We start from the raw sequence: 72,089 nt of genomic DNA on the forward strand, positions 1-72,089 counted from the left end.
AGATCCCAAACCGAAATAGTAAAGAATCTTTTTGAGATTTTTGAAATTAATATGTTATGTTTTATCAGCAACCAAAACATATCTCTGGAAAGATGTATTAGTTAAGTGCTAGCTAATATTGAGTTTTCCATGTAGATTTCGGGTATAAGTTGGATATTTGTTGGAATTCATAAAACCGAATTAAGGTGCTTTATTGCACATATTAAGAATGGCTGGAATTCTTAAAACCGAATTTAGATGCTTTATTGCACATATTAAGAATATCTTCGGTTATAGAAATTCCTTGGTGTCCAAACTACCTTGGTCTATAAATAGTGAAGTTTGTTTTTCGTGCACACTTATCTTAATCGAGGCAAACTTCATCTTTATTGTTTCTGGTGAAGCCGAATAATAACATTCTCGTAATATTACCTTGGAGAGAAGAGTAACCTAATTAGGATATTGTAGAGAAAGAAGATTTTTATTATTGGCTTTGTATCTTCGTGATTTTCTCTGTGCACAAACTTGGTCGACTGAGATCCGAATAGATCTAGTTTACTTTTTTATAGACTTATTATTGAACAGTCGTATTTAGATCGACACGCTATCATTTGGTGGTATTCTCCGGTACCTGAATCTGGCAGTTATGTTTGGATCGATCAGGTTAAATTATTTAATGCAGATCTTGGAAGATATAAAACCCGACAAAGAAGTTTAATTGATCATTTTAAACATTTTAGTCCTTGTCACACTCAAAATACATATTTCTGATTGATTTCCTAAGATAGGAGGGTGGTTACGAAACAGATTAGTCATTTACTGTTTGGAAGACGATCAAAAGGGTTGAGTGCTTAAAGTCTTCAGAGAGACTGAAACAACTTAAGATAGTGGACTCTACCATATGATTTACATGTGTTGTCCATATTGGTATTAGGCGCAGGGATACTAGGGAAACTAGGTAACTAAGAGTAGTTTACTTGGTCTCAACTATACGAAGTAGGTAGTGTCTTTGTATGGCGCCTTAATTCTGAGAGTATTTGAAACTGGACTAGGTCCCATAGTTTTTCTGCATTTACAATTTCCTTGTTGATAAAATCTTGTTGTCTGTTTTTATTTTACTTTCCGAATTATAATTTATTTAAGTTATAATTGAAGTAATTGCACTTGTACGTTAATCCCAAATACTTGGGTTGATCCCTATAGTTTAAGTTTCTGTTTCGAACTAGAAACAACATACCAAGTGTATACCTTGTAATTGTTATCTTATTGACAGTATCTGTCCATATAAAATCACGCAAGGTATATGACTTATAGGGTTGATATCGAAAAGATTTTGGTGTACTTGGTACCCTCGTCATTTCAATTGGTATCAGAATAGGCAAACACGAAAAGATCTAACAATATGTATTTGGTGCGATCTAACCTATAAGACTTGAATCGAAAATGGTTAAGGAAGAACCTAAAGTTTATCCAGTTAACGTATCACAAGGTTTTGATATAGTATGTCCATAGTATACTAAGAAAATACAGTTTGTTTTTCACCCCTTCAACAGTTCAATGTTGTTAGTTCATTCAATAAACAATCTAAAGGGAATGTTGTTAGTAATGCCTTTAAACTTATGGACATGTCTGCCATGCTTGGGAAGTGCGTCTTAAATGCCCTAGTATTTCTAGATGGGTTGAATTCTGCTATGCTTCTCCTTCCAAACTCTATTATGGTGCTTCTACTCTTTTTCCGCACAAGGTGTACAACAAGGAGACCCTTTAGGGCCTTTACTTTTTTCTTTGACCTTACATCCTCTTATTTTAAAAATCTCTCAACAATGTAAACTTGATTTCCAGGTGTGGTACTTAGATGATGGTACCATTATAAGAGATACCATGCAGGTTTCTAAGGCCTTTCATATTATTAAGAATGAAGGTGCAGCTGTAGGGCTATGTCTTAACATACAAAAAACGGAGTTGTTTTGGCCTTCTCTTGATTTAAGGAGTCTGCAAGAGGATAATTTTCCCGCTGATATAGGTAGATCTTCTGTAGGAGTTAAATTATTTGGTGGTCCTGTGAGTCTGAATGCTAAATTCTGCAGTCAATTGGTTCTTGACATAAGACCATTCGGTTATTGACGGCAGTACGCAGACTTGAAGATCCACAAAGTGAGTTGCTTCTTCTTCGGAACTGTACAGGTGTTTCTAAACTCTACTTTACGATGCGTACTACTGCTCCTAGTTATGTGAAAGAAGGCCAGGTAATTTTCGATATTCATTTTAATAAGTATATGAGGCATTTAGTGACTGGTGATGGACCAGGTTTTGGTCAATTACAGCAGAGATTAGTGTCTCTGCCCATCAGAGATGGTGGTTTGGGTATCTATTCTATGTTTGATACTATGCAGTATTATTTTTTGGCTTCTTCCTCTTAAACCTTACACCTACAGAAGAATATCTTATGTAATACATCAGTAGTGTCATCATCAGATAGAATTCCAGTTAAAGGTCCAGCATATCAACAGGCTTTTGACCATTTTTTCCAAGTGTGTGGTATTTATTTGTCTCAACTTAATAATTTTCTTGCTGCCCCCCATCTTATGCACTCATTGGAAGTTCAGTATTTTGCAGGTGTGACGAAAGACATGCCCCCTTTTTTCAATATGTCAAGGAATGACTCTGTGCTTTGGCAATGTAATAAAACCAAGTATGCTCAAGATTACTTGTTTGCTATTCTTGTTGACGGGCTTGGAAAAAAGCTGTGGCCACGTCAATTTTGTGCAATTCTTAGTTATAGGCTAGGCATTCCCCTCTTTGCAGAAAATAGTGTGTGCTTGTGTTGTAACAGGAATATGGATATATGTGGTGACCATGCCTTACATTATGGTAACGAAGTTGTTGTCAAGTTTCGACATGATCATGTTCGTGACACTTTTGCAGATATTTGTTATAGGGCAGGTGTACATCATAAAGTTGAAGCATCTTTGGGTTTCCTATCTCGTGATGGCGGTGATTCCAGACCAGCAGACATTCTTGTCTACAATTGGGAGGAGGACCGTGATACCTGTTTGGATGTGACGGGGGTTTCTCCTTTTACCGAGGGTGGTGTAGAATATTTTACACCGGGTCTTGCTTTGCTTAAAGTTGTGGAGCGTAAAAGGGGTAAATACCTTGATGTATGTAGAGCCAATGGTTATAGTTTTGGTACCTTGGCGTTTACTACCTTAGGTGAGCTTGGTGTCGAAACTATAGAATTTTTGTTAAGATTGAAAAATTATATAGCTAGACATGATGCTAATATTAAAGTTCGCAATTTTCTTTTCATTAGATTAGGTTTAACTATCCAAAAAGGGGTTGGAGCATAACTAGTTGCGGGATTACCAACTAGTATTTTGTAAATTTCTTTGTACATATTAATTTAGGATTATTTTCTTAAATGAATAAAAGTTTATTTTAATATTAAAAATAAAATTTTAAAAACAAAACAAACAACTACAATGCATGTTTCTGATTCAGAAGCAAAAGACGCGATTGATTTTTCATTAATCTTTATGAAAATACAATCTAAGAGATAAAGTTTATCATCCTCTAGACAAAGGTATTATCAGAGACTCATTGATAAAAACCATGTCTCTTAGGAAACCCTTGCGTCAAGAAGTGCTTGAATATCATGCACCTGATGATAGGATGACATCTACTTGTATCTCTGGCTTTCAAAATAAAGAAGAGTCTCTAAAACTCCAACTTCTTGAATCCGAATATAAGTTATCTGATACCCACTTTAGAATCAAACAAATTGAAGAAGACTTAGAAAAGACATTTAGGTCTAAGACAAGTTTGTGTGATTCTAGTGTAAAGGATATCTTGACTAATGATCAACATGTAGATTCAAACAGCCTTATCACCTGCAAGAATTAGAATTTTTTTTTTTCAAAACCTATTCTACTGAATGATGTTCAGTTGCGTGAATCAATTCTCAACAACTATATCAAAAAGGATTATTGTTTTAGAAGATACAAAAATCGGCATAAAGACAAACAAACTAATGACTTCATATCATATAGTTTTTCATTGATCATGCATCAAATCCTACCGATTTTGTGAAACAATTTACTCAGATGTTGTCTTTGAAATTCAAAAGAATGCAAGATCATCTAAAGAGTCATACTATACTTAATGATCATGGGTTTACAAGTTCCTTTTAGAATAGACTTGTCATTTAAACCCGATCCTTTAAGTCATAACTTGATAGTTTGGAAAACAACAAGAAGGAGTCGATCCATAAAAAAAGATTTACGGAAACACTAATCGAATCTTGTAAAGTCTGTTGATAACTTCAAAAGATATTGTTCCTCTTATAGTATTGAGTGACTAAAAGCACATCGCAACATCTAGCATTGTTGTGTGAAACTTCCTCATCTGGTGCTCAAATTTAAATAAATGAGAAAGATTTCAAAGAGCACGAAAATGAATATTTTAAGATTTTTTGTTGAAATCTTTTAAGGATCAGATTTTATCATGAATATTCTGAGTTAGTTCCTGAGTTCTTAATTTTGGTTTCTTGTATTACTCAAAGAAATTCCTTGATAATATCGATCCAAATATTAAGAGAATAGGAAAGTTCACGATAAATATATACAAATATCTTTAATTTTCAAACTTTTTGGGAATAAGAGTTTTGTTAATTGATTTTTATTTATGAACATAACTCAACTTTACCTGATCTAGGTATCAAGTAAATACTGACCTATTTTAGTATCTCAAAAGCTTGGAGACCAAGTTTTTCACTTGATATAAAATTACTTGAGCAACGTTTCTTTCTCCACAACAAGAGAATTGTTAAATAGGATGAAGATACTATTAATATAGAATCTCAACTACAGAGGCTTGAGACATATTTCCCAACTGAGATTAAGTTTTATTTCTCAATAGAACGTAAGAGAGACCAGTTATCTCTTGAACTTATGTTTATGTTTATGCGAGACTCAGAATCGCTCGTGAGCAACTGGAAGCATCTATAAAAAATGGGGAATGGATTGAATTGAAACTTTTGAAGATGATTGCGGATCTTAATCTTTTAAAGGCACGATTTAATCTGCCGAAAGAAAAGAGGAATCTCAAGAGCTTGAACACTGAAGAGACTTCAGTGAACAACCCAAACACTGCTAAAGAGTAAGAGAGATGTTCGCGCTTAATCTTATAATCGACTGTCAATTGTTGATCTTTTTCAATTCTTGTACAAGGTCTATTTACAAATATCAATAAAAAAAATATTGTATAAATCTTGTTTTATAATTGATAGTTTGTGTATCTTGTGATTTTTTATGTCTCTTTACTTTCGGTTTATGAGATATTGTTTCGGTTTTGATCAAACCTTATTATTTACGGTCTCATATTATGTATAATTATGGTGTTGTGACTCTTTGATATAAGAAGGTTTTGGATTTATCCATGTGGTTTACAAAAAAATATGTGTGAAGTTACGATTATACTATTATCGATTTATATCTCATAATTTGTGTATGAAGTGTACATATGAGTTTCGGTTTTAGTTTTACATTGGCAACATATTGTCGACCTTTCTCTGGTAAAGGTTTTCTTGTTTGTTATTTTTTTGCCATGTTGGGAATAACAACTCACTGGGGGAGTTCTACGTTGAACTGGTGCTTAAAAGCCATATCTTTGTAGGGAATTGTGGAAACCGGGGGAAGAATTATTTTAATAATATTTCCATATATGTAATATTTCCTGATATGAAGACTTGATCGAAGCGGATCTTAGTTTGTCATATCGAAGTGTAAGGTAACGATTTATTTATGCTTGTTAATCGTTTCCTGTTAAGTTTTCTTAACGAAAAGTATGGTATAATTGTTATGTTTCTATGACGTCCCAACCTAATCACCTGCTAATCTAATAGGATTACAACCTAAATGAAGTATCAAACCTATTTTACCGATATTAAGAAAATTAATTACATAAGCTAATTCCAAAAACAAACCCATACACTCTGATATTGTATAAGTGAAGAACTCTCTTGTAGTATGAATATATTAATGTGCTGTTTTACATAATAAATAAAAAATTTAGATATATAAAAGATTCATAACATCTATAAGATCGCAAAAAGCTTAAAGCTATGATAACGGATATCTTCACGCGCACCATTTCTTCAGATTACTGAAACTCAAGTGGGAATGAGTGAGCACATCATCCCAAAGGGGTGCCCAATGGAAACATATAACCTAGAAGTAATCACTAACATGCTTCACAGGTCTAAAAGATAATGAAATTAAAACAGAATAGTAGAAGAAAAAAGATAACACCTTTTACACACAACACGAAGCAGAAGATTGATTCAACTTTGTTCCCCAGATATTGCGTCCATCGTGACAATATCCATGAAAGATCCACCACCGGATGGATCTACGAGAATAGAGTTAAACAACCTAAACATATGTTATCCTAACCTCGTCTCACTCAATGGAGAAGAAGATGCTAGGAATAACTCCAGTCTCAAATGATAGCATGAATCCAGGTACCGTAAGATATTATTGTGGAATGCGTACACCTCATAAATCCAAATGTCACCATCTAAGTTTAGAATATAATAATATTTTGATTACTATGATCTAACCCCGCACAACAGGTTCACAAAAGGCCCCATCATTATTCGTAGGCCGGAGTCTCCAAATAATGACCATATCTAGTCATGAACCTAAAATTTCTTCCTAAGTCAAGGTCATAGTAACCCAGTCATACTACTAAGACTGCACAATCAAGTATAATATGCACATGAGTGACTTCCCAAAATAAAATAGTATATATAATAATCAACCGGGGTAAAGCCGGACTACTAGCTAATAATCAACCGGGGTGAAGCCGGATACTATCTTAAGACAATAAAATGTAATAATAATCAACCGGGGTAAAGCCGGACTACTAGGTAATATTCAAACAACGTAGCATTTCCCTACTAAACTTAGCCAAGAGCTATGGGGAAACACAGACACTCTTCGCGGGGAAACCACCCAACGCATATTACACAACATACCCATTGAATTACAAACAATATTCTTACATAAATTAAAGACTCATCATGCTCGCAGATAAAGTAAACTTAATGATTACGAGAAGGTTACAGAGTTTCCACCTGGTTTGATGACAAGCCACGCATACCTTGTATTCCTCAATCCACTGGTTCATCCTTTGAATCGATCGTTGTTAATATAGACTAATTGTTAATCACACAAGCACTCTAAGAATTTATCCAATAGGCTCATATAAGGATCATAACATAAATTCATACAAGTTTCTAGTTATAGGCCAAGTGAAATAACTAATGACTCTAATTCTATTCATGGTTCTATAACTTAGTATTAAGTGTTCTAGGCATAATTTAATATCTACTTGTCCAAATTGGGTCAAATTGGGTGTCATCGGAAAGCCCTCGAAAAACCCTACAACTTTGCAGAAGTAACCGAAAGCTAGTTCGGACCATAAGTGTTCCAAAAATTAGGCGCAGGCCCAAAAAAATAATATTCTCATTGTCAGGCCCACAATTAATTTTTAGTTCCGTGATACCCATAATTATACAAAATTATTAAAAATGTCTGCATGACGGATTATACATCTGCATGACGGGTTACGCATCGGGGGTATAATTGGCAACGCAACTTGGATATAACATATCTAAAAATCCACGCCTTGGAATTTCACAAATTTTATATCGTTGGAAATATTTTTATGAGAGCTACGCAACGAGTACAAACAACAACATCAAATTTTTGACGAAAAAATCAGAGATGATCATCATTTTAGGCAAATTTTTTGAAAACTTGATACATAACCATTATACAGCCACCAAAAAAGATACATAACACATTTTGCAGGCGCATAACGAATTATGCAACCATTTTCTCCACTGCTTAACAAATTATGCATCTATAACAAGTTATGTAGTCATTGTATTAGTGGTACATAAAAAAAAGATGCATAATGCATTATGCATCTATTTTCTCGATGCATAAAAGATTGTGTAACAATTTTCTCGATGCATGATGCATTATGTAGCCGTATTTTCGGATGCATAACAGGTTATGCATCTATTTTTGCGACTGCATAACATGTTATGCAGGTATTATTGTAGATGCATGACAAGTTATGCGGTCTTTGTTTTTGTTGGTTTTAATAGTGACAAAAAAGTTGTTGCATAACGTGTTATGCAATCGTTTTCTGGACTGCATAACAAGTTATGCAACAAATTTTGTAGATGCATAACAGGTTATGCAACCGTTTTCTGGACTGCATAACAAGTTCTACAACCGTTTTTCATAGCTGCATAACAGATTATTCAATTTTTCAACATGTTTTGGGTGCAAATCAACTGCATAACAAGTTATACAAAATCATGTTCTCCTTAATTTGAAAATTGAAAGGAAGTTGAGGCTGATGTGAATAAGAGGGATGGTGAAGCAGAATTCAGTATGCTACAACTTCTTTCTCTCCATCTCGGATGCATTTTTCTCCCAACTCCGACCACAACAAACCATGACATCAGTTCTATTCGTCTGAGCTCAGTCTCGACACTATTCCCCGTCAGCCATTACCAAGCAATCAATCCACTCGAAACCAATTCATACTGTTTGCTTCTCAAAAATAACTTTCGAACCAGTTCACAAATCAAATCCATTCCGCACTCCTTTACTCAATAACCATTAATCTCTCACAAAGTGCAGGAACAACATCAACTCTAGCAAGTAATACAGATATCGCCGGCAAAACATCAACCAAATAAGTAATGCCCTAATTGAATAAAACATAATGTTCGGATTACTTTCATGTCTATATAACCGAACTAAAAGAGGCGAAAAAGCAGCTGCCGTACTACCAGAATCGAACTTTCTATACAAAACGATAACACATCACATAATTCAGTAAGAGACGATAATTGTGCAGAAACATCGGTATTCTCATCACTCAAACTCTTCAAAACCATCTGAAATTTCTCTTGATCACTAGGATTTCTTCTGTCAGTATGTTCCTGATAAACCCTTTCTTTTTCACTCAATTCATCATTCCTACCACCACCATCAGAATAATCCTCCTCATCATCATCTTCTGATCTACAAGAAATCGATATCGCTACTGACGTCGTTGCCGGTGCAGTTGATTCCACTTCCATTTCCGCTTCATCCATCACTGTATCTTCATCCTCCCCATGTTGTTGATTACTAGTTGTTGAACCCATGAAGATTTGAATTGAATCTAATTTTGATGGTGTCTACTCACTCAGATCAAATTCATGGGAAGCGCAATATATTCCTTACGAATGTTCCCCTGAAACACCACCAGAAACCCTAACTTCTGATTCTTCATAATAACTAATAACCCCTCAATCTGAGTTGAACCCATATTCGCGGCTTCAATCCATACTCAAATATAGAGTATCTTCAGAAATCTGTTCAACCCCTTCTTCAAATCATCAGAGATAATCAATCTCAAAACAAAACCATACTATGTATTTTCGAATCCATTGGAATGGGTTTGTAAAGTATTATTCATCGAGAGCAAATCTACAATCAAAACTCGTTTGAACCAAGGTTTTGTAATTAAAATCAAAACTAAAGAGAGATACAGAACAGGAGAATGGACTGTTAAAAAATGAGAAACAAAATTCTAAAAATTTTGGGTTTCGTAGAAATTTTATCCCAAAAAAATGGGTGCGCGTGTGAAGATTTCTGGCCCTAAGCCCAAGCCGATGGGCCTGACCCGACACGGTCCACTAAACCTGCCCACTAACTCATATGGGTTGACCCACTACCCGACCCGCTAACCCTGTCCACTACCTATTACTTTTCTGAGTCATATATCTGACTCATCTTATTCGCTAACTCACCGAGTCAACTCATTCATTCTAACAAACACATGTCGGACGATTAAAACTACTTGTACGCAGTGCAAAGGTCAAAGTTTCGGGGTTCATAAAACACTCATTCAAAAGTCTCTGTACGGCTGAAGAATAAGCGTGTTCTTGGGCCATCGTAGATTTTTCATACAAATCGAACACCTAATAACTCTTCATAAAGATATGATTCTTCTCTACAACTTTGTAGTTATGACCAGAAACCAATTCCGATCCGAACATACCGAGAAAAGTCTAACATGCTCACTCACCGCTGGTTCCAGATGTCCAGTCACAACAACTAAACTTTGAAAATTCATAATTAATTATAGGATTATCCAAATCGAGCAAACTCGATTTCTGTAGAAAGATAAGGAACTTATCTAAAAGTCTCATGTTTTATTCGAAGTCTAATTCATAACCTAGAATGATCGTTTTCATTGCACAAAACATGGCAGAGACACATATGTACTCACATAAACTCATGATTTTCAAGGATATGTTTCATTGCATACAACTTATTTTCACTATCTAAGAGATACCTAAATCATATCTACCATAAAAGAATCATTGTAATAGGTTACCTTAGTTAAATAAGCATGTTCTACACAATCCATATGATAATCATCATCTTGTTCATCATTTTCACCATGGTCAAAAACTCGAACTATTTATCCCTCAAACTCTCATTAACACTTTGATTCATCCATCTCTGATAATATACATAACACTACTACTGATTTCTTCAAGTTTCACAAATATATTTCTCTCACTCTCAACCACACAAACATGGTTTTTCTCTAACTCTCTTTCACTTCACAACCAAGAAAACTCTATTCTTCTTCTTCTCATTTTATAGTTTCGAATCCCTTTATTTTTACCTCTCTGATTTTCTACCACAACTCCAGCACCACCTTACACAATGAGTCATCCTCCAAAACGTATGAACCCAACAGACAACTACTTATAACTATGAAGATAAACTTCATAATAATTATAGGAGTTTACACCACTATTACACCTAATTACTTCTACTATCTAAATGAATCAGTTAAGGGGTAACCATTTACTAATAAGAGGTCCACTCAATGAAAAGGTCCATCCAAAGTCAAAATTTCCGGTCAACCTAAGTCAACGGTCAACGACTGCAGTCAACGGCAGTTTGACTAATTTCTACTTCCTCTTCCTCTGCGATAACTTTGGTCCGACATCCGATTGACGCGCTTTTGAAGACCATTTCGCATAATTTTTCGAGATCTACCTAATAGTACTATTTATTTGACCAAATTGTTTTTAGATTATTTCCATTTTATTACTTATCTAAAATGGTATGTTAGACCTTTGTTCTTAACTCTAATAGGTTGTATGAGTCGTTATGAACTTGTAAGATCCTTTTGGTTTGCTCTTGTATTTTTTTTCATGTCTTTCTCATTTTTGTGACAAAAGAGGGAGAAATATATGGAGTATACAGGTGACTTTATCTAGCGAGAGAGTAAAGCATAGCCTAGGGAAAAGAAATATATCTTCTTGTTGTGTAGGATTTTATACTACAAAAGAGGAATAACAATTAGTTTCGGATTGGATATCTACCTAGCATTCCTTTAGGAATAATACTTGTATGTCTCAACAATTGTTATTCGAATGCATCAACAACAACATTTATCTTGAATATGTGCAGGTTATGAGCTGTTGAAACTTTGAATGAAGCGTATGAAGAATGCGTTAAGAGTATGTTATATAATGTAATATTCGTGAATTTTAATTCGTGTAGTCTCCATATATGTAATAGAGTTTTGTCATTAAAATTGAAAAGGGGGGAAATTGTTAGAGCAGTGACCCCGCCAAGCATTGGTATGTCAAGGTTGGTTGTCATATTTTGGTATCAGAACTTATAAGTTGCTTGATTATATTTCTAGAGTTAGATTCGTTAGGTTAGACTAGGGAGTCTATAAATGTTGAGACATACAAGTATTATTTTGAAGACATGAAGATTCCGAAGACGTGTCGATGATAACATCCTTCCACTTGAGGTTAGTAATCTATGATTTGACTTGTTTCCATTTTTATATCGTAAGCTTTCAAGTCGTTTATGATTGAAGACATAACATGCGAAGTTATATGTATGAAAGTCTAATATAATAGACTCGATCATCATATTGTGATCAAAGTGTAAAAGAAAAATATATATCAATATATAATGATAAGAGCTTTATATTGGTATATATACGAAGGATAATGCTTATCTTTTGAACTTCGTAATTGCGACATCAACATAATCTTTGTAACTCGTTACTAGATTGTGTATTGACATAGGTTTGATTTCATACCTAGAAAACCATGTCTAATTACACGAGTTTAAGGAAGTAGATGTACGAACTTGTTTTGTAGTCGAAAGGAAATCAAAAAGATTGATGGTCAGGTTTTCATTGAAGATGTTAAGATTGGTTCGATCCTAACTTATATAAGGAATCAAAGTCGAACCAATCCTAGATTATATAGATAACTTGGGAGTCAAGGTAGAACCGATCCCAACCTATATTGGGAGTTAAGGTAGAGCTGATCCTAACTTTCTTTAGGAGTCAACTTAAGGGTTAAGGTAGAACCGATCCCAACCTATATCAAAACTGATTTTTATAAGTCACGTAAACTTAAGGGTTTGTGTGATTTGGAAATTGGGTTTGGAAAATAGGAAAGTTCAATATGGCGGCATCGTGAGTAATTTGAACATGTGCTGAAATTGTTAGAGCACTGCTAGGTCGAACTCGCAAGCATTGTTATCTCAAGCTTGTTTGTCAAGTTTAGTTGTCAAAACTATAGGATAGAATCTGTTAGAGTACTGCTCGGTCGAACTCGCAAGCATTGCTATCTCATGCTTGTTTTTCAAGTTTAGTTGCCAAAACTATAAGTCTTGATTTCTAGCCTACTTATAGCCAAGTCTCGGATTAGGATAGTAAGTGTAGTTGAGCTTTAGACTTCACGGCGTGCATCGAATGAAGACGAAAAACTACTCAAGGGAACTCGTGGAACTTCATCAACAAAAGGTATGTGGAGACTTAAACTCATCTATCACTCAAAAGTATATCTACTATATCTTCTATTTGAGACAAAAAGTCATATTGTTACATGGACTTGAATTATACACATTTGGTATTTTAAGCCGAGTTTATCTCGCTTATCTATATCTCGAAATATATGCTGGTAAGCTTTCGCTTTAACCAAGTTCATCTTTTATTCTTGACGAAAGTCAAAATAAGATCATGTGAAAATCTCCTTGTAACATCTTACATGATTTTTGTGAGACAGTCATTTGATGTAGACTCGGAATATTTCGTATTGATCATTCGATCACTTGAAAATTGCTTTGAAGCTAATAGTTTGTGTGAGACAGCTATTGTCGTCTTCCAAGAATGTTTCAGTGATTGAAATGAGGGTTTAGAACATGTAACCATTATTGGATAAAAACATAGTGTGTATTCACATTTTGTGTAAAGTCCAAAACCGGGAACCATGGTATGCGTACCCGTACGCATACTGGTTGGTTGTTGGAAGTCCGGGAACTAAGTATGCGTACTCGTACGCATACTAGCGGAACTTCAAGTTCCGTGAATTTCTGCTGGAGTTTGGAAGAGTAAAATGGTATGCGTACCCGTACGCATACTAGCGTAACCAAACTCAGTCCGGCTACTTAGGTATGCGTACCCGTTTGCATACTTAAGTAGGTTATGTTCTAAAATCAGTTTGTTCATGAACTAATACATTTATATAATAAAGAATGCAATCTTTTGCAAACCGTGGCTATAATGTTCATGAAATGATTCGAGTGAATCAAAATCGATTTTGCGTCAATTGTGTCTTATATACTTCTATGAGAATATAAACAATTGAACAACTCTCTAACTAGTTTCATTTGAGTCATTTGAACTAGTTGTGATAAAGATGAATAAGGTTGATATGAAAATTCTCATGTGGCTAACCATTGGTTAACTATTGTTGAACCAACTAAGTGTATACGTTTAGGTACGGTTACCTTTATTTAAATGATGGTACATTTCATTTGTGTATAACAAGATAATTTCGATCTAACAATTGAAAGATATTAGTTTGAATCTAATCGGGTTTTCATCTAACGGTGAATATTGAATGCTTTGTTACCAAGGTAACATCGATTGCAAACCATGATTTAAAAACTATATAAAGGATAACTCTAGCAACTGAGAAACCTAATCCTCACACCTCCTGTGTGATAATAGTTGCGACTAGAGTCAATTCTCCTTTAACCTTAGGTTTTTCACGAAACCCTGTAGGTTAATGACTTGAGTACTTCATTGGAATTGTGAAGCCATACCAACTATTTCTATGTAGTTGCGTGTTTTGATCTTGATGTTTTCTATCATGTTGAGTACTATGTTCTTTAAGATTTGCTCGAGATTTATTCTCTGATAGGCAAGATTGAAAAGTAGTCATAAACATATTCGTCTCATCGTTTGTGATTCCACAATATCTTGTTTCGTTAATCGATTAAGATTATTGTGAGGTGATTGATAATACTAGGTTGTTCTTCGAGAATATAAGTCTGGTTTATCAATTGGTTCTTGTTCACCTTGGTTTATCAAAAGACGGAACAAAAATCATTGATATATCTGTGGGAGACAAATTTATCTATTCAATAGACTTTTCAGTGTGAGACAGATTTGTTTATCAAGTCTTTGACTTTGGGTCGTAGCAATTCTTAGTTGTGGGTGAGATCAGCTAAGGTAATCAAGTGCGCAGAATCCGACGTGGTTCAAGAGGCGTAAGGAACGCAATTATACCTTGATCAATGTGAGATTTGTTAGGGCTCAACTACATTCCAGACGGAAGTTAGCTTGGTAGTAGGATAGTGTTTGTAGCGTCTTAATACAGTATGGTGTTTAAATATGGACTAGGTCCCGAGGTTTTTCTGCATTTGCGGTTTCCTCGTTAACAAAATTTTTGGTGTTTGTGTTATTTGTTTTCCGCATTATATATGTTTATATAATTGAAATATCACAGGTTGTGTGTAAGTTCAATCAATTGTGAATCCAACCTTTGGTTGCTGATTAAATTGATTGACACTTGGATATAGGTTTTTGATACCGTCCAAGTTGTTTCTTATATTAATCAGGCTCACGGATTTCTATCTGTTTGATTTGATGATTACATTAAGAAACAGATATACAAACTCTTTGATATATTTCTTGATTGAGCTCGGTTTATTAGTTGGTGCTTTCAGAAATATATTGGAGTTAGTCCATACAGATTGCTGAGCGAAATATTGGGTATGGTTGTTAGACCCCCGCTTTTTCAAAATCTGTAGTCAAAACTAAGTTTAGTTGTCAAAACTATAAGTGTTGATTTCTAGTAAACTTATAGCTATGTCTCGGATTAGGATAGAATATGTAGTTGAGCTTTAGACTTCACGGCGTGCATCGATTGAAGACGAAGAACTACTAAGGGGAGATTGTGGATCTTCATCAATAAAAGGTAAGTGGAGACTTGAACTCATCTATCATTCAAAAGTATATTTCTATTCTATCTCCTATTGAGACAAAAGTCGTAAAGATATATAGACTTCATATTATACACATTTGATATTTCGAGATGAGTTTAAATCGCTTATATATTTCTCAAAATATGTGTTGGTAAGCTTTCGCTTTAACCAAGTTCATCTTTTATTCTTGACGAAAGTCAAAAGTTGATCATGTGAAAATTTCTTGGTAACATCTTACATGATTTTTGTGAGACAGTCATTTGATGTAGACTCGGAATGTTTCGTACTGATCATTAAATCACTTGAAAATAGCTCTGAAACTAATAGTTTGTGTGAGACGGTTATTCTCGTCTTCCAAAAATGTTTCAATGATTAAAATGAGAGTTTAATACAATTAACCTTTGATTAGATATAACACATTATGCGTACTTGTATGCTAGCTGTTGCATGTGTATTCCAAGCCCGAGAATTTAGTATGCATACCCATATGCGTACTGATTCAACAGTTGAAGTCGGGGAACTATAGTATGCATACCCGTGTGCATGTGTATTCCAGGTCTGTGTGAGATAGATTTGTTTATCAAGTCTTCGACTTTGGGTCGTATCAACTCTTAATTGTGGGTGACATCAGCTAAGGGAATCAAGTGCGTAGAGTCCTGCTGGGATTCAGAGGCGTAAGGAACGCGACTGTACCTTAATTAGTGTGAAATTGGTTAGGGATCAACTACATTCCAGTCTGAAGTTAATTGGTAGTAGGCTAGAGTCTGTAGCGGCTTAATACAGTGTGGTGTTCAAATCTGGAGTAGGTCCCGGGGTTTTTCTGCATTTGTGGTTTTCTCGTTAACAAAATTTCTAGTGTCTTTGTTATTTCTTTTCCGCATTATATTTTCTATATAATTGAAATATCACAGGTTGTGTGTAGTTCAATCAATTGGTAAATCCAACCTTTAGTTGTTGATTGAAATTGATTAATGCTTGGATTTTGGTCTTTGGTACCATCCAAGTTATTTCTCTTATTAATCCGGCTCACAGATTTCTATTTGTTCGATTGCAGATTGATTTGAGAAATTGAGATAACTCTTGAATATATTTTCCTTGATTGAGTCAGACTATCTAGTTAATTCTCTTGAAATTATATTGGAGTTATTCCATACATATTGCCTAAACGAAATATTGGGTGTGGTTGTTAGACCCTGCTTTTTCAATTGGTATCAGAGAAGGCAAACATGTTTAAGACCTTATAAGTCTGTGTTTGTAGCAATCTGACTCTATGTACAAAAGCGCTATCTCTGTAAACATACCACCAGTCTTCGATGGCTCGAATTATTCGTGGTGGAAAATTGCTATGTGTGACTTTCTACAAGCACGTGATTTTCAATCATGGGTTCGTGTTGCTTATGGATATGATCCTCAGATTGTTACAGAAGGCGATGTAACTGTTCCAAATGATATTGGTAGGTACGAGCCTGACGAGATTCTTGCTGCGAAGCAAAATTCTGACGGCTTAAATGATACCATACATGCCATTACCCCAGATCTTCAACACCATATGCATGCGCGCACTAAGTCTGAAGAAGCCTAGGATATCTTAGAAAATGTATTCGTAGGAACTTCATGCGAGAAAGAATCTAGGCTTCAAAACCTTAATTCTGATTGGGAAAACCTTCGTATGGATGATGAAGATTTATTCGATGAGTTTAATCACAAAGTGTCTGAAATTGTTAATGGATTTCTTGCATTGGGTAAGACTATTCCTGAAAAAGACATTCTGATTAAATTTCTCAAATCGTTGCCAACCAAATACGATTCTAAGAAACATGCCATCGTTGAAGGAAATAACCTTGATTCTTTTTCCAGAAAATCACTCATGATCTGAACATAGTTAGAACATCCGCGTTCAATGTTGTGGCCAGCACAAGTACTCTTCCTTACTTGTCTTGGGATGATGAATGTTGTTCAAATCATATTGATCCTGACAGGTCATTGATTTTACAAAAGATCCGGGATATTGTGAGAAGAAGCAAAAGATCTGAGGGATGTCTCTCTCTTTCTCTCTCTATCTCTCTCTCTCTCATGCTTCAGATGATTCAATACAAAGAAAATCAATTCAGTTGGTCAATCCGCATACTTTTGAAGTTTGTACAGAAATTTCAGCGTTCGCCGCAGAAACTTCTACTATCTTAAATTCTGACTCAGAATGCGAGTCTGACACTGAGATTTTTGAATTCTTGGATAAAAATGAAGAAATTCACCAAGAAAATCTTCAGCTAAAAATGAAGTTGAAGAAACTTGAATCATCACCTCAGGTGAAAAATCTTGAGATTGACTGTCTTAATGATGAATTCACTAGAACTTTATCTTTAAAAGAAAAAGAGATTAATACTCTTAAGTGTGACCAGCAAGTTTATCTGGAAGCTCTGAAAAGATTTCGACAATGTTACTCGGTCAGAAATCTTTTGGAAACACAAATGGTTTAGGGTTCAAAAGCAAGACTGTGAGCACAAATAATTCCTTCGTTACGGCCGGTTCTGGAACTATGGATATTAAATGTTGTGATGAACATGGGTCAAATATGCAAAACGAAAATTCATCTTTGAAGTGTGTGTTTTTTGGAAATGCAAATCATGTTCAAAGTAAGTGTTGGAAATTCAAGAGGAACAACAAACGAATTGCCAAACTTGAGAATGACATGCAAATGATGAATCTGGTTTTGAGTAATCAACTGGGAACTCCTGTAGACAATAACAAGTCTAAGAGAACCAGAGTCAAACGAGGTAAGAAATCTATTTATGCAACAAACTTCACCATGTGACACAAGATGTGAGCATTCTGCTCACTCCATCACTATTTAATTATAGTGATGTTTGCATCCTCGCTATTAACTTGAGAATATGAGGAGTGCATCAAGGTTGCTCAAGTATTTTATAGTTGTTAATTTCTTATCCTTGGCAGTTTAAGACTTTTTTAGTTAAAGATTTGCAATTGAATATTTTCTTATCAAAAATAGATAATGGATCGTCAACCGTGAAGACTTTTTCAAAGTTTTTGTTTAGGGTTTAGTTATCTAGTACTCTATTTATATTCATTTGTGATCAATATGCCCTTCACTACTTTCTCTTTGAAAGATACCGTTTCATGGCTCCTGTAACTAGAGGTACCACAAAAATAGATGCAGTAGAAGCAGTTAATGTACATCTTTGTGAAGGAATTCAATCCTCAAGGAAGAAAAATGAGAAGTTTATAAATTATGAAAATGGTTCTTCTCTAATTGTACGGCTCCGTAAGTTATCTTATGTTGAGCATTTCCGATTAAATTAACCATCAAGGTTCCTTTGTGGTTGATTTAATTGAGATTTCTGGACACAAATTCAAGTTTCATGTGATTTGTTAATGTCCAAAGAAATCCTTCTTTTCTTGCAAAAGTAAGGTCGTTCTTGTTGTTCTTTCAGGAATGATATTTTATGGGGCAGAGTACTTAATTGAACTTGTGCTTAATTGCAAAATCTTTGTGAGGAGTGTGGCTGCGGAATATTGTAGGAGTTTTCTTGTATCTTTATAAACTCCTTGATGAATACGCTAAGTTTTGACTATATGAAATCATCAAAACTAAGTTGATATGTTCATTTTTAATCATGAAGTATCTCTATGAGAATTTCATTATGATCCCGCTAGTTTTCCTATCTTTGCCAATTTATATTGACAAAAAGGGAGAGAATTATTTTGTAGTTCACACTACAAATACATATGGTTTACGGATCATTATGTAAGGGGGAATGGTTTTCATTGTGAGATGAAGTATTGACTAAGGGTGAGTGATACATACCACTGTAGTATTATTGTCAAAGTTGTGATACAATTGAACTTTGATGTTGTGTAATAATACTATGACACTGTATAACAATAATTGAGAACATTGTTTTCTTATTGTTATGGCTACGGATCTTCAATAACTATGATGCTGAGTTGATCACGTTCAGAATCACTGAGTTTATTTATTTTTTAATCCATATTGATATTTTTTCACTAAAATTGACAAAGGATGAGATTGTTAGAGCACTGCTCGGTCGAACTAACAAGTGTTGCTATCTCAAGATTGTCAAAAGTATAAGTCTTGATTTCTAGTTTACTTATAGTTATGTCTCGGATTAAGTTAAAATGTGTAGTCGAGCTTTAGATTTCACGGTGTTCATCGATTGAAGACGAAGAAATACTAAGGGGAGCTTGTGGTTCTTCATGAACAAAAGGTATGTGGAGACTCGAACTCATCTATCACTCAGAAGTTTATTATTATTCTATCTCCTATTGAGATAAAAGTCGTATAGTTATATAGAATTTATATTATACAAATTTGATATTTCGAGTTGAGTTTAACTAGCTTGCATATTTCTCGAAATATGTGTTGGTAAGCTTTCTCTTTAACCAAGTTCATCTTTTATTCTTGACGAATGTCAAAAGATGATCATGTGAAAATCGCCTGGTAACATCTTACATGATTTGTGTGAGACAATCATTTGATGTAGACTCAGAATGTTTCGTATTGATCATTCGATCACTTGAAAATAGCTTTGAAGCTAATAATTTGTGTGAGACAACTATTCTTGTCTTCTAGGAATGTTTCAATGATTAAAATAGGAGTTTTGAACAATTAACCATTGATTGGATATGGCACTGTATGCGTACTTGTATGCTAACTGTTGCATGTGTATTCCAAGTCCGGGAATTTAGTATGCATACCCATATGCGTACTGATTTAACAGTTGAAGTCCGGGAACTATAGTATGCATACCCGTGTGCATACTAATTTCAACTGAGTTCGGTCGTGAACGACAGTATGCGTACCCGTTTGCATACTGGCGAACAAGACCAACTTCGGGAACTTAGGTATGCGTACTCATTTGCATACCTGAGTGGGTTAAGTTATAAAATTGGTTATGTATATTTACATACTCATGAACAAATACATTTATATAATAAGGAATGCAACTTTTGCAAATCGTGGCTATAATGTTCATGAATCGATTCGAGTGAATCAAAACCGATTTTGCTTCAATTGTGTCTTCTATACTTCTATGAGAATATAAACAATTGAACAACTCTATAACCAGTTTCATTCGAGTCATTTAAACTAGTTCTGTTTAAGATGAACAAGGTTGATATGAAAGTGTTCATATGGCTAACTTCGTTAACTATTGTTGAGCCAACCAAGTGTACATGTTTAGGTACGGTTACCTATATCTAAATGAAGGCACATTTCATTTGTGTATAATAAGCTAAGTCAATCTAATGGTTGAAAGATATTAGCTTGACTCTAATCAGGTTTTCATCTAACGGTGAATATTGAATGCTTTGTTACCAAGGTAACATTGATTGCAAACCTTGATTTGAAGACTATATAAGGGATATCTCTAGCAACTGGGAGACCTAATCCCCACACCTCCTGTGTGATACTAGTTGCGACTAGAGTCGATTCTCCTTTAACCTAGGTTTTTCCTAAAACCATTATAGGTTAACGACTTAGATACTTCATTGGGATTCTGGAGTAAGTCCCAACTATTTTCTCTGTAGTTGCGTGTTCTGGTCTTACTTTGTTCTATCATATTGAGTATTATCTTCTCTAGGATTTTCTCGAGATTTAATCTCCGATATATAAGATAAAAAGTAGTCACAAAGCTCTTCATCTCATTCTTTGTGATTCCACAATATCTTGTTTCGCTACCATACATTTAAGATTATTTTGAGGTGATTGATAGTACTAGGTTGTTCTTCGGGAATATAAGTCTGGTGTATCAATTGGTTCATGTTCACCTTGATTTATCAAAATCCGGAATAAAAATCGTAGGTATTTCTGTGGGAGACATATTTATCTATTCAATAGACTTTTCTGTGTGAGACAGATTTGTTTATCAAGTCTTCGACTTTGGGTCGTAGCAACTCTTAGTTGTAGGTGAGATCAGCTAACGGAATCAAGTGCGTAGAGTCCTGCTGGGATTCAGAGGCGTAAGGAACACGACTGTACCTTAATCAGTTTGAGATTGGTCAGGGCTCAACTACATTCCAGTCTGAAGTTAACTTGTAGTATGCTAGAGTATGAAGCGGCTTAATACATTGTGGTGTTCAAATCTGGACTAGGTCCCGGGGTTTTTCTGCATTTGCGGCTTCCTCGTTAACAAAATTTATGGTGTATGTGTTATTTCTTTTCCGCATTATATTTTATATATAATTGAAATATCACAGTTTGTGCATAGTTCAATCAATTGGTGAATCCAACCTTTGGTTGTTGATTGAAATTGATTGACGCTTGGATTTTGGTCTTTGATACCATACAAGTTATTTCTCTTATTAATACGACTCACAGATTTCTATCTGTTCGCCTACAGATTGATTGACAAATTGAGATATAACTCTTGGATATATTTTCCTTGATTGAGTCTGATTGTCTTGTTGATTCCCTTGGAATTATGTTGGAGTTAGTTTATACAGATTGCTTAAACGAAATATTGGGTGTGGTTGTTAGACCCCCGCTTTTTCAGAAATCTTATTTCTTAATTATTCAAAGATATTCCTTGATACTCAAGGTGAGATCCCAAACTGAAATAGTAGAGGATCTTTTTGAGATTTTCGAAATTAATATGTTTTGTTTTATCATCAATCAAAACATATCTATGGAAAGATATATTAGTTAAGTACTAGCTAATATTGAGTTTTCCATGAAGATTTCGGTTATATAGTTGGATATCGGTTGGAGTTCATAAACCCGAATTTAGGTGCTTTATTCCATATCTTAAGAATATCTTCGGTTATAGAAATTCCTTGGTGCCCAAACTACCTTGGTCTATAAATAGTGAAGTTTGTTATTCATACAAACTTATCATGAGCCAAGAAAATTACATCTTTGTTGTTTCTGGTGTAGCCGACTAATAATATTCTCGTAATACTATCTTGGAGATGAGAGTAACCTTATTTGGTGAAATCTCTTACGTCCGCTAGTTTAAAGACTTCTTTGGGATGAAGAATCGCCTACTAGTACTATTGGTGGGAAACTAGAATTGCATTGTTATTTTAATTTTTGATTATTGATTTGATTGACTAACGGTGGTTAGCTCTTGATTTGCACCTATTTTTATTATTTTTTAGAACCTTCTCTTCTTACATAAGGTCACTCAAACTATATCAAGAGTTTCACATTGACTTGTGATCATCAGTTGTTAACAGACTCCGCTCTGTGCGTGATCGACCATAAGTCAGGAATCAAGTTTGTTACTGTGCAGGTATAGAAGACTATTGAAGATTGAAGACGAGAAGATTTTTCTTATTGGTTTTGTAACTTTATGATTTGCTTCGGGAACAAACTTGATCGATCGGAATCCGATCAGATCTAGTTTATCTTTTGATACACTTATTATTGACTACACGTATTTAGATCGACAAGATTTGGTGGTACTCTTCAATATCTGAATCTGGTAGTTATGTTTGACTCGACCTAGTAAACTTGTTTAATCCAGATCTAAAACCCGACAAAGGAGTTTAATTGATTTTAAACAGAAAAGCCTTTGTCACACTCAATACACATATCTCTGAATGATTTCCTGAGATAGGAGAGTGGTTACCAAACAGATTAGTCCTTTATTGTGTGCTTTTACTTTACTTTCCACATTATAATTTGTTTAAGTTATAAATTAAAGTAATTTCACTTGTACGTTAATCCCAAATACTTGGGTTGATCCCTATAGTTTAAGGTTCGGTTTCGAACTAGAAAATGTATACCAAGTGTATACCTTGTAGTTATTGTTAGAGCATTGCTCGGTCGAACTCGCATGCGTTGCTATCTCAACCATGTTTGTCAATGTTAGTGATCAAAACTATAAGTCTTGATTTCTAGTCTATTATAACGAAGTCTCGGACTAGGATAGAAAGTGTAGTTGAGCTCAAGAACTTCATGGTGATTCATCATACAAGAAAAAGAACTACTCAAGGAACCGGTGGAACTTCTCGACAAAAAGGTATGTGAAGACTTGAACTTATCTGTCACTCAAAAGTCTATCTACTCTATCTCATGCTCTTTGAGACAAGAAGTCGCATGCTATATATATAGACTTGGATTATACACATTTGGTATTTCGAGCCGAATATACCTCGCCTATATATATCTTGAAATATGTGTTGGTAAGCTTTTCGCTTCGATCAAGTTTATCTTTACCATGTGACGAGAGTCATAATATGTTTCAATCATCTTGAAAATTGCTTTGACGAGAAATGGTGTAACAACTATATAACGTCCTCTAAGAATGTTTCAATGATTAAAATGAGAGTTTAGATTACATAACCAATGGTGGACATAAGCATTGTTGTGGAAACACATTTATGTATAAGTCTTATTCCTTGAACCAAAGTTTGCGAACTTTGTTGATCAAGAGAACCGGAAGAATAGTGAGAACCAAGTCCGCGAACTGCCGAAGTTCTCAAACCCGAGAATTTCTGCTAGAGTTGACAAACAACTTACGTGAAGCTAAGTCCGCGAACCGGCGAAGTTCTCAAACCCGAAAATTTCTGCTGCAGTTTGTAAACTCTGCCCGGTAACTTAAGTCCGCGAACCTAGTCTGCGAACTTGAGATGGTTATATATCTGAAGATGATTTCTAAACTTCAACTTAAAAAGACTAAGGAATGCAGTTTGCAAACCGTGGCTATAAAAATTCATGAACCGATACAAGTGAATCAAATCATCTTTGCTTCATGAGATTTCCTTGCAATTGAATAACTCTCTAACTAGTTCATTTTAAGTCATTTGAACTAGTTATGGTGAAGAAGAACATGGTTGATATGAAATGCTCAAATGGCTAACCTTTTGGTTAACTATTGTTGAACCAACATGTGCATACGTTTGGGTACGGTTAATAAACCTAGAAGCGTGCATTTTCAAGTGTGTATAACAAGCTAAGTTTTCAATCTAACGGTTGAGAAATATTAGCTTGAATCTAAATCGGGTTTTCATCTAACGGTGAATATTGAATGCTTTGTTACTAAGCTAACATTAGTTGCAAACCCTGATCTGAAAGACTATATAAAGGAGACATCTAGTATTGTGCAAAAATAATCCACATACCTTATGTGTGATACTAGTTTGCATACTAGAGTCGACTCTCCTTTAACCTTTGGTTTTCTTCTTCTAAAACCGGGTTAACGACTTAAAGACTTCATTGGGATTGTGAAGCCAGACCGATACTACTTTTATCGTACTTGTGTGATATGATCTTGCATCTTCTATCGTATAAGTACAATCAGATTGATTGGCTTGATATTGATATCTCCGATAGGCAAGATATAAAAAGTAATCACAAACATCTTCGTCTCATTGTTTGTGATTCCGCAACATCTTGTTTCGCTACCATACGATTAAGATTGTTGTGAGGTGATTGATAACTTTAGGTTGTTCTTCGGGAATATATGACCGGATTATCAATTGGTTCATGTTCACCTTTATTATTATCAAAAGACGGAACAAAATCTTTAGGGTTTATCTGTGGGAGACTGATTGATCCTTTGATAGACTTGTCTGTGGGAGATATTTGTTTATTATCGAAGCCTGCGATTTTGGGTCGTAGCAACTCTTAGTTGTGGGTGAGATAGGCTAATAGAATCAAGTGCGCAGTATCCTGCTGAGATCATAGGCGTAGGAGCATAACTATACCTTGGATTAGTGGGAGATTGATTGGGGTTCAACTACAGTCCAGTCCGAAGTTAGCTTGGAGTAGGCTAGTGTCTGTAGCGGCTTAATACAGTGTGTGTTCAATCTGGACTAGGTACCCGTGTTTTTCTGCATTTGTGGTTTCCTCGTTAACAAAATTTATGGTGTCTATGTTATTTCAATTTCCGCATTATATTTTTTTATCTTTATAATTGAAATAATACAGGTTGTGCGTTAGATCATCAATTAGAGTAATCCAACCTTTGGTTGTTGATTGTCATTAATTGATCCTTGGATATTGGTCTTTGGTACCATCCAAGTTATTCCTTGTATTTGATTAGAACTCGCTTCTTGCTTGAGTAAATCAAATCAAGAAGAGAGATATAAACTCGTTGATATACTTTTAATTGATTGAGTCTTGTTGATTCTCTTAAAAGTATATTCAAGTTTGTCCATACAGATTGTTAAGTGAAATATTGGGTGGTGTTGTTAGAACCCCGCTTTTTCAATTGGTATCAGAGCAGGCAAACACGTTTAAGACCTTACAAGTCTGTGTTTGTAGCGATCTGACTCTATGGACATAGGTGCTATCTCTATTAACGTACCACCAGTCTTCGATGACTCTAATTACTTATGGTAGAAAATTTCTATGCGAGCTTTTCTTCAAGCGCGTGATTTTCAATCATGGGTATATGTTGTTAATAGCTATGATGCTCCCGTTGTGGCAGTTGGAGATGTAAACGTTCCCAAGAATATTAGTGAATATAATCCTTCCGAGATACTTGTTGCAAAGAAAAATTCCGACAGTTTGAATGCCATCATACATGCCATAACCCAAAATCTTCAGCACCATGTGTCAAATTGCACCAGGTCTAAAGATGCTTGTGATATCTTAGAAACCGTATTTGAAGGTAACTCCAGTGAAAAGGAAGGTAGGCTTCAAAACCTTAATTCCAATTGGGAGAACCTTCGTATGGCAGATGAAGATACATTTGATGAGTTTAATCACAAAGTATATGAAATTGTTAATGCATCTTTTGCATTGGGTAAGACTATTCCTGAAAAGGACATTGTGATGAAAATTCTCAGTTTCCTGCCATCTAGATACGAGTCTAAGAAGCATGCCATTGTTGAGGGAAATATCCTTGATAACCTTTCCAGAAATACATTGGTTGGAAATCTAAAGATCTTTGATCATGATCATACATCCAAAATCGGAAAGGATGTTGCCTTTAAAGCACAAAAGAACATTAAGTTACTTGATAAAAGTAAAAATGTTTATGTCTCTGAGGATGATCAGTCTGAGGGTGATTTTTCGGATGAAGATCTTGACAAATAAGTCTCCTTGATCACAAGACAGTTTAGGGATCTTCTATTGAAGAGAAGTAAACGGTTTTCAAGAGACAAACCTAGGTCATCAAATAAATCTCACAATCACGTCCCTCCTAAAAACAGGGATGCTGACGAGGCTGATGACGAGGACATGCCACAGTGCTTTAAGTGTAAAGGTTTTGGTCATTTTGCAAACGAGTGCCCAAATCGTTAGAAAATACACTGGGAACAAAGGTCTTGCTGTAACACTTGATGAGATGTCTAAGATCTATGATTCTGATGAAGATAGGAAATCAAGTGTTGGTCTTCTATGTGAAAACATTGATTTTGATAATTGTAGCAATACATATATCAACTTTGATGGTTTCAGTGAAGAAGATAATCCAATCAAGATGGAATAATAAATTGACCCATCCTTTGGAAACTCTGTTTGTAATGTTTCAGAATCTACTATGTGTTTGGCTGCTTTCACACCACAGATGCCTGAATACTATCCAATTTTGACGTGCTCGTTTTGTTCTCAAGAGGGTCATGAACTATCAAGATGTTATAAGTACAAACTTCAAGTGAGGCACGCCAACAAACTTCAACAAAGAGCAAATCGATTGGCAAGGAAGCTTAAACTTTCTCAGAAGACTGCTGAGGTATGTAGGATCTTATCTTCGTCTAAGAAGTTGGTCTCCAAATACAAAATAAAACCATCATAGAAGAAGCTACGGTCAAATCGCTTTGATAGTCAGAAGTCTGAGGATTCCTCTTTATAGGAAAATGGTGGACAGATTGTTTTTCACCACAACACAAATTGATTGTGTTGTTTGGTAAATCTTGTCTCATGTGCCTGATCAAAAGAGACAAGGTTGTGTACCAATCAGGCTTTAGGAAAAGTTTTTCTTCTTCTTTTCTTAGTTGTTTGTCTATCAAAATAAAAGAAAGGGTTATTATCGACAATTCTACTCTTTATAGGGTTTAGAGTTGGGCGTCTACGAACCTGTTTAAAGGTTGCGAACCCTACATTCCTTTTTCCTCTCTGATATCTTTTATATCTTAAGACTGCTTGATGAGATTGTGAATTCCACTCACAAAAACCAGTTGTTTATAACTGTTCTCTAAGAATCATGTCTTTGGAAGGAAAAGATTTCAATATGATTGTTAAGCCATCAATCAAGGAAAAAGAGAAATCTCCAGTAACTCCTTCCTTGAAAAGAAAGAGGAGGAATACAAGAAAGCCAAGGGCTGTCCTTTCTAACTGGAGGAATACAAGAAAGCCAAGGGTTCTCCCTTCTAACTCTCAGAAGTTTTCCGATGTTCTTGGTGAGTTGAAGTAAGTAAGAAATGAGATTAGTGAAATAAAGGCTTGCGTTTTAAGATCTTTGGAAATTCATAAGGCCCTGGTTCGACATCATCAGCCAAGACGGTTTGTTGGTATTAACTCTTTCCTCAACGAAGCTTATATTCCAATGGATGTTGACGACAAGGAGTTCGGGAATGATAAGGAATTTCTCAAAGATATTGTTGCCTAGTATGTCTTCTTTTTGGTTTAGTTGGAAGAATAACTAGTGCTTTGAATAACAATGATTGTGACTACACATAGCTATTATTTTCATCATCTTGTTCTTTTTTAGGTTTATTGATTTAAATTCTAAAAATATTTGGATGATGATGTTTTTGCAGTATTAATCTTTATGATTTAATATATTACAATTTATTATGGGATATTGGTGTTTACGTCCGTGAACTATGTTTGTCCCATACTCTGTCAAAAGTAAAGTCGTTCGTGTTTGGTATTCACGTACTGGTAAAATAATGAATGGACTTTTGGCAAATATAAAAGTTAAGCCTATATTGTCAATTATTTGATGGAAGATAGGTTGAAATCTTTTGTTTTCAAGGATTACGTCTATTATTATCGTTATGCAAATAGTGATTGAAGATAGAATGAATCCTTGTGTATTCCGCAGTATTTATCATCCCTGATCCATATTTATGTATTACTGTGAGGCTCCGTAATGTATCTTATGTTGAGCATTATACAACCAAGTTGATTTTCTTAGCTTCGTTGTTGTTCCGTGAGGTATGTTATGTCGAGCATATTAAACTAAATTAATCATCTTGTTTGGTTATTTAGTTATTGCTCCGTAAGTATTCTTATGTCGAGCAAAACAAATGACAATTAAATTGATTATTTTTGTAATTAGTTTGGTTGTGTATTACAATTAGATTAATTACGGGTTCTCTTGTAATTAATCTAGTTGAGTATTTTCGTGACTCCATAAAGTTTTCTTGTGTTGAGTATATGAATGGTTAAGCTAATCATTACCTCATGGTTAACTTAGTCGTAGCTCCGTAAGTTATGTTATGTTGAGCACAATCAATTGAACTGATCACTTTTTGTGTTTAATTTGATTGCGTATTCCGATTAAATTAATCATGGGTTTACTTGTGATTAATTTGATTGAGTTTTTGGATATAGAAAATCATTCTCATGTTTTTTGGTGTCCAATAAAAATCCTTTTTTTTTCTTTTGAAATTAAGGTCGCTCTTGTTATTCTTTCGGGAATGACATCAAATGGGGGAGAGTTCTTTTGAACTTGTGCTTAATGGTCATACCTTGAGGGGTGTGCGGCTGTGGATTTTTAGAAGGGTTATCTTGTATCTTTAAACTCCTTGATGAATGCATTTAGCTTCGGATTTATGATTGCATCTAAATTAGTTGGTATGTATTTTTTTTCTTTTAGTCATGAAATGTCTCTTTCGGAAATTTCATTATGATCCCTTTCTTGTACCTTTGCCAATTTTATTGACAAAAAGGGGGAGAATTAATATGTAGTTCACACTAAAAATACATATGGTTTTCGGATCATTGTATAAGGGGGAGTGGTTTCCATGTGAGATTGAGTATTGACTAAGGGGGAGTGATACATATCACCATAGTATTATTGTTGAAGTTGTGATACAATTGGACTTTGACACTGTGTAATAATACTATGACACTTTATAACAATGATGGAGACCGATGCTTTCTCGTTGTTATAGCTACGGATCTTCAACAATGGTGATGCTAAACTTACAAACTTTTGGATTATTGGAGTACTTGGAAGTGACGAAGATTTCGAGGAATGTTGAAGATTAGACATGTGGAATATGAGCTACTAAAGTTTCTTTATCTTTTTTGTATTCCATATGTATTGATAGTTTTGTCACTAAAATTGACAAAGGGGGAGATTGTTAGAGGGGGAGAGTTCTTTTGAAATTGTGCTTAATGGTCATATCTTGAGGGGTATGCGGCTGTGGAACTTTAGAGGGGTTATCTTGTATCTTTAAACTAATTGATGAATGCATTTAGCTTCAGATTTATGATTGCATCTAAATTAGTTGGTATGTATCTTTTTTCTTTTAGTCATGAAATGTCTCTTTCGGAAATTTCATTATGATCCCTTTCTTGTACCTTTGCAATTTTATCGACAAAAAGGGGGAGAATTAATATGTAGTTCACACTACAAATACATATGGTTTTCGGATCATTGTGTAAGGGGGAGTGGTTTCCATATGAGATGGAGTATTGACTAGGGGGGGGGGGGGGGGTCGGTGGTGGGTACAGTGGTAGTGTGGTACATATCACCATAGTATTATTGTTGAAGTTGTGATACAATTGGACTTTGACACTGTGTAATAATACTATGAAACTGTATAAGAATGATCGAGACCGATGCTTTCTCATTGTTATAGCTACGGATCTTTAATAACGGTGATGCTAAACTTACAACCTTTGGGATCATTGGAGTACTTGGAAGTGACGAAAATTTCGAGGAATGTTGAATATTAGACATGTGGAATAGGAGTTACTAAAGTTTCTTTATCTTTTTTGTATTCCATATGTATTGATAGTTTTGTCACTAAAATTGACAAAGGGGGAGATTGTTAGAGCATTGCTCGGTCGAAATCGCATGCATTGCTATCTCAAGCATGTTTGTCAATGTTAGTGATCAAAACTATAAGTCTTGATTTATAGTCTATTATAGCTAAGTCTCGGACTAGGATAGAAAGTCTAGTTGAGCTCAAGGACTTCATGGCGATTCATCATACAAGAAGAAGAACTACTAAAGGAACCGGTGGAACTTCTCGACAAAAATGTATATGAAGACTTGAACTTATCTGTCACTCAAAATTCTATCTACTCTATCTCCTACTCTTTGAGACAAAAAGTCGTATGTTATATATATAGACTTGGATTATACACATTTGGTATTTCGAGTCGAGTATACCTCGCCTATCTATATCTCAAAATATGTGTTGATAAGCTTTTCGCTTCGATCAAGTTTATCTTTACCATGTGACGAAAGTCATAATATGTTTCAATCATCTTGAAAATTGATTTGACGAGAAATTGTGTAACAACTACATAACGTCCTCCAAGAATGTTTCAATGATTGAAATGAAAGTTTAGATTACATAACCAATGGTGGACATAAGCATTGTTGTGGAAACACATTTATGTATAAGTCTTATTCCTTGAACCAAAGTTTGCGAACTTTGTTGATCAAGAGAACCGGAAGAATGGCGTGATCCAAGTCCGCAAACTGCCGAAGTTCTCAAACCCGAGAATTTCTGCTGGAGTTGACAAACTACTTGCGTGAATCTAAGTCCGCGAACCCATTCCGCGAACCGACGAAGTTTTCAAACCCGAGAATTTCTGCTGGAGTTTGTAAACTCTGCCTGGTAACTTAAGTACGCGAACCTAGTCTGCGAACTTGAGAAGGTTATATATCTGAAGATGATTTCTGAACTTAAACTTAAAAAGACTAAGGAATGCAGTTTGCAAACCGTGGCTATAAAAGTTCATGAACCGATTCAAGTGAATCAAATCATCTTTGCTTCAATTGTGTCTTGTGTAGTACATGAGATTTCCTTGCAATTGAACAACTCTCTAACTAGTTCATTTAAATTCATTTGAACTAGTTATGGTAAAGAAGAATATGGTTGATATGAAATGCTCATATGGCTAACCTTTTGGTTAACTATTGTTGAACCAACAAGTGCTTACGTTTGGGTAAGGTTAACAAACCTAGAAGCGTGCATTGTCAAGTGTGTATAACAAGCTAAGTTTTCGATCTAACAGTTGAGAAATATTAGCTTGAATCTAAATCAGGTTTCATCTAACGGTGAATACTGAATGCTTTGTTACTAAGCTAACATTGATTGCAAACCTTGATTTTAAAGACTATATAAAGGAGATATCTAGTATTGTACAAAACTAATCCCCACACCTTACGTGTGATACTAGTTTGCATACTAGAGTCGATTCTTCTTTAACCTTTGGTTTTCTTCTTCTAAAACCAGGTTAACGACTTAAATACTTCATTGGGATTGTGAATACAGACCGATACTACTTTTATCGTAGTTGTGTGATCTGATATTGCATCTTCTATCGTACGAGTACAATCAGATTGATTGGCTTGAGATTGATATCTCCGATAGGCAAGATATAAAAAATAATCACAAACATCTTCGTCTCATTGTTTGTGATTCCGCAACATCTTGTTTCGCTACCATACGATTAAGATTTTTGTGAGGTGATTGATAACTCTAGGTTGTTCTTCGGGAATATAAGACCGGATTATCAATTGGTTCCTGTTCACCTTGATTATTATCAAAAGACGGAACAAAACCTTTAGGGTTTATCTGTGGGAGACAGATTGATCCTTTGATAGACTTGTCTGTGGGATACATATTTGTTTATTGTCGAAGCATGCGATTTTGGGTCGTAGCAACTCTTAGTTGTGGGTGAGATCGTCTAAGGGAATCAAGTGCGCATTATCCTATTGGGATCAGAGGCGTAGGAGCATAACTGTACCTTGGATCAGTGGGAGATTGATTGGGGTTCAAGTACAGTCCAGTTCGAAGTTAGCTTGGAGTAGGCTAGTGTCTGTAGCAGCTTAATACAATGTGTGTTCAATCTGGACTAGGTCCCGGGGTTTTTCTGCATTTGCGGTTTCCTCGTTAACAAAATATCTGGTGTCTGTGTTATTTCAATTTCCGCATTATATTATTTTATCTTTATAATTGAAATAATACAGGTTGTGCGTTAGATCATCAATTAGAGTAATCCATCATTTGGTTGTTGATTGTCATTAATTGATCCTTGGATATTGGTCTTTGGTACCATCCAAGTTATTCCTTGTATTTGAGTAGAACTCGCAGTTCTTGCTTGAGTAAATCAAATCAAGAAGAGATATATAAACTCGTTGATATACTTTTAATTGATTGAGTATTGTTGATTCTCTTAAAAGTATATTCGAGTTTGTCCATACAGATTGCTAAGCGAAATATTGGGTGGTGTTGTTAGACCCCCGCTTTTTCAGCTATCTTCTTGATAGTATCTGTCCATATTAGTTCACGCAAGGTATAAGACTTATAGGTTGATATCGAAAATATTGTGGTGTACTTGGTACCCTCGTCATTTCAGATTGCAATGTGCAGAAAAACCAGGGACCAAGTCTAGAACTTGAATATCATACTGCAATAAGCCATTACAAACATTATCCTACTGCCGACTTCAGACTGGAATGTAGTTGAGACCAAATCGTCCCTAAGAGCAATTTATCTTAACTCGTGCTTCTTACGTCTCTTGGATCTTTCAAAACCACATGCAACTTGATTCCCCATCTAGCATCCTTTGTAGTCCTAGGATTCTGCTTTACCCTAAATAAAGACTTTTGACTATTATACCTCTAATCGAAAGCCCATTCGATTTCCTTTAGAAAGATATTCAATCAAGATAATGGAAATATATATGCTTATGAAGGATCTTCAAGGAAAAGAAGATATTCGGCAAACTCAACAATTGGGACAACTTAGTCTTCAAAAGTTATAGAGATGCCTAATCAATTCTACGTCACTAGGAAGATCATAAATAAATCAAAAATGAAGTATTTTATATTTCTATCTTGTGGAATCATAAATTCTGAAACGAAAACTACTTTGTGATTCATATCTATCTTGTTTCTGATCTATAGTCCGGAAACTACATAAATCAATAAGAATAATATCCAGATACAAAGAACTATCAGGTAAAAGATAGTATCACCAGGCTTCACGAATACCTTAGTGAATCCTTACAAAGTCGTAACCTAATACAGTTTCACTGTAGGAAATCTAGGTCAGAAGACTGCTATAGCCGCAACTAAGAAACAGAAGTGCCACGATTGGGATTATAGTTTGCAGAAAATCCTCTATTTATATTGATGAACATGGCTTGGTATGTTACAAAAAAAACTAGGTTTGTGAACTAGTTTCCATGTTATGAGTAACCAAGCAAGCTTAACTTCTTCATGTAGATTATTCATGTAAGTATGTAACTAGTTTCCATGTGTATGAGTAACCAAGCACGCTTAACTTCTTCATGTAAATTATTCATGTAAGTATGTGAGAAGTATTCTTTGAATCACAAAGAATAAATATCCAACTGTATATTACTCGAAACACACGTTATGCACCAAGTGGTTTGCCGAGGAACAATGGTTAATTATTTCCCAAACCGACAAGCATAACTTGGAATTCAATATCACAAGAACAAAATCAGTTCATGAATAATTAGTCACCTCGTAAGTCAAAATCTTTTTGTATTTGATAAGTCCGAGAAATGTCAAAAAAAGAAACTGGATTCCAATACAAAGAGTATCCAGGAAAATTTAAAATCAACTAGTTCGCGAATTGGATAAATCAGTTTGTGTACTATTGAACGAAAGGTTATCCAGAGTTATCTCAAAATCTACCAGTTCACGAACTAACAGATGTAGTCTCTCTAAGCAACACATCAATAGTCTTTGGGACATTTCTAAGGTAAATATCACAATCAGTTTGCAATTTTTTCTAATAGATGAATTTACCCTTAATATTGATGGTATTTTTATTTTGGTACATGTGGACCAACTTTTTTGGACAACACACGCACGTTTTTTTATTATTGAGAAGTACGACAAGTCAAATTTCGTACTAGACCAATTTTACGATGGATGTGGAAACATCATCATACAGAGATTCCAACATATTCAATAAAACATCAAAAATATTGATATACGCCCGTAGCAGAGGTATAAAGAGTACGAACAAGACGATGTTCATATGAAAGAACATTTTTCATTACATCAAAGGTATTTCCAAGGAAAACCTTCTCTTAAAGAACCTTTCTTATATACATATCCCACGGAGGGAGGCTTTTCATCTTTTGTTCAGTTTTTCCACCCAATCTTTGGGAAGTACCGAGTATAATTTCCAAAGGGGAAACTGCGATGATCCCAACTGTATCACAAGGTATCGATCAGACTAATTCTAATGGACGGGTAGGTACAAATTAATAAAAGGACAGATACAACAGATTCAAATATTAAAATTCAAGAATGAAAGGTGTGTCCTGGGACCCGCTAAACAAGTGAAAACATGATATTGAGCCCATTGGATTCAACAAATCTCGATGGAAGTCAGTTGGAAGAGAAGAGACGTTTCAATATACTCAACAATAGCAACAACAACAATCGCCCGCTGAATTTCAACCACGAGTTAATGTCTATCTTGTGCAACCACAATCACATTACCTGAGTTTGGACAACCTTATTTTTTATTACTCATCAAGGTCTTATTCTTTTTTACTCATCAAGGTTATGGGATTAATCAACCCCATTTAACAACTCCTTCTTCTTCTTTTATGGGTACCTTATTGGGGACCTTAATCAACAAAATATAACAAATATTTTGCTAATAATATAAGATTATGTTATATAAATCTAATTTTATTTCTAATTAATAAATATATGAAATAGTGAATTAACTTAGCTTAAGATATACATTTCAAATGCCGAATAAAATTTTATAACCATTGCATTTAATTAGAACTAATTGTAAACCGAAACTTCGAATTCATACTGATGTAGCTGGTGGAGCAAAACCATCAAATAAATAAAGGTTGAATATGTTCAACACCTATTGAAGTGGAAGAAATCTATGTATTCAGAAATTTTTCCATATCTTCTTTCTTATTCCTCTCGAGCTCGTAATTGGTGCAATTTGTCAAACAAAATAAACCAAATATCACGACAAGTTACACAATTTCAACTTTCAAGTTCGATTGTTTGAATTGTTCTTACCAGTTGAATCGTTCGATTTACGACAAGTAAATATTAGCTCACATCTTTGTTGGCTGTTTGAAAACGACTTGACAAGCCATTATCAGTACGAAATCTGGAGTTGTTAGTTTCTTCGCAGAATTTCTCATAAACGATTATCCAAAAAATTAACTGGTTATTGTATACCATTGGTTGGAACAAGCGCGTTGAATACATAAAACCTACAAAATTCCTTCATCTTCTTCCTCTTTTGTATACTTTGGACCAAGAATAGATTTGTTCGAGATTAGAAGAGATTTTTATGAAAATAGAAGTGGAGAAAAGGTGTGAGTTGAATTGAGGTTAGATGTACCGGAGATTGAATTGTACCGGCATCAAGATGGATGGGCAACAACACTACGGCTTGGACGCTACTAGGTTGGGCAGTAGTTTTACGACCGTGATGCACATTTGGCAATCGATATTGGTCCCGTTTGAGCAACCCTATAGTGGCTCAAAATTGGCAAATGCGTGCAAATACACCATGTTCTATTTATGTCATTATTATCAAAATGAGAGCATTCCGAGATGTATAAAGCCATCATCTACGATTTTGAATATTAGCCGTTGAAGATTAACGGTTGAAATAAAAATTTGTGGATGGTGAAGTTTCATATTTCGGAATACTCTCATTTTTGGTTGGAATGTAAAGACTTATAAGAAGAACATTTCACCAAAAAAATAGCTTCAAATGTATTACCGGTTGTGTTCAATAAAAGAAATGACACTAAAATGTGAAGATTATGTCAATATAACCAAGTCAAAGGATCTTATACCCCAATAAATAAAAAATTATGTAATTACGTGTCTGTCCCAAACACCCGCGTCGCGTGTATCACTATCAAGTATCAATACCGTTTTTGTTTCTCTTTCATCCCCTCAGTTAAGCTGATCAGGGAACAACCACCGCCTTCATCCAATTTCCACAATTTGGCGCTCACTTTAAGATGATGTACTTTTTCTGATTCCCCAATTTCACAATATTTGAACACCACAACCAACATACATAATATTCTCAAGGAATATTTTTACTCATTCCAATTTCTTGTTCTCTTATTCCTCTTTGAAGCGATTCTCTTTGTATCTCTTCAAACCATGAACACAACAACAAAGGATAATAATGATAATAATGGTGTATCATCAACAACAACAACAACAACAAAAACAACGTTACAAGATGTCGATGTTGATGCCCTAGCTCATTGTGCTAAGTATCTGAACTTACAAGACCTTTCAAATTTCGCAACCACTTGTAAATTGTTCAAATCTGTGGCTTATTCTGATTCTATCTGGAATTAATGGTTTAGGTATTGTTTCTTCTTTCAATTTGATCTAATTTTACTATTGCAAAATAGTTACTGTTTTGTTAGAAAAATTACTCTTTTTTAATGAATTTTAGGTTTTTGCTGTTTCAGGGAGCATTGGCCATTTCAAATTTCATCTACTTATCTACATACCGCAGGAACTTCCAGGGAAGCGTATTTGGCTAGACGAAGTGCAGTGCGAGGATTTAAATATATTGATCCTGCAATTTGTCAATATGTTGCATCTCCAAAAGCTAACAGCCATATTTTACTCAACAAGAATCGCATTATTCTTTCTCAGGTATGACCGAAGTACTAAATTTTGAAGCTTTTCTTGAATACTGACATGATACTGAGTAAACATTTGCCATTTTTTTGTTATGCGAAAGATCGTAAGTGCACATAGGAATGTTTGAAAGTCCGTAACACATGCTTTGAAAGAAAATTGTCGTTTCTGCTTATATTATAACTCCATGACCCATTTAAAAGAACTGGGTGACTGAAGGGTTACCATACCATATGACATGACAGTGGTTTCTACGTTGTGTCTATGAACGATAATCTGATCTGTTCTATGCTAGTGTCATATTCTTCTTTGCAACGTTATGGACCGTGCCTTGACTGCTACATGTATGTATGTGTCCGTTTTTACTATACGGTTCTGGTAACGGAGATATAATGGTTCATTATGTTTATATTTTTCCTTGGTTGATCACTTTGAGAAGAGCCTGTTCTAAAACCAGTCTAATGACACATCAGACTCAATATACTGTTATCCAACACCCTATTAGCTGCAGAATTCATCCAAATTAGCTTTTGTTTGAAAAATTCTGACAAGAACCAGTTAGCCTGAACTGAGAAATGCGGTTTAGGTGTAAGGATTAAAGGCCCCACCTTAGCTCTGTCGGACATTGTCATAGAATATGCCGTGGTCACATGACTAGAATAATATAGTTTAAGAAGCGATTTCTTGAATGAGGACTTGTGCACATGAAGAAATGTTAAATTTACTAAGCTGAGCCTGAACCTAGGTACAACTTTGGACCCTGCTGTTTAATGGCCATCATTTGAGATTTCTCTTGAAGATTGGATGGAACTTTGTACCCTTTTGACTAGGTGAGTTTCATACAGTACCACCATATATCGGGCTTACGGTTATGAGCTAAATTTTGGACCAGGTGGGTTTCATACAGTACAACCATATATCAGGCTACAGTTATGAGCTAAACCTGTCTGACTTTGCAAAGGAACCTGGGGTGTGGGTCTCTTAACTTTCAAGTGAGTCTTACCTAGGAGAGATTTAGAATTGCGCTCAGTTTGCAGGTTCACTTTAGCAATGTGCTTGACCAAGGTTTACTTTGGATAGTGCATGTGCCCAGGCAAGCACCTGATTGTTAACTTCCAAGAGGAATAGATATAGGCTTATATAAACGCCACTGTAATTCTTACTAGCAACTGTCAATCCAAAATCTGAATTGAGCTATTGGTTTAGAGCATTTAACTTTTACCATTGCAGATGCTCATAACGGAGCATTTCTGTTGAGTAATTTTACCTTCCTCGCAGTCTAAATAACTTGATGTATTTTTAATTGATTACTAGTACTCAAGGATTCAGATTTTCAAAACCGACAAGAAGGATGCAGCTGTTTCCGTGACACTGCAGGATCACAATGCTCGGATTACGTGTGTGAGGTATGAAGTGACTTGATATCTCATGACACTACAAAATATCGTGTGGCATCAATTATTACTAGTCTTTGATCCTTCGATTATCTCCATCCTACTTAAGCATAAAAACTGTTTTGGTTTTTGAACGTATTTCTGTTTCCTGCGATGGTTGGAGTTTTCTATTTGATCTACAGATGTTTCCCACTCAATGAAACATCTTTGTTTCGAAGAAAAGGAGATGATTTACTGGTAACTTCTAGCAGCGACCACTCAATCCGTCTTTGGTGGGAGGTAAAGATTCATTTGTAAGATTGTGTAGCATGGTTCTTTCATTTCTATCATCCAAAGAAAAAAAAGTGTCTCTAGGTTGTTATATGGTGGACTGTCATTTATATGGCATGCATCTCCAAGGTTCTCATCTTCATCTCCCCACTGAACGGTTTATTTTGTCTGTTCTAAATGTAGGACCGTTGTCAGCGATGTTTTAAAGGTCATAATGGCACAGTTACCACCATTGCAGATAAACTATTGGGCGATACTGACGTAAGAGTACTTGCAAGTGGAGGAGAAGACAAAACTGTACGTCTTTGGTCTATTTCTTCAAGTGGTAAACGGGGGCAGCATGCTTTGAGAAAAACATTTTTTGGGCATGAAAGACCAATTGAGTCCCTAGCAGTTCCAGGGTATTGAATTTATGCTGGTTTGGTGATTTTATGTATTACGATCCAGTCTCTTCATAAAACTGCTATTTTTTTACTATGCGATTCTGTAGAGTATAGACATAAGTTTCTATGGTGGAAACGGAAAATCGTCCCCTTTATTTGGTTTGTGCCAGTATATTTATGTATTTCCATTGTCTTTCTATTTTTCAGGCACAGTAATTCTCTCTTAGTGAGCCTCTCCAAAGACACTTTGGTATGCCATATTTTTTCACTAAAATATAATTGTGGTTTGCTGTAAAGCATTCAGCCCATTGTTCCTTTGGTAGTTACCCCTTATAGTTAAATGTGCGCTCTTTGTTTTAACTGTCTTGGATAGGTGAGAGTTTGGGATACAAATGCAACTCAATCTGGTTGCGTTGGAATGACTTCAATGGTTGGCCTGCCCATCGATATGAAATGCCATGAATCGTTATGCTACGTGGCTGCTGCTTCATCAGTTACAACAATTGACTTGAGAACAATGCGGAAGGTTTTCACTGCAGCTGTTCATCGACCAAAATTTTGCTCGTTCCAGATGCTTCCCTCCAAATTCTTAGTTTGCACTGGTGGAGATGAAAAGTAAGAATGTTTTTCTGTTTGAATAATCAAAATTTTGGTACTCCCAAGTACAAAAGCTTCCTTATTATCGGGATCAAGAACCAAGTCTTGTTTTGCTATACAACTGTAAACTCTGAAAAACATTTTGCGTTTTTTATTCGATATTTCTACTGCAGAGCTATGCTATGGGACATCAGGAAAGCTTGTGAAGGGAAATCAGAACCAGTTGCTATTCTGGGTGGACATGAGGGTCCAATTTCACATTTATACATGGATCCATACAAAGTTGTCACCGGAAGCCGAGTTGATCCGCTTGTTAGGGTCTGGGAAACCAACACTGGTAGGTTTACAAATTCTTTCTCGTGTAGAACGGACAACGAAAATGAATATGAAACTGGTTGTTCCGTCATGGCTGTAGATGCTTGTCGTATAGTTACTGCCAACTTTGGCATGGAACCAGAACAAGTATGGCTCAGGGACTTCAGTAATGCTGAAGTCCCTGTTCCAAGTCATGAGGATGATTATGATTCCAAATTTTGGGAGCTCCCTGAAGTTTAAGCATTACTGAAATTATTAACAGAGTAATATTTTATTTATTTTTTCCTTTTTTTGTTGTTGCAAGTACATTACTTTAAATCATAAAACTTTGCTGAGTGAATGTATGAGTGATTCCCACGCTTTTATCTGCATGGATGTCATCCTATATGGTCTATTGTTTTCTCTCGTTTTGTTTTTCATTTTCTTGTGAGGATTTACAATCATTTCAGACCAAATGGTGTTTCAAATTTAGAACCTCAATGGTAGTTTTACAAAATCTTAACCAAATTTTGAAATTGTTCAAATCACTATCGCATTCGAGGATTAAGTTGTTTTCATCGGTAAAGACATCCTCTATTGAAATTGTTCAAAAGCTTCCAGTTTTGCGCAGCCAAAGTCGGATGCACTTGTCTTCTCCTTAACAGACTAGACCCTTCAAATTCAGCAACTTGATGCGAACGAATTCGCTCCACAGCAGCCTTGATAGACAATTTGCTCCACAACTTGTCAGGCAACCAAACTTTCATATCTTCCCCGCCAGTAGGTTCTGAAATCCTATCCTCATTTACACCTATATGGATCCAGAATCCCAAGCATGGCATCGGTAAAGCTCCAATTCCCATCACCAATCATAGAACTAAGCAGCTTAGAAGTCAGCCTAGCCTTCTCAGAACACGAGAACCCCAAGTTGATTAGCAACGCTGCCAATTACCAAACCACAGCAACGTCATCTCCCCATTCCCCACAATGGAACCAGTATTTAAATCCAAGAAACTAGATGGGAGCCTAGCCACAAGTTGGGCTCCAACGCCTTTTTGAATAGCTAAACCAATTTTAATAAAAAGAAAATTACGAACATTTATATTTACATCATGCCTATCTATGTAATGCTTCGATCAAAAATTCAATAGTTTCGATACCAAGTTCACCTAAAGTAGTAAAAGCTAAGGTACCATAATTATAACCATTGGAATTACATACATCAAGGCACTTAATCTTCTTGCGCTCAATGGCTTTAGCCAAGGCGAGGCCCGGTGCAAAAGCTTGCACACCACCCCCAGCAAAAGGGCAAACCCCGTCACATCAAAACACTATCACGCCCTTCCTCCCAATTGTAGACTAAGATGTCAGCCGGCCTAGCATCACCGCCATCATGAGAAAGAAACCCCAAAGAAGCTTCAACTCTGGAAGGTACACTCGCACGGTAACAAATATTCGCAAAGGTATCTCTAACAAGATCATGTCTAAATTTATAACCAACTTCACTAGCACAATAAGTGCATGATCACCATAAACATCCATACTCCTATTGCAGCAAATACAAGAACTATTAACAGCAAACAAAGGAATACCAAGACGATAACCAAGTACTGCACTAAACTGACGTGTCCCAATTTTCAGTCCAAGTCCATCAACTGGAATAGCAAGAAGATAATCCTGAGCATGTGGAGTTTTATTACATTGCCATAATGCTAAATCTCGCCTTGACATACTGAAAAGAGACGGCATATTCTTAGTCACACCTGCAAAGTACTGAACTGCCAAAGCATGCATAGGATGGGGGGAAGTAATGAGATTGCAACACTGTGATGATGTAATACTGCTAACCTGAAGGAAATTGTCAAAGGAAGTTTGATATGCTAACCCTTTAACCGGAAAATCTGAACCTTGCAGTATATTCTCCTGTAGATGTAAGGTTTGTGAACAAGATGCCAAGTACCAATACTCCATAGTATCGAACATATAATAGATCCCTAAGCCACCATCTCGTATAGGTAAAGAGACAATCCTATGTTGTAACAAACCATAACCTGGACCATCACCAGTTACCAATTCCCTCATGTACTTGGACAAATATGTATCAAAAACAACCTAAGCAGCTTGCACATAACAAGGGGCAGTAGTACGCAAACTAAAGTAAAGTTTAGACACACTTGCACAATTTCGAAGCAACAACAATTCACTCTGCGGATCATGTAGCCGATGAACATTATCCATTAACTGAGTAGTCTTGTGCACCTTGTCAAGAACGAGCTGATTGCAAAAAGAAACATCCAAACTTACAGGAGCACCAAGAAGTTTAACCCCCACAGAAGGTCTTCCAATGTCAGCTGGAAAAACACCGACCTGAGTACTCCTCTTATCAAAAGAAGACCAAAAAAGTTCAGTTTTTTGAATGTTTAGGTCAAGTCCTACAACAACACCTTCACTCTTGATGATGTAAAAAGCCTTAGAGACCATCATTGTATCTCCTATAATACTCCTCTTATTTTAGTATTATTTTTTTCCCTATAAGTTATATTTTTTGTTGGAAGCCTAACAAGCTAAGCTCCAACAACGTACTATTGCTCAGTTGAACAGGTTGTCGTGCTAGCCTACCAGCGAGCCTCATGATGAACCATCCAAGGAAGCCGAAGCGGATAGGGGATTGATTATGTCGCAAGGGGGACAAGCGAACTCTACCTTCCGTATCAAATTCTGCAATAATGCACCATCGAGGACTCGGAATAATTCCAATTTTTTTATTTATTTTTTTCAACCTGAAATGAAGTTCTATTATTCGGAAGAGGTAGAATTACGAGAATTAGATGGAAGCATGGCAGCAAGCTGGGCTCCAATCCTTTTTTGAATAATAACACTAATCCTATGAAAGAAAAAATCCCAAATATAACATTCACATCATGACTAGCCATATAATTGCACAATCTTTTCAGAAACTCCACTGTATCACTCCCCAACTCTCCTAAGGTGGTAAATGCCAGCACGCCAAAACCAAAACCCAGAGCTATACAATTCTCTAAATATTTCGTTCTTTTCCGACCAACAACACTATCAATTTCTTGACCAGGGACAAAAGTGCGCACTCCATCGGATGTGAAAGGAAAACACCTGTGATATCCATACACACATCGTGCCCATTATCCCAGTTTTACACTAAAATATCAACATGTCTCAAATCCAAGCCGGTGTCTGAGAGGAAACCCAAATCCACTTCTTTCCTAGCTGGGACACCGCACAATAACAAATATCGGCAAAGGTATCACGAACCATGTTGTGTCTATAATTGAGACCAATCCCATGAAAGCAATGCAAAGCATAGTCACCAAAAATATCCATCTCCCTGTCACAACAGGAACATGTTTCCCCTTTTTTGAAAAGAGGGATCCCAAGCCTATAACACAAGATAGCTCTAAAATATCGAGGTCCAAGTTTTTGATTAAGCCCATCAATCGGGATGACCATCAAATAGTATTGTGCATGCTTTATCCTGTTACTTTGCCACAAGGATGAATCACGCGCCATCATAACACACCGATTGAGTAAATCTTTCTTAACCGCATCAAAGCATTTGCTTGCCAAAAATCATGGAATTTGGGGAAATTTCATCAGTGAAAATTGAAGATTTCTCAATACCACATACCTGTTTGTATAAGATAAGTGCACGGCCAAAACTAGGACTCATACCAGACATTCCAGATAGCCTCAAAATCTTCTCCTGTTGAGCCTTGGTATGGAAACAAGATGCCAAATAGCATGGTATCCTCTATAGTATACACCCCTAGTCCACCATACTTGATGGGAAAGGTAGAAATCCTTTGTTACAGGAGACCGAAACCCCGCCCATCTCCCGTAACAAGATTTCTAAGAAGTTGTTTAAGATGATTATCAAAAACCACCTGTGCCTCTTCCAGATATTCAGGTTTAGTTGTTCGCATAGCAAAGTATAATCTAGAGACACCAGAACAACTTCTCAACAATAAAAGCTTACCTTGAGGATCCTTGAAAAAAAACATATTTTATTTTCCTTCAAATTTTATATTTTTTTCTTAATTATTTTTTTTCTTTTCTCTCTTATTTTCTCCAACCGATGCTAACCCTCCTACAATTTTCATCGCATTCGACTAAATGTACATGCTCTAATCGTTTCTCTGATCTGCAAATTAGTGAAAAAAGAAGAAAAAGTTGAAATAGAAATCGAATTGAGTGAAGTTGGAGAGCAAGAACCAGATCCTCACTGCAAGGAAATGTACAATAGAAAGTACTCACAAACCGATATCTTATTTTCTTGTGTTTGATTGATAGTTTAGGTTTAAATCGAAAAAACTAGGGTGTTTAGGTTTAAATTGAAAAATCTACGGTAGTTTTACTACCTAGTGACTCTATTTTTTCCTTATTGAGTATGCCTGAAAACATGATTCATTAGGCCGGTTCCTACGACAATGGGAATAAAAGTTGTTTTGTGGCATGACAAACTCGTTTTCCCAATATGGTAAAAGTGGCAAATATTAGATAAAACTGACAAACTTTAGACAAAATAATATATATGTTGTGATAAGTGAGACCCTTGTTAATAAAAAATTTATTTGTGTGGGTGTGATGGGGCATTTATAAGATTTTAATATATTTAGTGGGACCCTTATCTAATAAAACTTATATTAGAATAACAGAAAGTACGAGAGAAGAAAATTTAAAATATTAAAAAATTACCGAGCGAACAACACTCAACCACCAGCGATGGATACTATATGCTCGGTCAACACTTGATCACCCAGTCGAGACTCCACCGCTCGGTAGAGACCGCATCTCACCTGGCTAAGCCACTTAGACAGGTCTGTTTGCCACTTTGCCACACCCATAGTGGGTGTAAAAGTGGAAAACTTGAGACTTTGACATGCCCATAGGAACGCATTTATCTCAGACCCAACCCACCCTCATAATAAGGACAACAAATTTTCTCAGAAGCTACCACAAAATTCTTGCACTTCAGGGAATCCCCAGACTATAAGAAATTTTGTATCGCACATTCACATGCCTTATAATCCTTATAGGCCAATGATAGACTGACGTATTGTGGACAGAAAAGTTAGAAATGAAAGTTTACTCTCCGAACCAGTCAATCTTGTTCTTAATATTTTCAGCAACATCCATAACATGCGAAGCGTTACATGCACCAGGCATGATTTTGACTCCAAGATAACAGTAAAAAAATGTCACCACTACCGTACTCAGCAATATCATTATCTTCCGAGCGCTAGAACAAACACCAAAATAAAAAAATTCTTATTAGTCTATAACTTTATGACCAGGGGAACGCTGATATCTCCCCAAAAGATCCTTGAGATGTCGAAGCCCTCTCTTGTTCCTTTGGAAAAGACTAAGATATTTTTTGCTACAAGGATGACTCCCAAGGTGAAAAGGCGGGGGTCTAACAACCACATCCAATATTTCTCTTAGCAATCTGTATGGACTAACTCAAATATACTTTCAAGAGAATCAACTAAACAGTCAGACTCAATCTTAAGAAAAATATATCAAAGAGTTATATCTCAATTCAATCTGCAATCAAACAAATAGGAATTTGCGAGCCCGATTGAATATAAGAAATAACTTGGACGGCATCAAAAACCAATATCCAAGTGTCAATCAATTTAATCAACAACCAAAGTTTGGATTTAAAATTGATTGAAATTACGCACAACCTGTGATATTTCAATTATACAAACAAATATAATGCGGAAAATAAATAACACAGATACCAGAAGTTTTGTTAACGAGGAAACCCCAAATGCAGAAAAACCACGGGACTTAGTCCATATTTGAACACCACAATGTATTAAGCCGCTACAGACACTAGCCTACTCCAAGTTAACTTTGGACTGGAATGTAGTTGAGCCCTAACCAATCTCACACTGATCAAGTTACATTCGCGTTCCTTACTCCCCTAGAACAAAGCCAGATTCTGCACACTTGATTCCCTTAGCTAATATCACCCACAACTAAGAGTTGCTACGACCCAAAGTCGAAGACTTGATAAACCAATCTGTCTCACACAGAAAACTCTGTTGAATAGATAAATCTGTCTCCCACAGATAAACCTATGAGTTTTGTTCTATCTTTTGATAAATCAAGGTGAACATGAACCAATTGGTATACCGGGCTTATATTCCCGAAGAACATCCTAGAAATATCAATCACCTCACAATAATCTTAATCGTATGGTAGCGAAACAAGATATTGTGGAATCACAAACGATGAGACGAAGATGTTTGTGACTATTTTTTATCTTCCCTATCGGAGATTACATCTCGAGCAAATATTAGAGAAGATAGTACTCAATCACGATAGAAAACAACAAAATCAGAACATGCAACTACAAAGAAAATAGTTGGGTCTGGCTTCACAATCCCAATGAAGTCTTCAAGTCGTTAACCTACAGGGTTTTGGAAAAAACCTAAGGTTAAAGAAGAATAGACTCTAGTCGCAACTAGTATCACACATGAGGTGTAGGGATTAGGTTTCCAGGTTGCTAGAGTTCTCCCTTATATAGTCTTCAAATCAGGGTTTGCAATCAATGCTACCTTGGTAACAAAGCATTCAATATTCACCGTTAGATGAAAAACCTGATTAGCCTCAAGTTAATATCTTTCAACCGTTAGATCGAACATAGATTGTTACACACAAAAGAAAAGTGGTTTCATTTAGATATGAGTAACCATACCTAAACATGTACACATTTGTTGGCTCAACAATAGTTAACCGAAGTTAGCCATATGAACACTTTCATATCAACCATATTCATCTTAACCATAACTAGTTCAAATGAAACTAGTTCTAGAAATCTTCAATTGTTTATATTCTCATAGAAGTATACAAGACTCAATTGAAGCAAAATCGATTTTGATTCACTCGAATCAAGTCATGAACATTATAGCCACGGTTTGCAAAAGATTGCATTCCTTATTATATATAAATGTATTAGTTCATGAACAAACCGATTTTTGAACTTAACTTACTCAGGTATGCATACGGATACGCATACCTAAGTTGCCAGACTAATTTTGAGTTCGCCAGTATGCGAACGGGTACGCATACCTATTACCTCCAAACTCAGCAGAAATTCTCGGAACCTGAATCTCACGCCAGTTCGCATACCGGTATGCATATTATGGTTCCCGGACTTTCATTAACCAACCAGTACGCATACGGGTATGCATACTATGGTTCCTGGACTTGGACTACATATATGCAAGTACGCATACTATGCTTATATCCAGTTGTTCTAAACTCTCATTTCAACCATTGAAGCATTCTCGGAAGACGACAATAGCTGTCTCACACAAACTATTAGCTTCAGAGCAATTTTCAAGTGATTGAATGATCAATACGAAGCATTCTGAGTCTGCATCAAATGACTATCTCACACAAATCATGTAAGATATTACAAGGCTTTTCACATGATCATCTTTTGAATTTCGTCAAGAATATAAGATGAACTTGGTTAAAGCGAAAGCTTACCAACGCATATTTCGAGAAATATGTAAGCGAGTTAAACTTAGCTCGAAATATCAAATGTGCATAATTGAAGTCTATATAGCTATACAACTTTTGTCTCAAATAGGATATAGAGTAGATAGACTTTTGAGTGATATATGAGTTCAAGTATTCACATACCTTTTGTTGATGAAGTTCCACAAGCTCCCCTTAGTAGTTCTTCGTATTCAATCTATGAACTCCGTGAAGTCTAATGATCAACTACACTTTCTATCCTAATCCGAGACTTAGATATGAGTAGACTAGAAATCAAGACTTATAGTTTTGGAAACTAAACTTGACAAACAAGCTTGAGATAGCAACGGTTGCGGGTTCGGCCGAGCAGTGCTCTAACAATCTCCCCCTTTGTCAATTTTAGTAACAAAACTATCAATACATATGGAATACAAAAATAAATGAACTTTGTAGCTCTCAATCCAAATGCTTTATTTCCTAGGTTCTTCAACATTACTCGAAATCTTCGTCACTTCCAAGTACTCTAGTGATTCTGAATGTGCTCAATTCACCATTATAGTTGTTGAAGATCTGTAGCTATAACAATGAGAAAACAGTTTCTCTCAATCATTGTTATAAAGTGTCATAATATTATTACACAACATCAAATTCCAATTGTATCACAAATTTGACAACAATACTATGGTGATATGTATCACTCCCCATAGTCAATACTTCATCTCACATGAAAACCACACCCCCTTACATAATGATCTGTAAACCATATGTATTTGTAGTGTGAACTACACATTAATTCTCCCCCTTTTTGTCAATATAAATTGGCAAAGGTACGAAAACTAGTGGGATCCTAATGAAATTTACATAGAGATACTTCATGACCAAAAGAGAACATATCAACTTTGTTTCGATGATTTCACATAGTCGAAACTAGTGTATTCATGAAGGAACTTATAAACATACAAGAAAACTCCTACAATATTCCACAGCTGCACTCCCCACAAAGATTTGGAAATTAAGCACAAGTTCAATTAAGAACTCTCCCCCATAAAATGTCATTCCCGAAAGAACAACAAGAGCGACCTTACTTTCACAAGAAAAGAAGGATTTATTTGGACATTAACAAATCACATGAAACATGAATTTGTATCCAAAATACTCAATTAAATTAACCACAAGAGAACCCATGGTTAATTTAATCGGAAATGCTCACATAAGAGAACTTACGGAGCCGCACAGTACTTGTGTGGATCAGGGAAAGACCAATACTGCGGAATATTCAAAGATTCATTCTATTTTTCATCAATATTTGCATAGAGACATATAATAGACTTAATGTTTGTGGACAAGAGTTCATCCTATCTTCCATCAATATTTGCATAATGACATAATAGGCTTAACTTTTGTTGTCAAAAGTTCATTCTATCTTTTATCAATAGTTGCATAAAGACATATGAAAGATTTAACTTTTGAGCAAATATGGGACAATCATAAATCACGGACACAAACACACATATCCCATAACAAGTTGCAATATATAAAACCATAAATATTAATATTGCAAAATCATCTTCCAAATAGACTTTACAATTTAAATAAATAAATCTAAAAACATTGCAAGATGAAAATCGTTGGAAATATCTATGAGTACTCACAATAATTGCTATTCCAAACCCTAGTTATCCATCTAAAACACAAGAATAAATTCTCATAAGAAGTTTCCTAGACATCGTAGATCTTTCTCAGAGCATCTACTTAGAACTCCTTCTCATTATTGAAAAACCCATTGATTATGGGATCGTTCAGTTCCTCCAGATCTTCAGAAATATCAGTAAACTCACTAATTTCTCTTTTTAGTCCATACAAGGTGTTCTTTGTTAGAGACAATATACGTTCATAGTGAGCTATCTTTTCTAAAGATAAAATGATTTCAGATTTTAAATCATTTCTTTTGTTGATGAAATCCCTCACCATACCTCTAATGTTATTATCAAAATGACAAACAGACAAGAGGAAGTTAGAGGAAGAACCTTCTTCTTCATTTGTGGATCTCTCCTTCTTCTTCCTTGAGGAAATGATTCCTTCACAAAGATACACATGAACTGCTTCAACTACATCCCTTTTTGTGGTACCTCTAGTCACAGGAGCCATGAAACTGTATCTTTTCAAAGATAAGAGAAGTGAAGGGAATTTTGATCACAATGAATATAAATAGACCTATGGATAGGGCTGCACAGGAACCGCCCCGTCCCATGGAACCGTACCGGAACCGCAGGAACTGTACCGGTACCGTCCCGGAACCGCGGTCAGATGGGACAGGTACAAGTACCAAAAACTGGTACCGTGCCTAAAGTATGTACAAGTAACGGTTCTAGGCTATTCCCGTCCCGTCCCTTCCCGTAGTACCGAGGATTTTTATTCATACTTCTTTTAGGTGCAACACTACTTTTGGACTGTTTTGGGAGCTTCATATACCTTTCCTTCATGGAAGATGATCAACGCAGGCTACAAATTATGATCCTTCTGCATGAACTTTGGTGTAGTATATATGCATGTCTTCTGGTTAATTAAACTTTTCTTGTACTGATTGATATTCAAGATCATGTCTCAGGTAACGCACACAACTTTCCTCCTCACTCACGTTTGCTTCTTGTTTTACCATGTGGTGTCAATTATGACGCTTCGCCGACTACGACATTCTATTGCTGACCTACCAGACTCAATTCGACGGGTTACTGAGCCTGTTTGGATTCTAGCTCTTTCTTATTTCATAGCATATCTCGAGATTGTAGCCATCGCCAGTGTACGTGGTTGCTTAAGTATCCTTTTACCGTTGTTATTTTGTTTCTTGTGAATATTAGTATTTTGTTAATGTAGCTTTGCAATGCCTTCGTTGTCTCCAGCTAACTAATTTTAGTGTTTCTTTTTCAATATATGTGCAGTTCCTGTACTATGAGTTTTCGACCGGGAGTCAATGTACAAAGTGGGATGCTTGTCTTACGCAATTTATTTCTTCGCAAGCTTTCCAATGTTTTTGAGGTAAAATGTGAATTCAAATTCTTGCAATGCATTCAATTTCTAGCTTATTAGGAAAAACTGGATTTTTTTAACATATGGTACAGGTAAAGAACCGGTCCCGTCTCGTACCGAGTTAAATAGGTACAAGTCCCATCTCATTCCGTACTACACGGGTACAGGTACAAGTACAAGGTACAGGTACCGGCCATAGGGAGGTACAGATACTGAGCTGGGAAAAAACTCGTACCGTCCCGTCCCATGTGGAGCCTTACCTATGGACATCCAAACCCTAGAAGAACTTTGAACAAGTCTTTTACGGTTCATGATCCATTATCTATTTTAACAAGAAGATATTTTCTTAACATAAATAAATAAGAAATTAATAAAAATACAAAACTTGAGCAAACTTGATGCAATCCTCATTTTCTCAAGATAAATATGAGGATGCAGACATCACTAATATTAAATAGTGACGGAGTGAGTCGAATGCTCACATCTTTTATCACATAGTGACATATCAAGGTTCGTTGTATAAACAGACTTCTTACCCCGTCTGAATCTGTTTCTTTTGGATTTTTTCTTGTCTTCAGGAGTACCCTGTTGATTACCCATGACCAGATTCATTCTTTGCATGTCATTTATGAAGTTTGACAATCCTTTTGTTATTCCTTTTGTTATTCCTTTTGAATTTCCAACACTTATCTTGGACATGATTTGCATTTCCAAAAAACGAACAAATCAAGGAAGATTTATTGTCTTGCTTATTTGCCTCATGTTTATCATAACATTCGTCATTAGTTATTCCAAAACCGGTTGGAACAAATGAGTTGTATGTGCTCACAGCTTTACTTTCGAACCCTAAACCATTTTTGTTTCTAAAAGACTTCTGGCCGAATAACATTGTTGATATTTTGTCAGAAATTCCAGACAACCTTTGCAGGTCACACTTAAGGGTATTAATCTCTTTTTCTTTCAGAGAAAGGGTTCTGGTGAATTCATCATTAAGACAATCTATCTCAAGATTTTCACCTGAAGTGATGATTCAAGTTTCTCCAACGAAGCCTTTAGTTGGAGATTTTCTTGGTGAAATTCTCCACACTTATCTAAGAATTCAAAAATCTCAGTGTCAGACTCAATCTCTGAATCCGAATATGAGTAGGAAGAAGTTCTGCCGCGAGAGCTGAAAGTTCATTGCACACATTGGAAGTTTGCACGATTTTGACAACCTGGAAAGATGTTTCTTGTATTGAATTATCTAAAGCATTAACAGAGAGGGAATTTTCTCGCATCTCTTGCTTCTTCTTACAATATCCTTGATCATTTGTGTAATCAGTGATTTATCAAAATCAACATGATAGGAACAATATTCATCAGCCTAAGACAAGTTAGAAGATTCACTTGTGTTGGTCACAGCTTTGAACGCAGATGCTCTTACTGTGTTTTGATCAAGAATTTTTAAATTTCCAACAAGAGTATTTATGGAAAGTGTATCAAGGTTAATTCCTTCAAAGATGGCATGTTTCTTAGAATCATATCTAGATGGCAATGATCTGAGAATTTTCATCAAAATATTCTTTTCAGGAATAGTCTTACCAACGCAAAAGATGCATTAAAAATTTCAGACACTTTGTGATTAAACTCATCAAATGAATCTTCATCCGCCATATGAAGGTTTTCCCAAACAGTATTTAGGTTTTGAAGCCTAGCTTCTTTTTCACAGGTATTCCCTTCAAATATGGTTTCTAAGATATCCCACGCATTTTTAGACCGAGTGCACGTAGTCACATGGTGCTGAAGATATGGGGTGATGACATGGATGATTGCATTCAATCCGTCAGAATTTTGCTTTGCAGCAAGAATCTCGACAACATCATAATCACCAATATCCTTTGGAACATTTACAGTGCCTATTGTAACAACAGGAGGATCATAGCCATTAACAACGTAAACCCATGATTGACACACGCTTGAAGAAAGGAACGCACAACAATTTTCCACCACAAGTAATTCTATCCATCGAAGACTGGCGGTACGTTTATAAAGATAACACTTTTGTCCATAGAATCAGATCGCTACAAACACGGACTTATAAGGTCTTAAATGTGTTTGCCTGCTCTGATACCAATTGAAAAAGCGGGGGTCTAACAACCACACCCAATATTTCTCTTAGCAATCTGTATGGACTAACTCCAATATACTTTCAAGAGAATCAACTAGACAGTCAGTCTCAATCTTAATAAAAATATATCAAAGAGTTATATCTCAATTTCTCAATTCAATTTGCCATCAAACAAATAGAAATTCGCGAACCCAATTGAATAACAAAAACCAAAACCGAGTATCAATTAATTTAATCAACAACCAAAGGTTGGATTCACAATTGATTGAACTTACGCATAACAGAAAAACCCTGGGACCTAATCCAGATTTGAACAACACACTGTATTAAGCCGCTACAGACACTAGCCTACTCCAAGTTAACTTCGGACTAAAATGTAGTTGAGCCCTAACCAATCTCACACTGATCAAGGTACATTCGTGTTCCTTACGCCTATGGAGCCACGCCGGATTCTGCGCACTTGATTCCCTTAGATGATCTCACCCAAAACTAAGAGTTGCTACGACCCAAAGTCGAAGACTTGATAAACCAATCTGTCTCACACAGAAAAGTCTATTAAATAGATAAATCTGTCTCCCACAGATAAACCTATGAGTTTTGTTTGTCTTTTGATAAATCAAGGTGACCAGGAACCAATTGATATACCGGACTTATATTTCCGAAAAATAGCCTAGAAATATCAATCACCTCACAATAATCTTAATCGTATGGTAGCGAAACAAGATATTATGGAATCACAAACGATGAGACGAAAATGTTTGTGACCACTTTTTATCTTGCTTATCGGAGATTAAATCTCGAGCAAATCTTAGAGAAGGTAGTACTCAATCACGATAGAAGGTAGTATTCAATCACGATAGAAAACAACAAAATCAGAACATGCAACTATAGAGAAAATAGTTGGGTTTGGCTTCACAATCCCAATGAAGTATTCAAGTCGTTAACCTACAGGGTTTTGGAAAAAACCTAAGGTTAAAGGAGAATGGATTTTATCCGCAACTAGTATCACACAGGATGTGTGGGGATTAGGTTTCCCAGTTGCTAGAGTTCTCCCTTATATAGTCTTCAAATCAGGGTTTGCAATCAATGCTACCTTGGTAACAAAGCATTCAATATTCATCGTTCGATGAAAAACCTGATTAGACTCAAGCTAATATCTTTCAACCGTTAGATCGAACTTACCTTGTTACACACAAATGAAAAGTGACTTCATTTAGATATCAGTAACCGTACCTTAACGTTTACGCCTTTGTTGTCTCAACAATAGTTAACCAAAGTTATCCATATGAACACTTTCATATCAACCGTATTCATCTTAATCATAAACTAGTTCTACAGTTGTTCAATTGTTTATATTCTCATAGAAGTATACAAGACACAATTGAAGCAAAATCGATTTTGATTCACTCGAATCAAGTCATGAACATTATAGCCACGGTTTGCAAAAGATTAGTTCATGAACAAACCGATTTTAGAACTTAACTTACTTATGTATGCATACGGGTACGCATACCTAAGTAGCCGGACTAAGTTTGGGTTCGCCAGTATGCGAACGGGTACGCATACCTCCAAACTCGGCAGAATTCCCGGAACCTAAACCTCACACCAGTACGCATACCGGTATGTATACTATGGTTTCCGGACTTTCATTAACCAACCAGTACGCATACGGGTATGCATACTATGGTTCCCGGACTTGGACTACATATATGCAAGTACGCATACTATGCTTATATCCAGTTGTTCTAAACTCTTATTTCAATCATTGAAACATTCTTGGAAGACGACAATAGCTGTCTCACACAAACTATTAGCTTCAGAGCAATTTTCAAGTGATTGAATGATCAATACGAAACATTTTGAGTCTACATCAAATGACCGTCTCATATAAATCATGTAAGATGTTACAAGGCGATTTTCACATGATCATCTTTTGACTTTCGTCAAGAATATAAGATGAACTTGGTTAAAGTGAAAGATTAACAACACATATTTCGAGAAATATGTAAGCGAGTTAAACTCATCTCGATATATCAAATGCGCGTAATTGAAGTCTATATAGATATACGACTTTTGTCTCAAATAGGAGATAGAGTAGATAGACTTTTGAGTGATAGATGAGTTCAAGTCTTCACATACCTTTTGGTGATGAAGTTTCGTAAGCCCCCCTTAGTAGTTCTTCGTCTTTAATCGATGTACGTCGTGAAGTCTAATGCTCAACTACAATTTCTATCCTAATCCAAGACTTAGCTATAAGTAGACTATAAATCAAGACTTATAGTTTTGGAAACTAAACTTGACAAAAAATCTTGAGATACCAAGGCTTGCGAGTTCGACCGAGCAGTGCTCTAACACAAGGCTTCAGCATCATTTGTTATGTTTGGAAATAGGATTTTAAACAACTACCAGATTAACAGGCCTATAAGCTCATAGTGAGAAACACACACACACACACACACACAGAGATATCCATAAGGCAATGACTAATTACAACCCATATTTAGGATAAATACAACCAAATTTTACAAAGTAGTAGTCGGAACACATGTGCTAGTCGAATAACTATGGAGCATATTATAAAGAAAACTGGTGTTTCGCTAGAAAATTTACAAGAATGACTTCTAACGAGAATTTAGATTCTGCTAGGAGTTTTACAGGTTCTTGAACACTACTGAAGAAGGGAAATTTCGTGAGTATATATATTATGTCTTTATTACATCTAGTCTGAAGTATGATAGAAAAGAGGTATAACAAAAAACGCAGGGGGTACCAAATACACCACTAACTTTTTCGTTCGGGAACTTATATGAACAATCCTTGTACAATCTATACGTTCAGTTACGAAACTGTATTTAAGATTGTTTTAACAAGGTAAACCTAGTATATACCTGAACTGTTCACGAACCGAATTCTAACAAGAAAAAGTTTTGTAATCTATATTTCAAGATACGAATTCAACAAGAAATAACCTTGTAGGTTCCTTACGATTTAGTTAATACGTCTGACCTGTGATATTTCAATTATAAAGATATAATAATATAATACGAAAAAGAAATAACACAGACACAAGAGATTTTGTTAACAAGGAAAACTACAATCTTGTAGAAAAACCCTGGGACCTAGTCCAGATTGAACACACACCGATTATAAGTTGTTACATCAATTACCTACTACCTATTCGAACTATATGTAATACATGCTTCAGCTGTATTTGCGTGCCTGTAGATCTCCTAGCATAATACCAATTCTCTTTAGGAATTCTTCTCTTAAAATTTCTAGCAGAACACCAATACTCTTTAGAAGATACTCTTGAAAATCTTTTGGCAGAACACCAATTCTGTTTAGAAGATACTCCCCAACAATTAGGTTACGGAACTGTAACCCTAATTTTATCTTCCTTACAAGATCACCTAGAAAATACTAGGGTATCTTGCTTTGTCAAATCTAGGGTTTATGAAAAACACCTAGGAACAGGTTCTATAACTATCAAAGAAGATTGCTTCCATGTGCTTTACAATCTCCAAGTAAAAGTGTTTTGAAACCTCACTCTTGTCCGTGAAGAACAAAGATATGAAAAACAACCTTATCCAACCAAACACAATTTTCCAATTGTATGGTTACATAAAACCTCTATTTATAATGAATGACCAAGGCTAGGTTGCTTGGAAAGAAAGCTACCTTGTCTAGGTTAGCACCCAAATACTTGACCAAAATAGTTTTGAGTCACGTATTCACGGTTTAGGTTCGCGAACTGTTGCAAAAAGTTCGTGTACAATTTATTATTCACGAATTGCCTTAGCAACACATAGTAAGTGTTTCTTTAATAAATCACTCATAACTTCTTCATTATAACTCGGTATTGCGTGATTCTTGGCTCTTTCAATTCGTATTCTCATTCACTACAACATGAGGACCTTTCTAGTGATAAAGGTAATTATCACAAAATTCATGGGATCAAATATCCTCGAGTGTATATATAAATATATATTTATTGTCATATGAATTGTTCCAAAGGGTGAGCACTTGTTACCATAGATAGAGAGGTATAATAAACAGGAGAATCAAGTATTTGTTACTAACCTTTAATGAAATTCTCCATATATGTCTTCGTGTAGTCTTCAATCTCCATTCTCCAAGGATATCTTTTCAATACTCTACTTCTTAAACCTAATCTAGTCTGAAACTAACTTTAGTAAACTAAATCAAGAATGTGTTTTGCCATCTAAATTTGAAAACTAATTTGACATACCAATGCTAGTGGGTTCAACTGAACATCGCTCTAACAATAACAACTTAAATCAGTGAGTATTCAATCTGGTCTACATCCCGAGGTTTTTCTAAAATATTGTAGTTTTTCAGTTAACAAAATTTATGGTGTGTTATGTTATTTGTTTTCCGCATTATGTTATTTATCTTTATAATTGAAATATCACAGGTAGTACATTAGTCAACCTGGAAAGTTTTTTCTAACTTAATTGTCAAGATCCTATAAAACTTGTTTTTATTTAATTCGCATCTTAAAATATAGATTAAAAAACTCATTCTTGTTGGGTTTCGGATTTTCTATAGTTCTATTACTTATTAGGTTGACCTCAGATATTTATTTTTGATATCATCCAAGGAGTTTGTCTATATAGGTTCATGAACGAAAAAGTTGGTAGTGTACTAGGTAAACTCTCCTTTTCAAAACCAACTAAGGTATCTTTCAACTAATAGATCTTTCACCTATATAAATGCCAAACATTCAAAATATATAATCGAACCTCTCAAAAAGGGATCCAACAAGGACATCTTTCATCACAACACAAAAATGTGCAAATACTAAATAAATGATTACGTATTCACGCATATGAACAATATCTTTCGAGCCTGAGACATATTGAGTGACAGTTTCACTACCATTCAACTCAAGTTAATGAATATATATATTACTAAAGATAACCCATATTTTTGTAAATTTTTCCGAATTTCGTTGGGATATGACTTATCAATCAACACATCCCCAAATCTAAAATCGTTCGATTCTTCAACATGCCGATTTCTTTAGATATAGTTCCAAGGAGTTAGTTTTTGTGCATAATACTTCAAAAATATCATGATATCAGAATATTAAGAAAACATGCTAGTCTTGACCGAATACATAGAACTTTTGGAAGTAAGACACCTCAACGCTGGCATAAAAAAACTTTTCGTAGATAAGTTCAATAGAGTTATGCAAAAGCACATCCTTGGAAAAAGATCGTTATACTTTAATTACCAACACACCAACCTCGACATCACCAGTGTACATATTAAAATAGGCACACTCAAATCGATAAATGTATTATTTCCCATAAATGCTCCAAACACGCAAGTTATCTTACTTCGTAAGACATGTATTTTAACTATATGAACAAATTCTCGATTATACATGAGTTAACATTCTTCGTGAATATATAACATTCAAATATATAATAATACTAGCAATGACTTTCTTTAAAATCTCAACATACTTAAAGGGGTACAGTTAACCTAGGGGTTAACAAGGAGAAAAATACTCAAAACATATCAAGGCCACATCTAGTAGTCAAAAATATTGAATACTTTGAAATTGAAATATGTTTTATCAAGAACTGGTGCAAACATGCAAAGAAAAACATGACTTATCATTTTATTTTATTTTTATTTTAAAGGTTATCTATGATTTCTTCATTTCATCTATGGACAAATGAGCTTATCTGAGTTCATAGAAAAGGAACAAAAAAAATAAAAAACACTCTCAATAACAATAAAAATATATATTAATAAATCCCAATGCTCATTTTGGATCACAAATCTCCAACCCAATCCTCAATTCCTTCTTCGTATATCAACTAATAATACGAGGCGTCACAATCTTAGGTATATCGTAGTTATAATTAAATGTAATGGGTATATTGTCTTGCCCTCCTGTGAATATTCACCTACATCTAATATTATTTCATTTCAAGACTTTTATTCTTCCCATTCTTTTAATAATGTTTTCAATACGTTGTATTTTTAACACATCAAAACATTTTTATTATTAAGTTAGTATTTTTATCACATGAAAATTTAGATGTTGTAAATGCTTTTCAGTATTTTTCAAGATTATTCCTTCAAATATTTTTTAGTAATACTTATCGGAAAATATAACAATATTTTTGTGATAGTTATGGAAGGAATTTTTTTCCCTTCTCTTGTGAGTTTATCTAGCCATAAATACAAAGCAACAATCTTGTAACATGAACTTTAATGCATTGAATCAAGTAAGCAGGATTGTCGGATTCAATCAAGTAAGCAGGGTTGTTTGAACAAGGATACATGTTTCCCTTGTCACCCAGACTTCAACACATTTTGTGTTTCTTGTTGTTTCCCAGAGTTTGATGTGGAAGGGTGTATGGTGGCCAGAGTATTGAAGGATATCGTAAGGTTGGGTAGTCTTTATTGCTATGGTGATTTAGTCACTAAAGTTGATAAGAGGTCCAACAGATTTGTTGATTTTCTCGCCAAGAGTAGAGAGAAAAAGAAGTATATGCATAACACAATTCCCTGTAAAATTCGTAAGTTATTAAGTGAAGATGAGATTCCTCATCAGATTCACCTGGAACTTCAAATGTCAGTTACCAACGATGGTATGATCCATCGAAACAACAACTAGATCATAAAGGTCGTTATCTAAACTTTCTTTGCCATAGTTGTCATTTAATTTTGTAATATTTTTTTTATCTGTTTAGTTTTCAATTTTAATAAAAAAATAAAACTTTATGCTATATCTTTTAGATGGCTAAGCGGCATCATTAGTGAGAAACATGGTAACACATGAAGATGATATTAGTGAGAATTCCGGTGTTACCCGATAACAACTCCTGATATCCGATAATATCCGGTAGTATTTGATAACATTTTTCCCTAAAAGAAAAAAATAGTCTAAATTGTTTATTAGTGTTTCCCGTACACTTCATTAATTACAAACAAACATAAAAATCCGAAGTAAATTGGACTAAATAAAACCAAATAACTTAATCAGATGTGAAATTTTTTTCATGTGTTTCTTACATTAACTTAGATTTTAACAAAACCCAAAACTTTTCTACCAAAAAATATCTATTTGCAAATGCATTCTTTCACGGATATCAAATATTATTCAATAGGACAATGCCTTTTCCTTATCTGTCTTACTAAAATATAAATATTCGATATATCCATATCTATTATCCGAAACTCGAATAAGATCATAAATTTTCGGAACTAACTTGGATGAATATCGAATATTCGGTTACCAATTGACGTGGTTATTTGGGAAGAAACTCAATTTTAAATATCCTATATTAAAATTTTCAGTTGTCGGTATGAAAAGACGCGGGTACCCAGATACACCACAATCTTTTAAATATCAACCTATAAGTCTGGTATCTTAAGTGATCGTTTATGGACAGAGTCGAGACAATGCAATTTAAGTCCTATACCTTGTGTTGATGGTGGTTTTTAGTTCAGGGTTAAAATTGTAAAACCTTGCATTTGATATGCCGTCACTCTGCAAAGAAATGGAGCCATGTAAAAGTGATGAGTGTTCAAACTCTTCACTGGTGCATTTATTGAGCAGCATATATTCATATGAAATTTATCCAGAATGGTGCATGTAGCAACAATCCCAGATATTCTGTAAATCTTGGCACCGTGCCTGTATTACTCAGTTAATATAAGTTTCTTTGAATTCTTTCTGTGTTATGTTCCCCGGCTGAACCCTTAATGTTTATATGGCATGACAATTTGTGTTCACTCGCATCTTAGTAGCACGAATTTCCAAGTATCAAGGTTAAGGTCCTTGCATAAAGTATTTAATTGGAAAGCATACTTCTCTCTGGCGATGAACTTAAAGAACTCTGTGTTAACACATAGAATTCAATCAATTTTGTGATAATTCACGAGATTCAGATATTACCCTGACTAATTTGCAAAAATTTGGGTTTTGCGCCCTGCGCAGTATATTAGACATTGCCTGTCAAAATTAAGCCTAGGCGGACTAGGTAATTAATCCGCCATGGATTAGTAGGTACAAAATCCTACCTAAAATAAGAAAACAAGGAATAAAAGGAGCCGCGGAACAAGAGCAGCAACAAATAGAGGTGTGGCCATGCCATAGGCCAGCCGGCGCCACTTGCAAGTGGCCACACCCCATTTTGCTCAACCGACCCCTATTTCCTGTCTACCAATTAGGTCGCCTTAAACCCGCCACACGCACATGAGTTGTGGCTGGGCCCATACTTGCCGGCCCTATTTCCTATCGACCAATCAGGTCGATTTAAACCCGCCACACGCACACCAGAAGTGTGGTCACTCCCATGCTTGGCCGGACCCTCTTTTTCGACTAATCAGGCCGCTCTAAACCTGACACAGTATCAAAAGAGGCAAAGTTGCGCCAGAAGGTCACAATGCCAAATTGGCTTTCCAAAAGTCGCGCCAACATGCCAAACGTGCCATCCCATTCCTGCATGCTAGTGACATGCTGAACATACAATGTCGCGCCAATACGCTAATTGGCATGCCAAACGTGCCACTTTGCCGCAATAGCATGCCGAACATTCCAAACGTGCCACTTTGCCGCAGTAGCATGCCGATCGTGTCAACATGCCATAAATAATGTGCCAAACGTGCTAACCCACTTCTTGTTCGTGGCCAAACGCCATAACATATTCCAATTAGGGTATTCTAAATGGCTCTGCCTTAGTGGCATTAGTCGAAACCCTAATTTCCAGTCGTGGCCCAATTACGCTACTTTGGCCTTACAACATGCCACGAGCCATGTGGGACCCTCCAAACCCTAAAAACGGCGTCATTCTATAATCACCTGTGGCCATCCTTACGCCTGTGGTTGTTCCCATATTATGTCCTGCCATAGTTCCTTTAATATGGTCATGGCACCGATTGCATAAGGCGCCACCGTGCCGTACGCGCCAATTAGGGTTTCAATATGCCAGAGCCATATTTGGGTTTAACACCAATATGCCAAAATAGCTGCCATGGCTACGCCAGGCGCCGCTATATGCCACTACACCATTGGCATGTGCCAATGACGCCACTGTGCTATCATCAGGCGCCAACTGAATGTAGTCATAATCAATGGCCACCCTTTCTTATAAGTTACGATCTCAGACGTCCGAATTCTCCACCGAATTGACAGGCCCGTGGCAAGTTTTGGGCGACCAACTAAGACAAGCCAAATAGAATCACGTGCTAATGTCCTGTGGCAAGTATCCTGACTTTGATTTGCCACACATAGAAACCTGCTACATGTTTTCTATGAAAACACTCGAGACATCAAACATGTCACAAACTGGGGGATGCTCATCAGGGTATTGGTCTGGCGGTTTGCAGCGTGCGGCGTGCAACTCGCCCATTATAATAAAGTTTCAGAAAGCAGGGCAGTTAGTGGCGGTAAGAAGTACTAGTTGTAAACTAACCAGTTTCCTCCATGGTGCGAACGTGGTCTCTGGCATTTACACATAATCCCAATTCTCCATTACGCAATCACTCCCACTTTCTATGAGATCAAGGTGCGTTCAATATGACTTGTATAAATAGGTTTTACCTATTTCGACCAAACAACAAGTTTTGGTTAGAACAACAACACAATATCCAGAAAATACCAAAGAACTGATAGCTTACATTCCGCAAGCCAGTTCCAAATTCTGATACAAGTCATAAAATAACCACACCTCCAGAATTAACCATTCTGGTCTCAACACCTTCTTCGCTTTCCTCCCTAATACCAACCCTTCTCCTTCACTTTGTGATCGAAGCAAGACTGGAACGTCCATTTCTTGGTTTAGGCCAGGATTGTACAGATTGATCTCTCGAATCTAAAGTACTCCCGTGCAGTGCATTTGTTTTAGGTTTAGATTCGTTTCTCATCCACATACCCAAATTTACCAAAACCAACAGAAACAATTTTTACCCACAAACAATTGGCGACCACAGTGGGAGATTAATCTCTCGGTTGCAAATCCAATTTTAAAAGATGGTCGGTCTTAGAATTGATTCCAAAAATTCAAAGTTCCGTTCAGAGCCTGACGAATGGTGGCGTCCCTCCTCCCAATGCTATACCTAGTGGTGCACTCAATGAAGAAATCCCAAGATTGGTCGAGCTGGCACAAGTCCAGGAGATCCACACAAGGAACATGGACCTGATGAAGGAAACGATAAATAACATACTCAGTTTTCTTGTCAGGTTAACGTCAGATTGGAGCGGTTCACCTGTTCCAGAAATTCCAGCGTTGGGGACTGATGCCCCGGATGATCGTCCTCAGATCAACAGTATCACCACCAACCATAGGTCGGTGGACCATGAAGCAGCCTCTTTGGTAGAAAATTTATGTGAACTTCTACACCTTTCAAAGGATCAACGAGCAGAGACGTTTGCTACAATCAATCAAATAGCCCTAGACGCACGTTTATCTCCTTCACGACCGGAGACTTCAAGAATACCAGAGATGTCAGTCAACAATGTTACATTTACTGAAGAGGACATGATGGCAGAAGAAGGTCATAAAACCCATACATGTCACTGCTTGCATCAAGGATTCAGAATTCAAAAGAGCTCTCATTGATACGGGAGCATACTCAAATGTTATCACCCTTAGAACACTCAAGACATCCAAGGTGCGACCAAGTAAAATCGTATGGCAGCCTACCATGATTATATATTTCGAAAGAAACCGAACCAACACGTATGGATACATCAGTCTGAATCTGTTAGTGAGACCAGTCCAGTCGAAGGTCAAATTCGAAGTGATAGAGAAGTAGCCAGACTACCACATGATACTGGGGAGTCTGTAGCTCCATGATAACCGAATCGTCCCTTCAACGTATCACCAATGCCTGAATACCACGCTGAACGAAGAAGTTGTCCGCATCCCCGCGTCATTGTATCCTTATGCACCAATTTGTGGTGTAGAGCTATTCGAGCCGAAAGAGAATTCACGAGACTCATCAGGAAAGGTTCACTGAATTTCGCTCCCCGCATGGACCTCCATTGAAGAGGAGGACAGACTTGCATTGCTAAAAAAATGAACCCAATCCTATGTCACACCTCTGGCGACAAGACACCCTAATTCTCCCTCATCAACCAAGAGAGAACGCGCTTTTGTTGCAAGTCGTGACGAAAAAGGGAAAACCGTACATCGGCGCTGCTGTTAGCTATTAGCAGGGGAGATTGCCACACAGTCTCTCCGTCCAATAGAGTGCAACCACAACAGCAAGCCACAAGAAGAAGTGCCGGACGCACCACGACAATTACAAGACGGAACCAACTCCACCACAGATGAACTAGAAGTTGTCAACATCGGAACTGAAGAATCTCCACGGCCCGTCTCCATCATCTCGGCTCTATGTACAGATGAGCGCACAAAACTTGTGGACCTTCTTAAGGAATATCAAGATGTATATGCAATGCCTGGCTTGGATGAAAAACTGGTCACTCATGGGTCCAAACCAGTCAAGCAATCCCCAAGGCAGTTCAGACACGACGTGGAAGAACAAATCAAGACTGAGATTCAGAAGTTGCTAGTTTCCGGTTTCATCAAACCTATTCACCATCCTACTTGGTTGGAAAATGTGGTTCCTGTAAAAAAAAAAAGAGCGGTCAAATTAGGTGTTGTGTCGATTTTAGAGATCTGAGCAAATGCTTCCCCAAGGACGATTTTCCTCTTCCCAACATTGATATGCTAGTCGACGCCACCAGTGGACATGGCATGTTCTCCTTCATGGACGGGTACAACGACTACAAAGATGTACGAGCACGACGCAAGTAAGACCGCTTTTCGTACTCCTCTCTGAAATTTGTATTATACTGTGATGCCTTTCGGTTTGAAAAATACCGGCGGAATCTACCAACGCGCCATGACTGCAATTTTCTACGATATGATGCACAAGCAAGTTGAAGATTACGTAGATGACATAGTAGTCAAATCAAAAACCCGAGCAGCCCACATAGAGGTTCTGCGGCAAGTGTTTGAAAGATGTCGCCAGTACAAACTGAAAATTAACCCTTTGAAGTGTGCCTTTGGGGTCTCCTTGGGAAAATTTCTAGGATTCCAGGTAACTGCTGAGGGAATCAAAGTTGATTTTTCCAAGACCCAAGCCATCCCCATGATGCCGCCTCCACGAACTGTGAAAGAACTCCAGAGCTTCATGGGCAAGGTAAACTACATTCGGCGTTTTATACCTGGTTTAGCCCAGCTTATTGCTTTATTCACCCCTTTATTTAAGAAGGGAGAAAGTTTCGTCTGGACCGCACCACAGCAAGAGGCGTTTCGGAAGATCCAACAAATATGGTCATCCCCAGCCGTCATGAGATCTCATGTACAAGGAAGACCATTGTGCCTCTACACTGATTTAGTGATACTGCCGTTGGAGATCTCCTTGCCCAAGAAGATGATGAAGAATTGAACATCCTTTATACTACTTCAGTCGAACTTTGAGGGATGCTGAACTCAGATATCCCAAAGCAGAAAAAGCGTGATTAGCCCCAATTCACTTCATTCAGAAGTTTAGGCAGTATTTGTTGTCGAACAAAGTGGTGCTGATATCTAAGGTTGATCCTGTGAAATTTTTGCTTTCAAAACCGCCTTGATAGGTAGGCCGGCCAAATGGCTCCTCCAAATGTCAGAGCAAGATATAACATGCGCTTCCCCAAGGGCTATCAAAGGACAAGCAGTCGCAAATTTACTAGCAGCTTTCCCGGGAGAAGGAACCACTGCACTACATGAAGACCTCCCTGGGAATTTCCGGAAATCTCTTTTGTCAAAGAAGAAGCGTGGCTACTCTATTTTGATGGCTCCGCCACCCCTAGAAATAATACTGGAGGAGCGGGTGTAGTTATGGTGTCTCCAGATGGTGAAGTCTTTTCGCATTTCTTCAAGATGGACTTTCAGTACACCAATAATTCAGCGGAATATGAGGCTTTTCTCGTAGGGTTGTCACTGTCCAAACAAGCAGGCGCTACGCACCTGGAAGTGAGAGGCGACTCTAAATTACTGGTTAACCAAATGAATGGAGTTTATGCGTTAAAAGAGGTAACACTGGCGCCATATAGGTCTGAGGTACAAAAGTTATTGAATTATTTCGCTGGTGCAACCATAACTCATGTCGGTCGAAGAAACAACAAACACGCCGATTTCCTAGCCACATTAGCCTCGAACCTGCAATTCGAAGGTTTAGAAGAAACTTTAGTGGTGAAGAGACAGACTGTGGCGTCGACGTGGCTTTTGCATTCTAAGGATACTGAACCCAATGATTAGGGGACCCCGATTATCTAATAGCTTAACAGTTCGCTCTCCCAAGGAAAGGTTAGTCTCAAAATCCTACAAAATTTCTTCATGCTTCACGGAGTGTTATATCATCCAATACCCGGATGGCCCCCTGTCAAGATGTCTGGGAGACGAAGAAGCACAGCTACGGCTTAACCGTGTTCATGGCGAAATTTGTGTACAAACGTTGGTGGTGGCTCTTTATTGTCGCCTTCAACGCCTCAGCTACTATTGGCCAGATATGGAGACTCAATCTCGATTACTCCAAGGGTCTTTCCCCAACTGTCAAGCACCGCCACATCAATTGGAGGTCTTTAACATTGGCCATGCTGGGGACTGGCGAGAGCTATACATTAATTACCTATGTGAAGGTGTACTCCCTGCCAATAAGAAGGACGCAGCCAAGATGAAGCAAATAGCCAAAATATTTGTGTTTCATGAAGGAACTCTGTACCGTAAAAGCTTTGGAGGTGATCTGCTATGATGTCTGGAAAAGGTGGAAATCCCAATTATGTTGAAAGAGACGCGTGAAGGTGAATACCAAGGGAAGAATAAACTATTCCTCCATATACACGAGAAATATTAATGGACTACTATGGAAGATGATGCAGCGGCGTTTGTTCAAAGATGTCACGAGTGCCAAATTCACGGAAGCCTCATCCACGTACCTTCTACTCCCCTGCACTTGGTGAGTAGTCCGTGGCCATTTTACAGTTGGGGACTTGACATCATTGGGAAGATTAACCCACCATCATCAAAGCAGCATAAATATATCATAACCGCAACAGAGTACTTTACTAAACGGGTTGAATCCATTCCTCTAAGAGGAACTACTGGAAGGACAATTGCAGCATTTATTAAGGAATACATTATTTGTCGTTTTGGCGTGCCTAAGCACATCATTAATGATAATGGCACTCCCTTCATCAACAAGCAAGTACAAGAGTTACTCGAAGAATACGGAATTAAGCAAGTCTTCTCTACTCCTTACTATACCCAAGGGAATGGGCAAGCCGAGAGTACCAACAAGACTTTAATCTGAATTCTCAGTCGAACAGTGCATGATAATTCACGGACATGGAACGAACAACTGCCTATGGCACTATGGGCATATAGAGCGGCACCTAGAAGCTCCGCAGGCGTCTCCCCCTATTCAATTGTCTATGGAGCGGATGCAGTTCTCTTAGCAGAGATTAAAATTCCGTCGACCAGAATTGCAGCATTAAGTGGAGTTCAATGGGATGAAGCCGAAGCGTCAAGTTCCAAAATAGCAGAGCTAGATACTCTGGACTCCAAGAGAACTAAGGCGGAAGAACATGCTCAGTTATACAAAAATGAGGTTACCAGGGCATATGATAAGGCCGTAAAACCTCGAGTTTTTCAAACAGGAGATCTGGTATTGAAGACTGCTAAGCATATTCAACAAGACATGTCTGCACCGAAATTCTCTCCAAATGTTACCAAAGCATATAACAGTGGGCACTACAAGATTGTCAAAGAAGATGGGGGCAAATTATAAGCGATCATCAATAAAAATTTTCTCAAGTCATACTACGCGTGACCATCACCCTATCTCTCGTCGTTTCACGACACGGCCAGCCAGGCATTTTTCCGTTTTCCTCGTATTTGAGTTAAAAAAATTTCATTTAGTCAGAATGTATTAATGAAAATTTCATTTGCTTTTCCCAAAAACCAATAGAATTTTTAAAAAAAAAGTTCAGAACCCAAAAGAAAAATCAGACATTCTCATGCCTGCACATTCAAAATAACAACTCAGCAAAGATCATCCAATAAGTTGTAGTTTCTTGAAAGCATCATCTTCAGCCTGTTTTTGGTACCTTTCAGTCCTAATCTTCAAATCCCGGATTGCATGTTCCACCTTTTGAGATTCAGCAGTCAGAGCTTTTTCCTCTTCCAAAATAGCCTTTGTAGTAGGAACGACGTTGGCAAAGATGCCGGCTCGATCAACTTTAACAATGTCAAGACGGTGCCGCAGCCAGCTTACGTTAAACTTCAGGGATTCGCAGGTAGATACCATGTTTTCCCACTTTTCAACAATTGCTTCAGTGACGTCGCGAATAGATGTGCCTTCCATTTCATCAATCATGGGCAGAAGGCAGTTCACTGTGGTGACCAACGAAGACCAGCAATGTTGCACCACGTTCCTGGGTGCAACGTGGCCGTATCTTCTCCATATTTTCGTGTACAAAGTCACGAACTCCTTCCACACTAAGAATCTACCTACACTTCGGTAGCTAGAAGATAAACACTTCATGTGGATATGGAACGGCAAACCTGCATTGGGATATTCGTAGCAAGAAATACCCAAATCAGCATTTTCCAAGTCTGCAGCAGTTGGCGTACTCGAATTTGAAGGAAGAGGTATGGCCAGATCGTGGTCATCAACCACGGTCACGCATGTTCTAACTGGATACCTCTACACAAAAGAAAATCTCTCTTTGTTAACTACTGATGGTGGCAAGAAAATATCTATTTTTTAGTGAAAGCATACCGGGATGATCTTCTTGACTCGGATTATCCAGGTGGCGGAGTTGTCACAAGACCCAGGAGTTTGCCCACTCTAAAAAAAAAAAAAAACGATGTTATGAGGAAAAGAGAAATTATCACTTCAAAATCAGGAGGTAATTAGAATCATACTCTAGAAGCGAGCCGCCTGCGTTTGACTGAAGAATCTGGCTGGCTCGAGGATGATTCACTTCTGTTCGACATAATGAAGAGATATGAATTCAACGAGAAGAGTCTTTATTCTGAACTGAGAGGAACAATCTAGTTTCACCTGCATATATATTGAGGACACTCTAAGAAGAAACGGATGCCGAACAACCCCAATGGGACTTATCCGATAGCCAAGGATTCAAATATGACTGGGTAACGTTTCTCATCGAAACCCTAAATAAGACCGAAAGGAAACGGCCAGATATTCAAAGAATAGATGTGTTTCTCCAGCTTGAAGCCCTGGAAAAAAACACATCCTGAGGATATGAGGGATCCACTTTCCTAGTAATATTTACTTACTCTAGCTTGGTCTTTTATCGCTTGTCTGTCACCATCTAATGCTTACCCCGCAACAATGCCACTGTTACGTGCTAAGCAGGGGACTTAATGTTGACGGTGGTTTTTAGTTTAGGGTTAAAATTGTAAAACCTTGCATTTAATATGTCGTCACTCTGCAAAGAAATGGAGCCATGTAAAAGTGATGAGTGTTCAACCTCTTCACTGGCGCATTTATTTAGCAACATATATTGAAATTTATCCAGAATGGTGCATGTAGCAACAATCCCAGATACTCTGTAAATTTTGGCACCTTGCCTGTATTACTCAATTAATATAAGTTTCTTTGAATGCTTTCTGTGTTATGTTCCCCGGCTGAACCCTTAATGTTAATATGGCATGACAATTTGTGTTCACTCGTAGCAGAGTAGCACGAATTTCCAAGTATCAAGGTTAAGGTCCTTGCATAAAGTATTTAATCAGAAAGCATACTGCTCTCTGGAAATGAACTTAAAGAACTCTGTGTCAACACATAGAATTCATTCAATTTTGTGATAATTCACGAGATTCAGATATTACCCTGACTAATTTGTAAAAATTAGGGTTTTGCGCGCTGCGAAGTATATTAGACCTTGCCTGTCAAAATTAAGCCTATGCGGACTAGGTAATTAATCCTCCATGGATTAGTAGGTGCAAAATCCTACCTAAAATCAGAAAACAAGGAATAAAAGGAGCCGCGGAATAGGATCAGCAACAAAGGAAGGTGTGGCCATGCCATAGGCCAGCCGGCGCCACTTGCAAGTGGCCACACCCCATTTTGCTCCACCGGCCCCTATTTCTTGTCGACCAATCAGGTGGCCTTAAACCCGCCACACGCACATGAGTTGTGGCTGGGCCATACTTGTCGGCCCTATTTTCTATCGACCAATCAGGTCGCTTTAAACCCGCCACACGCACACCAGAAGTGTGGCCACGCCCATGCTTGGCCGGCCCCTCTTTTTCGACCAATCAGGTTGCTCTAAACCTGCTACAGTATCTAAAGAGGCAAAGTTGCGCCAGAAGGTCATAATGCCAAATTGGCTTTCCCAAAGCCGCGCCAACATGCTAATTGGCATGCCAAACGTTCTATTCCACTCCGGCATGCTAGTGACATGCTGAACATACCATGTCGCGCCAATACGCTAATTGGCATGCCAAACGTGCCACTTTGCCGCAGTAGCATGCCGATCGTGTCAACATGCCATAAATAACGCGCCAAACGTGATAACCCACTTCTTGTTCGTGACCAAACGCCATAACATATTCCAATTAGGGTATTCGAAACGTCTCTGCCTTAGTGGCATTAGTCGAAACTCTGATTTCCAGTCATGGCCCAATTACGCTACTTTGGACCTACAACATGCCACGAGCCATGTGGGACCCGCCAAACCCTAAAAACGGTGCCATTCTATAATCACCCGTGTCCATCCTTGCGCCTGTGGTTGTTACCATATTATAGCCTGCCATAGTTCCTTTAATATGGCCATGGCACCGACTGCATAAGGCGCCACCGTGCCGCGGCCATGCCGTACACGCTAATCAGGGTTTCAATATTCCAAACCCTAATTTAGATAAAGTGTCCACGCCAACTAAGTCAAGTAATTATCCTAAGGCTTTAAGTTTGATATAGCAACATGGCCAATGTTGACAGGGCCATATTTGGGTCTAACATCTATATGCCGAAATAGCTGCCATGGCCTCGCCAGGCGCCACCATGCCATTGGCATGCCGCTATATGCCACTACACCATTGGCATGTGTCAATGACGCCACTGTGATGTCATCATGCGCCAACAGAATGTGGCCATAATCAATGGCCACCTTTTCTCATGAGTTACGATCTCAGCCGTCCGAATTCGCCACAGAATTGACAGGCCTGTGGAAAGTTTTGGGCGACCAACTAAGACAAGACAAATAACATCACGTGCTATTCTCCTGTGGCAAGTCTCCTGACTTTGACTTGCCACACATAGAAACCTGCTACATGTTTTCCATGAAAACACTCGAGACATCAAACATGTCACAAACTGGAGGATGCTCATCAGGGTATTGGTCTGGCGATTTACAGCGTGCGGCGTGCAACACGCCCATTATAAGAAAGTGTCAGAAGCAGGGCAGTTAGTGGCGGTAAGAAGTAGTGGGTGCAAACTAACCAGTTTCCTCCATGGTGGGAACGTGGTCTCTGGCATTTACACATAATCTCACTTCTCCATTACTCAATCACTCCCACTTTCTACGAGATCAGGGTGCGTTCAATATGACTTGTATAAATAGGTTTTACCTATTTCGACCAAACAACAAGTTTTGGTTAGAACAACAACATAGTATCCAGAAAATACCAAAGAACCAATAGCTTACATTCTGCAAGCCAGTTCCAAATTCTGATACAAGTTATAAAATAACCACACCCCCAGAATTAACCATTCTGGTCTCAACACCTTCTTCGCCTCACTCCCTAAGACGAACCCTTCTCCTTCACTTTGTGACCGAAGCAAGACTGGAACGACCATTTCTTGGTTTAGGCCAGGATTGTACAGATTGATCTCTCGAATCTAAAGTACTCCCTTGTAGTGAATTTGTTTTAGGTTTAGATTCGTTTCTCATTCACATACCCAAATTTACCAAAACCAGCAGAAACAATTTTTACCCACAAACACCTTGTGTGATTGTCTATGGACTAGGTCGAGACAATACGACAACAAGATATTTACTTGACAATAGTTACGGTAAAAACCGATAGACTATTAGGATTAATTTTAAGTAGTTCGGACTAACGTAAAAGTGTAATTTACTTATTATAATAACAATTATAACACGGAAGTAAAGTAAATGACACAACAAGATTTTGTTAACGATGAAACCGCAAGCGCAGTAAAATCCCGGGACCTAGTCCAGTTTGGAATACTCTCATAATTAAGCCACTATAAAAAATCCAATACCAACTTCATATAGTTGAGACCAAGTAGACCACCCCTATCTACTTAGTTTCCTCAGT

At 36.7% G+C, this 72,089-nt stretch overlaps 1 protein-coding gene across 1 annotated transcript; it reads left to right on the top strand.

Annotated features, from left to right (window-relative positions):
* The first annotated feature begins 16,719 nt into the window (after positions 1 to 16,719).
* On the top strand, positions 16,720 to 40,454 carry LOC113315379. The gene is made up of 8 exons (XM_026563669.1): positions 16,720 to 16,832; positions 36,964 to 37,153; positions 38,453 to 38,544; positions 38,715 to 38,811; positions 38,986 to 39,203; positions 39,393 to 39,435; positions 39,559 to 39,800; positions 39,956 to 40,454. Exons 1-8 carry the CDS (start codon positions 16,720 to 16,722, stop codon positions 40,335 to 40,337), a joined length of 1,377 nt encoding a protein of 458 aa, XP_026419454.1. The 3' UTR covers positions 40,338 to 40,454.
* The last annotated feature ends 31,635 nt before the right edge of the window (positions 40,455 to 72,089 follow it).

This window comes from Papaver somniferum, chromosome 10 (assembly GCF_003573695.1).
Source record: "Papaver somniferum cultivar HN1 chromosome 10, ASM357369v1, whole genome shotgun sequence".
NCBI lineage: Eukaryota > Viridiplantae > Streptophyta > Magnoliopsida > Ranunculales > Papaveraceae > Papaver > Papaver somniferum.

Bases quoted from the DNA above. Each gene is read 5' to 3' on its own strand.
- LOC113315379 (XM_026563669.1), top strand. From the start codon at position 16,720: ATGTGTGACTTTCTACAAGCACGTGATTTTCAATCATGGGTTCGTGTT. The intron at 38,545-38,714 runs GTATGAAGTGAC...TTTGATCTACAG, and splicing joins GCTCGGATTACGTGTGTGAG to ATGTTTCCCACTCAATGAAA. The intron at 39,436-39,558 runs GTATGCCATATT...TGTCTTGGATAG, and splicing joins GCCTCTCCAAAGACACTTTG to GTGAGAGTTTGGGATACAAA.